The following is a 72,089-nucleotide window of genomic DNA, read 5'->3' on the forward strand; positions in this document are numbered from 1 at the left end:
ATTTATTGTTTATGATTATGTTATTGTATATGTGGGAGGATGATTTCCTCGATACTTGATCTTCGGGGCTATGGATCACACTCCCGGGTATGACAGTCATAAACTTTAATTATTCTATATTATTCAAGCTTGGTATATTATGCTTTGTTTGTTCAAGTTTCTAATCCAAATTTTCTATTATTCACTTCTAAGAAAGTTTGAGTCACTTTTCTTATGTTAACTTTCTCGGTTAAATTTACCTTTTACCATTAAATATTTTTCTAAAACTCCTAACTACCCTTGGCTAATTTTTTTTTATATTTTAAACCCTAAATTATCGTAATCACCCTAATAGTTAAACTACTAAATTACCCTCAATTAAAATAATTATTAAAAATCAAAACACTATAGTTAAAACCTAAATTATCTTTAATTATTAAAAGCCCAATATACCTTTATTAAAAAAAAAAAATTTTATAAAACAATTAAAAAGCACTTACTACTATCAAGTAAAATAAAAAGTGCTATTAAAAAAAACAAGGGTATGTTGATAAATTAAACACGTACTACTATTTTGGGTTTTTTTTAATCGTTTGATCAATTTTTTTAATGCAATTAAAAAAAACAAGGGTATGTTGATAAATTAAACACGTACTAATATTTTGGATTTTTTTTAATTGTTTGATCAAAAATTTTTTTTAAAGGTTAGTTGGGCTTTTCATAATTAAAGATAATTTGGATTTTAGCAATAATGTTTTGGTTTTTAACAATTATTTTAATTGAGGGTGATTTAGTATTTTAACTATTAGGGTGATTACGGTGATTTAGAGTTTAAAATAAAAAGATATTTTTAGCCAAGGGTAGTTTGGGATTTTAGAAAAATATTTAACAGTAAAAGTTAAATTTAACTGAAAAAGTTAATAAATGGGAGGTGTTTGATATATTTGCTAGGTAAGAGGGGGGTAAGTGATATTATCCAACTAAGAAGGGGTGTTGATATTTACTCAAATTATATTTTAGAAGAATTAATGGACTAACGGGGCTGCAAGGCTGAACCAGCTCAAACCGTTTGCGTTTGCCCCTTCAGTCCAGACACGGTCTATAAAGATTACATTTGGCTGGTTCGGACAATACCTGGCCTGGTGGGTTTGATTTTAATGGTTTAGATTGTTAATTGAGACTCCTAAAAAGAAGCATTTATTCTTCAGGACCGTCCGACCAGCCGACCATCTAAAATCACACGTGCGAGAAGTCTCGACGCGAGAGGATCCCTTCAATGCAAAGAATGAGAGGGAAAAGATGGACGAAAATCATGAGATCTCATCAAACCACGAAGAAACCTTATCAGTTACACCCTTATCACCAAAAATGAAATTTGACAAGAGGAGAAATAGCCACACAACCCACTAACAGAGAACTAGCTTCTTCGCTTTACAGCCACCAGAATTCCAGAGGTTACGTTTTTAGTCCCCCAGTCTCTCTTTGGCTCTATATTCTGCTCACTGACCATTAAAACTTCCCAATTTTCTTCAATTATAGCCCATAGATTGCAGAAAGACAAGTCTTTTATAGCAACAGTAAGGTTTCTTGTCTCTCTGACTCATTACATTTCATTTATGCTTCAAGATTGGTCTTTTTGTTCTTCCCGGAGAACCATAACTAGGGTTTCAGGGGAGTTTTTACGGGGTAATCTGTGAGACTGGTAAGGAATACTTGTTGATTAAATTCATGGTTTATCGTAGCTGGTAGGGGAATGCATTGAAGAGATTAGTGGGCATTGTTTTATTGGGTTGATGCTCCTCTTGGGGTCTCGGTAGAGACTATGGCTTCTCTGGCTTCCCTGGCAAGTTTGGGAGGCATGAGAGCGAGTTCGTCAACTCATTTTGAGGTTTCTCCATCATTGGTTCGGAGAATTTCGGTAGTTAAGGGAACTAATTTTATTTATTTTGCGGGTGGGCAGAGATGGAGTGGTGTTACTGTATGTAAATCTATGGTAACTACAGATTTAGTTGAAGAGTTGGGGAATTCGGTTTCCTTGGAATCAACGTATAGGGGGAGTAAAGATGATGATCCTGATCTTATTCTCAAGCCTGCTCCCAAACCTGTATTAAAACCTCAGCCAAAGGCTGAGTTACTTTTAGGCGTTAATTCAGACAATTCAGTGCCTTGGACGCCAACAAAACCCCGTACAGATTTAGATGAGGAGAAATCAGAGGGTGAGGAGAGGAATGATGTAATTGATTCCCTTGGAGACGTGTTGGAGAAGGCAGAGAAACTTGAAACCACTAGTCCGCGAAAGCTTGATAATGTAAAAGAGAAGGTGTCTGTGGGGAAGCAAATGCCCAGTACAAACACAAGCTCGAGAGTGAGTAAGCCAGTAAATTCAACAAAATCTAAGACATTAAAGAGTGTGTGGCGGAAAGGAAACCCAGTTGCTACTGTACAAAAGGTGGTTAAAGAAACTCCTAAGACTACTGAGCTTCCCACAGTTGATCCCAAGAAAAGGGAAGAAGAGAAAGAGGAAGCTAGGCCACATGCTCCTTTAAGACCTCCTCAGCCACCTCCAAGAGTTCAACCAACGCTACAATCAAAGCCTTCAGTGACTCTTGCAACTGAGAAACCTGTAATCTTGAAGGATGTGGGTGCAGCTCCAAAGCCTTCTGCTACAGATGGTGCTGACAGTGGTTCTAAACATAGAGAACGAAAGACAATCTTAATCGATAAATTTGCATCCAAGAAACCAGTGGTTGATCCCGTGATTGCTCAAGCAGTTATTTCCCCTCCAAAACCAATGAAGAAGCCTGCACCTGGGAAGATCAAAGATGATTACCGTAAGAAAACTGGTGCAGCTGGGGGAATGCGGAGACGTTTGGTTGATCAAGAGATTGCTGATGAGGAGACTTCGGAGCTTAATGTTTCTATTTCTGGTGCTCCTTCTGGGAGAAAAGGAAGGAAATGGAGTAAAGCAAGTCGAAAGGCTGCTAGGCTCCAGGCAGCTAAGGAAGCAGCCCCTGTAAGAGTAGAAATTCTAGAGGTGGGGGAAGGAGGTATGTTGATTGAGGATCTTTCATACAACTTAGCTATAAGTGAAGGTGAGATTCTTGGGTATTTTTACTCGAAAGGGATTAAGCCTGATGGAGTCCAGACTCTAGACAAAGACATGGTAAAGATGATTTGTAAAGAGTATGATGTAGAAGTTATGGATGCTGCTGCTGTCAGAGTGGAAGAAATGGCAAAAAAGAAGGAATCTTTTGATGAGGAAGACTTGGACAAGCTAGAAGATAGGCCACCAGTTCTCACTATAATGGGTCATGTGGATCACGGAAAGGTAGAACTTAGTAATACATTTTCCATTCTGGATTGATCTTGACTTTATTCCTATTTATTGCTGTTTCCTGATATTAAGGATGTTTTCGCTAATATTGTGATTGATGTTACTCACTTGGCAGACGACCCTTCTGGATTATATTCGAAAGAGCAAGGTATTTTGAAACTTAAATCATACTTGCATTTGTGTTAATTTTAGTGTGATGGGCACTAGTATTTCGATGCACTTTGAGTGACACACACACACACACACACACACACACACACACACACACACACACACACACACACACACACACACACACATATATATATATATATATATATATATATTATATATCTGTGTGTGTGTGTGTGTGTGTGTTTATGTATTTCGTTGATATAATATTGGATTGTTTTTATCAGAAAATTCAAGTGAACTTCTTATGTAGTACATAATTCCGATATGCATGTTGATGTAGGACAGGTATGGGAATCCATATCTTTCATTTTTAACCAGTCCTATTCTAGCCACAGTATGCTTTTTCTTTTGGGGGTGGGTGTTACGGTCTGCTGCTTTTGAAAGAACAAATGCAAGGCGCACTTGAAAAATGAAAATTTAGTTTGGGACAAATATGCTGGGATTTTTTTTTGGGGGGGGGGGGGGGGCTAAGAATAATATGATACTCAACGGCAATGTATTTAGGCGATCAAACAGGGAAGGTTTGCAGTAGACATAGAGTTTGATAGAAAGAAGTGGATAGAAGAAGAGGAAGAACAAAGCAATAAACGAAAAAGCATCATCTCAGTTTCAAGCCCTCCTGGACTCATACTAAGAATTGCATTTGCATATAATCACTCATTCTTTCATCCCATCCTTGCTTGCTTTGTCTTCCATCATTAAATACGTTCAATTTAAACCCGAAATGAAGGAAAGGAAGTAAGAACTAATTACTACTTTTCCAGTAATAGCTATCCCTAATAACTAATTCTCCAGCAATATTTGCCTTACAATGGCACTACATAATAATTATGGCCTCCAGAAGTAACACAAAATAATAAAAAGCTATTCATAGTGCTGTCATTTAGCCATATAAAGTGACATGTGGCGACAGTAATCTATGGGTGATGTCCAAATTTCTTGTATTTGTGAAATTAATCAAAAGGGGTATAGAACATTAAACATTTGTGAGCTAAAACATTATGCTAGGTATAAGGGTATTATCTTGGAAAAATTTAATGTGTGTTTGGGAAGTGGATGTGATTTGGATGTTGGCATGGTCAAACGTCTGAAAGTGTAGTACTTCTTTGGTTGCCATTAACTAGGATGTGAATAAATCTCATCAGGTGATGGAATCTTTCTGACCTAGCAACATTTTAGTTTCTTCAGCAACCTCTTTTTTTTTTTTTTTTTTTTCTTTTTCTTCTTCTTCCCTGGTTTTCTCTAAAACCCCACTTAATGGAGAAAAGTAATTCTCTTTGACATACTTTAAGTTCAATCACTTGACAATACAAACACCAAATTTCACCAATTTCCATGATCCATTGCCCAGGCTTATAAATAATTGCTTTGGTTAAATCTGACTAGAAGGCTTTCACAGGTAGCTGCATCTGAAGCTGGTGGAATAACACAAGGAATTGGTGCATACAAGGTGCTGGTTCCTGTCGATGGCAAGCCTCAGACATGTGTTTTTCTTGATACACCTGGACATGAGGTAATCCCTTTTATTGCTCTTTCAAAATTTGGCATATCTTTTCTTTGCCATTGCAATATTGCTTCTATCCCTTCCTTTTTTGATAATCCCTGAACTTCTAATTGTCAAATTAGTTTTAGTTGAAGGGTATATTCTCTAGCAGTCTTCTTTTCTGAATTTGAAAAACTGATGTGTTGCAACGTTTTGTGTAGGCATTTGGTGCAATGAGAGCACGTGGAGCAAGGGTAACAGACATTGCCATCATTGTGGTAGCTGCTGATGATGGGATCCGTCCTCAAACAAATGAGGCGATAGCTCATGCAAAAGCAGCTGGAGTGCCAATTGTGATTGCTATAAACAAGGTATCATTTTCTCAGGGGTGTTTATTCAATGTGTATTTCTAGATCTGCTGAGTCTGATATCTTACCTTAGCTGTTCTTTTGTCTCAGATAGACAAGGATGGAGCTAATCCAGATAAAGTAATGCAAGAACTTTCTGCAATTGGTCTAATGCCAGAAGACTGGGGTGGTGAAACCCCAATGGTTCAGGTTCTTGTTCCTCTAAACATAAGCTGTTTCAGACATAGTGCATATTGTTACATCTGTGACTAGATCATGCATTGTTTATCTCATTGATCAGATCAGTGCTTTGAAAGGGGAGAATGTTGATGATTTGTTGGAGACCGTCATGCTTGTTGCAGAGGTATCGTGAATGTTGTCTTTTTCCATTGCAAACATGTTGCCTTTGATATTTTTTGTCCGTGCTCTGTGGCCTGTGTCTTTGATGGGGGTGAATTAGGTCCTTTTATTCTCGATTCTCATTCTAATATGTAATGACCATGTAGGTGTTTATTGTGATGCATAAAAATATTTTACCTTTATATTTGTGTATAGAGCAACCCGACATTGGATGAATTTTAGGCCTGTTCCTTTGCAAAGTAAGCTGAAATATGCATTTATGTGAAGATTTTGCTATGTAGGTCTCCCTTCATTGAAATTCGGTTGTCCTAGTAATCCCCCACTGTTTGGCTTTATTATCCCTCAGACACCAAATCTCAACTTTTGATGCTGGTTACTTTTATGGCCTGAATACAGCAACAGGGATCATGAGAGGGTTAGTCCATCACTTAAAAAAAAATGATCCAGGCCATGGGCCATATGTCCGATTAGCCTTTGGTTGGGTGTTACTCGTTTCCTTAAAACCAGAACAGCGGGGTTTAAGTTACCAGGACAGCAGTTCAAAACCTTGCTTGGCTGTTTCCTTTTTTATTTTCAGTCACTGTTTCTTTTATGTTTGTCTTTTATTGCTTAAGCTAAGTCCATTTAATTGCTTGAGGACTGTGTTTCATTTTTCCATAGGTAAACTTTATGTATCAAAAGGGAAAGAATGTACAAAAATAGGCAACCTCAGAGAACCCTATCTAGATAGTGTAGGAAGGGGGTGAAGTCCCTGACCCAAGCAGGATAGGCCCTGCAAAAAATAACAAAACTAGAAACCAATATAAAACTTTAGTTTTTATAGTACACCTCATTGTTCATACCTGCCTGCACCAAAGCCTCAAGAACTGCATCAAATTCATTTGGAAACAGAGGAATTTCTGGGCATTAGAAGCGATTCTGGCTCTATAGTCTTCTGGTTGGTTTTGTTCCTTCCAGACATGGTGAAATTCTTTTCTTTCCAGGAACAGATAATTCCACTCATATAATGTAGTGGACCTGCAGGTCTTTTCTGCTTGAATGAATAAATTCATTAACCAAAGCTCAGTCTTCTGGTTGGCTTTGTTCCCTCCAGACATGGTGGAATTCTTTTCTTTCTGGGAACAGATAGTTCCACTCATATAATGTAATGGACCTGCGAGTCCTTCCCCATGATTTAACAAATTTGGTTGGTGTTTGCTTGGCGCAATACATTTGAGAGACCTCAGGGGATAGATTCCCTTTGCTGAAATAGCTTCTGTATTCCTTTTCTCACCCTCTTGTGATTTTTACTTTCTGGCCATTCAAGACTCCTGTTTAGCAGAAAAAGGGTACCTAAATGGTAGTCTTTTTTTGGATGAGTGAATAAATTCATTAACCAAAGCCCCATTCTTTCTTACCCTCCTAGGGGCTTTGGTAAATGAATTTATTCATTCATCCAAAAAATAGACTACTGTTTAGGGTACAGCTTTTCTGCTGAAAATCTTTATCTAAATCCTCTAACTGTATGATTATGGTAGTTGATCATGAAAGGTTTTCCAGACTTTGCCATTCTGGTTTTCTCCTTGAAACCTGATGCAATTTTGTGTAGTCAGTTCTGGACAACCAGCTGTCAACCTTTGCTCATATTTGGAGGATCAGATCCGCATCTTGACAGCTTCACTGAACCCTGCTTTATTGTGCATCTACTTTTTTCCACTTATTAAATTTGGAACTTAGTTTCTATTTTCATGACCTATCCTTCAGTTTTGGGTAATATTTTGAAGCATCATACCTCACCATCAGAAGCACCACTTTTAACAAGATTTTGACCTCTTTTGATATCTGGTTTGGAAGACACAAAAATTTTGCCTATTCCTGCTCTACATTTAGATATTGAAGTATTCCTTAATGCAGCCATCGGATTAGGCTGATGATTTGAGGACTGATTACCCCTTTTGAGAACACCTAATGATAATGTCCTTATTCTCACCCTTCCATCTGTTGCAATTAATTGCAGATTTATCTCACTACAAACTGTTGGAGGTGATCTGCAGTAGGAATTAGAAGCTGTTGCCCCCACCGGATTGGCGTGAACCCAAGATCTCCCCATGAGAGTCTGGGCCTTTAACTGCTCAACTAACCGACCATTGGCTACAATAAATAGTTTCATTGGAGTTGTATCTGCTGGGAGTTCTAAGGCTTTCTATGGCCTAGTATTAGTTGCTGCCCTATTCAAATATTTGGTTCAAAGTCTGAGATTCGTACCAACTACCAATAACTAATTGTAATGTGATCCTTTTTGGGGTTAGGGTAGTTTGTCCTTGCATTACATCATCTTTTAGTATGAAAGTGGGTAGCTTCTTTTCCATATTACATAATAACTAAGCAATCTAAAGTTTCAGCTGCTGGTAATAAAAGTGAAAAGATCCAGTACTAAACCAAAAGGGTTTTAACTTGTGCTTAAACCGAATTTCATAGCTTTGTGATGGATGGAATGGTTATCATTTCATCCCCACCCAGTGCCAGTTGTTAACTCGGTAAACAGGTGTAGGTGACCAATTAAAGACATTTTTCTGAGAACCTGAAAAATGTGAGACTAGAATAAAGCCTCATTAGGCTTTTGTTGGCAGTATCAGTTCTACATTCAAGAATTGAGGCTCATTTTCTTATTCCTACACAGTCTAATCCTTTTTGTTGCTTTGTTTTCTTAAGTTGCAAGAACTGAAGGCCAATCCTCATAGAAATGCCATGGGAACTGTCATTGAAGCAGGCCTTCACAAATCGAAAGGTCCAGTAGCCACGTTTATTGTGCAGAATGGCACCCTCAAAAAGGGGGATGTAGTTGTTTGTGGTGAAGCCTTCGGAAAGGTTGGTTGGTGGAATCTTGGAAATCCCTTCTCTTCTTTTAAGATTTTTGCGACTTTTTATTTTTTTATTAAATCAGAGATGATGTATTTTGAGTTTTGCCTATATTTTGTTGTACCCCCATCTGTTGACTAGTCTTTGTTGGCTTGTCAGGTGCGGGCTTTATTTGATGATAGTGGAAATCAAGTTGAGGATGCTGGCCCATCTACAGCTGTGCAGGTTTAATTTTTGTTTACCTCATTCTTCATTTCTATTTGGACCTGTCACTGTGAGTATTCCCCATTTTCTGTGCAAGTACATGGGTATTACTGTTATTCACACCCCCCCCCCTCCGGAAAAAAAGAAAAGAAAAGTGGGTATTAATGTTGTGAAACGGGCCAGCTCAGTTAGTTGGACCTGTTTGACTTTTCACCTTACGCCTGAAATGGTGTAACTACTGTAATACCTATACATATATTTTCTTAGAAACTTTGATGAGCACTCAAGACTTTCATTCAACAAGGGGAACTTGAACCATTATAACCATTATCCATCCACCACCCATTTATTCCTCTTCTAATATGTATGTATATTCTTGTCACTGAAAAATGACCACTCTGCTTTTATTTAGTAGTCAAACAACTTTCTTTCACATGGGCTGCGTTTGTTTGCAAAGGTGGGGTGGGAAAAAAAAAAGTATGTGGACCCCATGTATAGTGGGGTGAGGGAGAAGGAAAGGAAAGGAAAGTGTGGAAAAGTGTTAATTGTGGGTCCCACATTTCACTTTTCCACTCATTTCCAAAAAATCCCACATATTTATTGGGGTTTTGAAAAGGCTTGGGATGAGAAAATTGGGTTGACACCTCAGCAAACAAGTTTCCTTAAGGAAAGGAAAGGAAAGGAAAGTGTGGAAAAGTGTTAATTGTGGGTCCCACATTTCACTTTTCCACACTTTTCCAAAATATCCCACATATTTATTGGGGTTTTGAAAAGGCTTGGGGTGGGAAAATTGGGTTGACACCTCAGCAGACAAGTTTCCTTAATTTAAGGAAACTTGTCTCTAACTTTCCCACCCCAATCAACTGAACAATGTACACTTTTAGGATTTAAAGGAAAAGTAACAAAAGTTTGCTTTTTTCAAGAATTTTCCCACCCCACCTTTATTCCAGCAAACAAATGCAGCCTTGAGGATTTTAATCCATGATTTATGATTGCAGTGTAGCTAGTCTTGTTTTATTTTCTTGTTTTGTTAGTAGCATGATGTATTAAGTCCAATTGTGTGGCCTAACAGTTAATTCATTAAACCACCATGCAGTTATTTAGCAAGTCAATAAGCTGGTCAGGTTTTAGGACATGGGTGTAGGTGCAGTTTTGAATTCTCCCTCAAGTTTTCTCCTGATTTTCTTATTATATATATATATATATATATATATATATATATATATATATAATTTATTTATTCCCTTCTCTCTCTAAACATCTATAGTCTCCATTCTTTCTTTCCTGGAGGAAAATGTTGGCTTTCTGTCATTACATCATAATTGTGTCAGCTACGAGGCAATGTGAAACGGTTTAGGCCAATTGAGGCGGTGAGGCAACGAGGCACCCGCCGAGGCAGTCAAGGTGTTTTAAATGACATTTTTAGTGTACATCCCGTATACTCTAATTCATTATAACTATATGATATCTTATATAGCGAAAGAACTAACATTAGGCTACCTTAAGTCATCCAACATACTACAAACCACACATAGTAATTAACTTGGTCCAAAATAAATTACAAGTATCATACTATCATTAACTATTGAATTCAAGAATCAAGATATGATAAAATGAGACTAAATACATATATGCACTAGCAAACGAAGTAAAACACATACCTTCATTGGACGTCACCAGCACCACTTGCAACTCCATCTCCTCTGCCAGCTCGGCTAGGTCCTGCAACTCCTCTATGTTGTTGAGTTCTAGCCAACTCCATTTGATACAAGTTTTCAGCAATAGCTTCCTAAATCTTAGGAGGGACTTGGTGGCACTAGGGTGTATTTGCATAAATTCCAACCAAGTGTTGCTTGAATCTTGTTTTACCTTCTTGGATGACTCTTCTGCAGTAGTTACACATTGTTCTTTGTCTTCTTATGTTCATCGGGACTCCATGTTGCCAAGCAATATTGTCATCTGCCATTGACTATTATTAGGAAATAGGAAATTAAGAACTAAGACCTAGGATGCAACCTAAACCTATAAATTGAATTAGAAACCATCATATTCAATGCATCAGTGAAACAATTAGCAAGTATCATGAGAATAAAAGAAGTAGAAGAAGAAAATGAAACAAAACATATAGCCAAATATCCATATACAAAGTTCTAAATGTTTAAGCAAACAACCCCACATATATCCAAAATCTGAAGTCCAAATCCCAAATACGACAAAATATCCACATCCAAAATTCCAAAGTATAAAAGTAGAAATCATCTAATTATTATCATCATCAAGTAAATCAACAACAAGGGGGAGATGTTCTCTTAGTTGTTGCTCCAAAGAAGTACTTGTCCTAGTCCTTTGACCATAATCATCTAGAACATTCTCATTATTATTCACTTCTTCCTCTTCTTCCATGTCTCCATAAGACTTTGAGCTATGTTCCTTAACTTCCCTCTCCTTGCCTTTGCAACGTGTGTAGCATAAATTAACTTTAGAGGAAGTTGGTTCACGTGGTTGACCTCTCCTTGGTCTGTTCTGGCCTTATAAAATGTTGTGGATGCCCCCATAGTTCTATCAGCAGTGCTCCAAGTTGGATCACCCTCAGGGTGGACTAAAATCATTATCAAGCTGACTAACCATCTATAAGCTCATCAAAAAGTAGGGTCATAATTTTTATTCTGTGCTCGCCTTTCATTGAACTTTTCTTGAAGATGGCGGTTGTGCTGAATAATAATTAGATCATTCAACTGCTTATGTTCCAGTCTATTCCTCTTATTGGCGTGAATCTGGATTCATAAGCAATTGAAGAGAATCCTAATTCATTCATCCAAAATTAAAACTTAAAAGTTAAAAAGTATTTTTAAATACTTAAATCACTTAATACTTACGAACTCAAATGTGCTCTAATTCCGTCCACAATTAGAGGAGGAACAACATAGGCATGGTGGGAGATCTCGCGAGATATCTCGCTATTTTGAGATAGCCAGATGAGAGGAGAGGCGAGATCTGTGAGATGGGAGATCTCGCCACATCTTGCGAGATCTCGCCTCTCTCTTGCTGCAACCATCAAAACTTGCCAGAAACTTGATTTTTTGCCGGAATTTGTTGGGGATTCAACTTCTAAACATCTTTAAGACATCTACAACATCAAATTATCATCATTCAAGCTTATTTCAACTAGATTTTCAACAAAGGTAAGATTTTCCCCCAAATTTGAATTTTTTTTTAAATAGAATGTTCTACAATGGTTGTGTAAGTCTAATGTAAATATATGTTGATCCACAAGCTTTGATCTACACTTTCATGGAAACCAATTTAATTTGACATTTAAACTGATTTGTGACATACTAAAGTGATGAGTTGACTTGGGAGCATATGTGGCCACCGTTTAGAATCAGTTGATGCAGAATGTTGAGTGATACTCTTGCTGTCTTGTAGTCTTGTAATTTTATTACTCACATACTCTTGTGATTGTGAACTTATGGATTATGATTTATGACTTACTAGAAGTCTAAAACTTCTTATGGTTGTAAAATTTTGAAGACATTTAAGTTCTTTGATAGTTTGATGTGTAATGTATTTGATACTTTATAGTTGATAACATGAATTACTTGATATCTCTACATTACATGTTGTCTAACCTTGCATTTTACAGCACTTTAATTTTACACATAGGGTCGACTTAGAAAACATACTTAGGGTTATTTTCTCACAAATCTAAGGCCACCAATGTGTTCGAAAGGCTTTAAATAGGCTAAATACCAAATTTCAACCCAACCGGGGCCCTAAAACCCACTGAGATGGGCCACCGAGATTACGCCAAAATTTTGGTAGATCTCGATCGAGATCTTGCCATCTCGGTCGAGATCTTGCTCGAGAGCGAGATCTCCCACCATGAACATAGGCCTAGTATCCTCTGTGCAATCCTTGAAAGCTCAAAAGCATTTCCTCCATGTGTATCCTACCGAGTAACTATATAAATATAAAAAAAAATGGATTAACATAAAAACTAGAAGTACAAATAAAATAAGTAAAACTATAAACAAAAATTATACAACTAAAGACTTACGAGGACTTATAGTTGTAGGTTGTCTGATTGCCATACTTGTTGAGAAAGGACATCTCGCTTGCCCATATTCACCAAGCCTGAAGACATATCTTATTTTGTATAATTGCATTAGGCTCTAGTCATGCAAAGACTTGATTGAAGGAAGTTGTAGGGAACCAATCAACTCATAATCATCAACAACACCTAACTTATATAACCCAGTATTAAGAAATAAAGCTACAACATACAAAGGTCTCTCCATTTGACACTTCCATCGCCTCTCAATAATATCTATGATTTTCTTCCACAATCGTTCTATGCTCCATAGTGTTCCTTTATTTTTCTCTTAGACTCTTACATGGCCACAGGCATTGCTAGTCTCTCATCAGCATGTACAATCCTCAATACAACCATAAGAGGCTTTGATGCTCTAATTCAATCCTCCACAATCCTATGCCAAAATGTCGTAGCAAGTATTGTTTCAGCCACTTTATTCCCTGCCTTTGTCTTAGACAAATTGGATCTTGTCTAATCCTCAAAAATAAGGAAATATTTCAAGTCATCCTTGTGTTTCAACAAACTTTGGAGTGTCAAGGAAGTGGAAAATCTAGTCACCGCCCCTTAATCGCTACCATTTGTCTTTTTTCTCATGGACTCTAACAATCTTGTGTTCCTGTAAATGAAGGTTGTTATTCTACTTGCCTGTGTTATCATCATGGTAGAAGATCTTGCTCTTAAGCGAGATCTCGCCACCTTAAAAAACCTAGATCTCGACCATCTCGACGAGACCTCAATCGAGATATGCGATTTTTTGGCGTCAACTTAGTGGCTCATCTTGATGGGTTTTAGGGTCCCAATTGGGTTGAAACTTGGTATTTAATGTATTTAAGGCCTTTTGAACACATTGGTGGCCTTGGATTTATCAGAAAACAACTCTAACTATGATTTCTAAGTCTTATAGTGTGAAACTGAAATGTTGTAGGATTAAGGAATGCAAGGTTATATAACAAGTAATATAGACCTTTAAGGCATATAAATGAAAAGCAAGTGTATCAAATGCATCAAATAACTTAGTTATGATCAAAATTCCATCTATATGAGTATCACAATCTCAATTTTCAAGAATAAAGTATTAATATTATTTAACCTTTAGAAGTTCTATACAAGTCATTAAATCATAAGTTCATAAGACAAGCAGGGAATGATTGATCTTCCTTCGATGTTGTAGATGTGCTAAAAGTAGTTGCAAGTGGAAATCCAGCTGAAATCTGCAAAATAGGGGGCAAAAATTGAGAGTTCCAGCGAGATATGGCGAGATGTCGAGCGAGATATACCAACTCTTTGCTCTCGATCTCCATCTCGTCTCGCTTCTTTGAAAAAGCAAGATATCTCAAGATCTCGCGAGATCTCCCACCATGGTTATCATCATATATGGTTTCATATTCCCTATGTCTTCTAGCATGAGATCAAGACAATGGGCTACACAAGTAGTCCAATATAAGTTAGCCCCCTTCTCTATAATAATGCCCTTGCTGCCTTATAATTTGAAGCATTGTTAGCGACCACTTGAACAATATACTTTCCTCAGTTTCTTCAACTTTACTATCCAGTAATTGAAACAACATTTTCACATTTTGCACATGGCTTGATGCATCCACAGAACCCAAGAAGAATGTTCCTTGTGGACAATTTACCAGGAAATTGATCAAGTGCCTATCCTTTTCACTTCTCCACCCATCAAACATGAGTGTACATCCATATTGCTTTCAATAATTTTCATAACTTGCCCTCATCTCCATCGTTCTTTCTTTTGCACTTTTCAACAAAGGCACCCTAACTTCATGATGTGCATGAAGTTCATGAAGTTAGGGTCCCTATACCCTGAATTATAATATGCAATCAATTCCACCATCACTTCAAAACTTTTAGCTTTAACAAGATTAAATGGAATACCACACCGATACATCCAATCAACAATGTGGTTATCCAACCGCTTTGTTTCTTCCGGCAATCTCATTCTAATGAATATGGTTGTTTGAGTACTACCCTTGGCCCTTTGGTTGTTTGTGGGCCTTCGGTCATCAACAACTTCTTCAGGGGTGCATCTTATGTGAAAATCCATAGAACCCCTTACTGGTGCGTTAGTGAGGGCGTTTTTCAATCTCTTTGCAGTAGTTCCAGAGCTTGGTTGCTTGGAGGACAACTGAGACCCAACACTAGGAACCTCTCATCCTTTGGTAGAGGTAGGAACAGGATGCTGTTCTCCAGTAACTTGCCAAACATCATCATACTCATCATCATCCAAATTTGTGACAATTGCTCTCTTCTTATTTTTTACCAAGGCTGCATTCATCTCTTGGGCAATTGCTGCAGTGGTCTTGGTGCACTTTGCAACATCCCCATATCCACCCACCCGATGCTTCTTCCATCCTCTAATCCCTGCTTTGAGGTTTCTGTTGCATAAAGTGGAGAAAAACTTTATTTATTTTCTTAGTACACTTTTTTTTTTCCTATAGATCATTAGACTTTAGTAAAACCTGGTTTTTTTAATGGATCAAACATGATCATTTGCAAGGATTTGCGCATAAATAAGTGAAAAAGCTTTTGTTTCTTTTCATGTTGTTCTCCATTTTAGTGTTTGTGTTATAATCCAAAAGTGCTTTTTCCATTTCTATCATGAGTGTTGTTTATCTGTAGCATACGTTACATAACTTCGACACTATACAATAGAGGACATCTCTTTCATTCATCCTTTGGATATGATGCCTCATACCAATACTTTAAACCTTGGGTGCTAGACAACGCTTAGGCAGACCCCTTATTGCCTAAATGCTTTAAGTGTCTTAAAGAAAATCCTTTGCTCCAAAACTTGACTATTTGATAGGAGCAACCCTTTCTTCTTCTTCTTCTTCTTCTTCTTCTTCTTCTTCTTCTTCTTTTAAGGTTTTGAATATTGAATAGGTTACATGAAAAATTTATTTGAAGAATAGCTAAAAATACAGGATGAAAACTACAGCAACAACATCAGAAGGACGAAGGCCTATCCTCTGTATAAACTTGAACGAAGGATAAGGCTCTACATATTCACTCCTCTCCTAGCCAATCTGCAGCTGAATTGGATGCTAACCACAATTCCTGATTTTCCACTGCAAGGGTCATTGATGTGCTCTCATTTCCTGGTTTCATGTGGATTGTGATGATTAGTTAATTAAGTACATCCATGCAGATTTGATCCATTGATGATTTCATGACCTAATGACACTTTTGTGCCTCTCAATTCCATTATTTGCTGGATTTTTTTTTTTTTGGGGGGGGGGGGGGGGACTGACGCATTGAACTAGTTTTCTAGGTATTTGGAAGATTTTACTCTTTTTATTTTTTATTTTTTTTTAAGTAGATAAGTGTGATTAATTCTTGACAGTGTTGTTAGTTTTTTATTTAAAAAGACAATGGAATATTCTGTATGTTTATTTAGTAGAATTATGTTTTTAACTTTAATGAGTAGAATCCTTGTTATCATATCAGCTGCCAGACCCAACATTATTTATTTTTGAGGTGCAATTCTGGATATTGTTTTTCCATCCATCGTTGCCCCAGTTGTACCCATTCTACTTCCTTATTGCAAAAGTTGAACAAAACTCATGTTTTGCCACAGGTCCTTGGATTGAGTAATGTTCCAATTGCTGGTGATGAGTTTGAGGTTGTTGAATCACTTGATCTTGCACGTAAAAGGGCAGAGGCTCGTGCGGAATTGTTACAAAATGAACGTATATCAGCAAAAGCTGGCGATGGGAAGGTTACTCTGTCTTCTTATGCTTCTGCATTTTCAGCAGGAAAGCTCTCTGGAGTAGATTTACACCAGCTGAATATTGTTATGAAGGCCGATGTTCAGGTATACATATCCTGACTAACATAATTTAAACTATCATGTATCTGTATCAGAAAATTTCACTGACATTTCATCGTCAGTTTAAAGCAAAGAGTTAATTTGCTGCCTAAAAAACCAGAAAGATATGATTCACAAATTTATGGGCAGGGGTTCAAAGTCACTATTTGGTGGATGGCACTGGGATTTGCTAAGGAACATTGGCATGATGAGATAGCTCTATGTGTATCATCTTATCAAGCCAGTCCCTTTTGGTGTGCTGAAAAAGAAAAATGAAAATGGTGAAATTTGCAATCTCTGACCTGGTCTATAATAGAACTGATCCTTAGGGTCATCTTGGGGGGCTAAATTTTATCATCCTCTGTCTCATGTTTAAGCTCCAGCACCTGCATGGGCATAGTTGTTGGTAAACTATATGTAGTCTAGCCATTGGTCTAGGTTTCTTGTAGTGCAACTATCTCTTTGATTATCTGTTTGGTTCATCTTTTCTACCATTCATGACTTGGAACTCCAACCCCTCTTCTTATTAGGGAACCATTGAAGCCATCAGACAAGCCCTTCAAGTTCTTCCACAGCATAATGTCACTTTGAAGTTTCTGTTACAAGCAACTGGGGATGTAAGTGCCAGTGATGTTGATCTTGCTGTCGCTAGTAAGGCCATTATCTTGGGATTCAATGTCAAAACACCAGGTTCTGTTAAAAGTTATGCAGACAACAAAGGTGTTGAGATTCGTCTGTACAGAGTAATCTATGACCTCATTGATGATGTAAGGAGTGCAATGGAGGGACTCCTTGAGCCTGTTGAGGTGAGGGAATCTCAAATCTATCAGCATTTTAAGTTCCTTTCCCGTTGACCACAGGGTAGAGATTCCATTCTCATATAGCACAGAAGCATGTGGTTGACCCGTTATCCTGTGGATTAATCATTTAAATCTTGCTATGCAACTTTGACATGATTTGAGAGTCATGATTGAGATTTTGTATCTTGATAGGATCAAATATCAATTGGAGCAGCTGAAGTCCGGGCAACTTTCAGTAGTGGCAGTGGTTGTGTGGCTGGATGCATGGTGACGGAAGGAAAAGTGGTGAAAGGCTGTGGTGTAAGGATTATTCGGAGGGGGAAAACAGTCCATGTTGGTAATGTTGATTCTCTGAGGAGGGTGAAGGAACTGGTGAAAGAGGTATGTGCCTAGAGCTAATATTGTAGTTTTTCCCTTGAAATATCACAAGATGGTACAAGTTAAATGATTTGACACTTAAACAACTTGAATAATTCTGAGTTGTAACTTGTAAGTAGCTTTTACCTTCACAGAACCACAGGAATACAGCAGGAGGTCGGTTTGTATTTTTTGGTTAGATATATAGGTAAGGCTACTGGAGAAGTCAACAAGCCATATACATAGGTTGGGAGCTGGTGATGTGCCTGATATTCTAGGTCATAGTGGCAAGCTTACATATAGAAGGTTGTGGTGCCTAGATAATGGGTATGACTTATGGTGGTGTCTGATGTTAAAATTATTGAGGGTGCTTTTAGGAGTGAACAATGTTTTTGGTGTTTATACTTCAAAATCCTCCTTTTTATTATGAGAAAATGAGAAGAAGAAAGGGAAAATTTCACCTCCTCACTGTTTAGTGCTGATGTAAGCAAGTTAAACTTTTTGCAAAAACAAGAATATCCTTGAACTAAAAACCTTGTTCTTGACTCATTTCTTCATCTTCCTCTACTGTCTATGACTGAGACTTCTTACTCTACCAATCGTAAATCCTCATAAAGTTTGGGGGAGATGGTTCATGGATTGTGTTTTTTAACTTAGCATGTGGGATAATATTGGAAACGAGTAAATAAAAACTGAGACTAATGGTGTTATTAGTAGGGGTCTGACTAATAAATTGGATAACGCAGTGATGTGAACAAGATTCTAGGGTTTAATTGTTTGAGTATGGCCCTAGATTCAAGCTTACTCCAGGATCACCTTCCCTTAGAATCAGCAGTCTTTTTGGAATGATATTACCTTCTGTGGAGGGGTTTTGGACAGACTTAGGTTTGCAAGTGTTAAGCTATCGTTAGGGGCCAGGCTTAGGGGTCGGGCTCTATGTTTAAGAATTTGAAATCTTGCTGCAATTGTTAGAATCAGCAGTCTTTTATGACTGATATTACCTTCTATGGAGGGGTTTTGGATAGATATAGGTTTGCAAGTGTTAAGCTAGGGTTAGGGTAGATTCGGCCAGGCTTAGGGGTCAATGGTTCTATGTTTAAGGGTTTGAAATCATGCTGCAATTGTAATTTTGAAATTGAATTTTATAACTTACGGTTTTGAAATTTAGGGTTTTAGGATTTAGGGGATATGGGGTCCCTTTGTGATATGGGTTGTGAAGGGATGATTTCCTAGGGGAAAGATTAGGTTAATGTTTTGTGGTCAAATATGTCTTATGAATCTCAAAGATACGAAACCCATATCCTATGGGAGATTTAGGAAAAATTCCTTGAGATGAAAGCTTGGGTCTATAGGTGTCATAATGGGCTAAAACTTGGAGGAAATGTAGGTAATAATGTAGGAATTTGACCAGCAAGTTTGGTGGGGGGGGGGGGGGGTTTGGATGGCTAAATTAAAAGATATTAAGGTTCTTGTTTTTAGGTCTTGGGAAGTACAAAAATTCAAGAAAATAATTACATCTTGGAATCGGACAGTCAGAATGGGGTCAAATTGGGATCTAAGGTCACTAGGTTTGGGAGGATGAGGTCCATAAAGTTTGGGACAGATCTAATTGGTACAAATTTAATGGTTAGATTGGTGTATTTGAAATTTAGTCTCTAGAAAAGTTCAAAAAATTCAAGTAAATAAAAAAAGAAGGGTGAGATAGATGGGGGAAGAAGAGGGAAGGTTATGGATGGGGTTGAGGATGCAGTACTTGTAGGGGAAGGGAAGTAGAGGAACCTCAGCAAATTGAGTCTCACAAATTGTTGTAGGCTGGCTACCTCCAAGGGAGCCTACGACTCAACTGCTCTTCGTTCAATCCTTAGTGTTATTCTGTAATTCAAATTAAGGAACAAATTTCGATCGAAATAGGAATTTCGACCCTGGAAAAGGCCGAAATTTCCAAGTTTCGGTAAAAACTTGTGATTTTTTTTGCTGAAGTTTAATTTCGGTCGAAACTTGTGATTCTTTTACTGAAGTTTCGAACTTCAGTTTCAGGACTCATATAGACTCAAAATGATTTGGATTCTTGCATATTACCTATTTTAAGCATAATAAACATTATGGAACTACTAGTTTACCAAAAAACCATTGAAAAGGTAACATTCAAGTATATAGTATATATAAGAAGAAACAAGAATATTACAAATTACATGTCTACTCTATTCCATGTCTCCCTCTTCCCTCTACACCCTATACAAATGACAATACAAGTCCCATGATGTTTGCCCCATATAGTTGTCGACGTAGTCTGCAATTGCATCTCTGTATGTGGCCTCATCCACATGCCTAAGATGTCCTGATGGTGGGAAGTTGTGAATCTCCGGATAAGGAATTGGCTCTACTGCATATGGAAAGGTTGGTGGTGTTTGTGATATAGAGTGAAAGATTTGCTAAACAAATGAAGGAACACCCTAGTTGTCAGCAGGGGTAGAGACACCATAATTTCCATACTGACATCAGGTTCCGGTGGCTGACTCCGATAGGTGACACTAGGAGGGACACCATAAGCTCCATAACCACAAGGCTCCATTGGTGGCTAACCCTGAGTCTGATAGCTAGGAGGGACACCATAAGGTCCATAACCATAAGCTCCATAAGTCGACCCAGTAGAACTAATACTATCCACAACAGTATCATATGAGAACTCTGCAGACCTATGCCATCTAAATCCTCTGGAGGTGGAGTTTCTGGAATCATCTATGCTCATCAATCTCACAGATCCCACCAAGCTCTTCGCATAGCTGGACGGTAAGACCTATATGATGGTGTGTCCTCCGTGCTATATCCATGCTGTCTCCCCTTCCCCTTCCTTGAATATGTCGAGGAAACATTTTTGCCTCGAGATGCAGCTCCAGTATGGTCTGAATCCTGTGTCGCATGGGTGAATTGACTCTAACATGTGAATCTTAGGGTTGTTCTCCTCCTCCCTAATTGTCACGTATTGGTGGTGGTGGTGGTCTGTCCCTAAGATCAGCTGAATCAACACCCTCCTCATCCCCTCCATCATCATCAGGGGGAACTGACTACATGTGAATTTCAGGGTCGTCCTCCCCCTCCCTGACTCTCATGTACTGATGGTGGTGGTGGTTTGCCCCGAGGATCAATTGAATCAATACCCCTCATCCCTCCGTCATCATTGTCCTGAGTCGTATCATCCTCAGTGTCGAACTAGACAATCAAATCCTCACTCTGGGTGGATGCACTAGGGTGTGGCATGAAGAGATGGGCGGGAGCTGCATGTGCACTCCCCTCCTGGGCCATAAAGTCCTCCACATCAGCCCCCATCTCCTCTGGCAACTGTCTATTGGGATGACCTCCCTCCTCATGCAGCAAGGGTTCTCCACCGTCCCTGATCCAATCAACTATTGGGTTATCATCATCATCCATCTCAAATATGTCGGCCAACTCGATATTGTTACTCTCTTTGTCCATCCCTTGTTTAATATGATCTTCCCTTAGTCTCATATTATAGTGTAAGTAGACGAGGTCCTCTATATGCATCACACCCAATCGGTTGCACCTCTTTGAGTGGATGAGGTTGAAGGTGCTCCAATTTCGCTCACAATCAATGGCAGAACATTGTCTAGGAGAGCACTTCGCTTACAACCTTACTCAAGTGTGGTGAGTCACGTCTAAATTGCAACTACCGTTCAGCTGCAGCAAACATAGATTCTAAGTCATTTCAATACTTAAATATCTAAGTAAAGATAGAATATAATAATTAACTTACCCCCAAGGGCAGATTCCCGTCCCGATACTACCACGAAATGGTCAAAGCTCCCAGTGGCATCCTTAAATGCCTTTGTCTAATATATAAAGAAGAAAAAACAATAACTATGTTAAACTTAGTATAAAACTATAAATTGTGAATATCAAATCACGATTTCACCTCCACAAGGATGGTTGCTTGTTTTGATGGATCTGGTTCCAACCTCTACACTACAGTTTGGACGACATCCATCAAATCTTGTCTCATCCCAAGATTGTCTTTGTAAGCGTACTTGGGATTTAAATAGTATGTTGTGTAAGAAAAAGCAAAAATAAGACGGACTAGTCAATACTTAATAGTGTGATAACATAATGAAAATGAAATTGATTCTTAGACTTAACAACTTACTAGCCTTAAGCAGTGGATGCTGCAACATAGACTCTCATTTAACTTGGATGATGTCGAGGATTTTCTTGTTGCCGTGTGGGTAGACTTGAGCAAATTGCTGCTTCATGCTATCTACTGCAGCCTATATGTGTGGTAGAGTAGGTCTTCTCTGTTGATCTATCATCCTTGACACATGCACCACAGATTCAAGCATCTTCACCACTATCCTCACATTATTCTAGAAACTGTCATTGAGTTTGGTCAACTATGCTCTCCTTTCTCTTACGGATGAAAAACCCTCTTAGTTAAACCACTGTTTTGATGCAAACATGCTCCTAAGGCCAATCTTCCTACTCAAAGAGCTCTGCAGTGCTATCCAATTGGTAGCAAATCTAGTAATGCTTGGCCTCATTTAGTCACCTTGACACTTGTCCCTCATCATCTTTAATGCATATGTGTAGTTATAGATGAAGGTGCTAACTTGTTGGGCTTGCTTCACAGTCTTCTTCATAAGCTTTACCTTTCTGATGTACTTTAGCATCAAGTCAATGCAGTGGGCAGCACGTGGAGTCCAAAAGAGCCTATATCTGTCCATCTCCATCAAGGCATCAATACAAAGTTATAAAGTGTACATATAATGTAAATATATGTATTTAAAAATGAAAAATTAGTACTAGAAGTAAAAGCATGTTTTGATACCTGAGGTTCCCCTACATCTTCAACCCAACTTTTTTTGTAGTTGGAGCCATTATCAATTACAATTTGGATGATATTCTCCACTCCAACCTCCTTCACCACTTTCTTTAATAATTTATAAATGTATTTTGCATCCTTTTTCTCACCGGATGCATTTACTGACTTGAGGAACATTGTCCTCTCGTCACAATTCAACATGAAATTGATGATGGACTGTCTAGTGGGACCAGTCCAACCATCAGCCATCATAGTCACTCCATAATAAGCCCACATGAGCTTTAATCCATTAATATACTCATTTAAGTCCTCTTTATGCTTAGGCAAATAGATATTATATATCTCATATGGAGTGGGCCCCTGTAGACCACTCTCATCCTTGCCTATCTCCTCAATTTTATCCCTATAGTAGGGCCCTTGGGTTATATGTGTTGGAATACTATGGTATATAGCCCATTTGGAGAAAGTCATCCCACTTTCTCCTTCACTCCCCCATAAGTGCTTCAACTTTTTCTATTTTTACTCATGCCTCCTAAATAGGGCCGAATCATTGCGAAGAATCTCCAGATCCAGATCCGATCTATAAGCATGTGTTGAGGAAGCTTGATCCATTGTTGGGGCCCGCGGGATAGGAATCTCCTGCCTCACACTCTGACTACTCATAGGTACTTGAGAGCTGCCTGTGCCTCCTATACCTACTAGCTCTCTAAAGGACCCACAACCCATAGCCCTCTGTTGCTTCCTCATATCATCAACCCTTGCCTGCTCCCTACTCATCATCATCGCCCTCCTGATTTGTTTGGACTCTGGATCAGGGTCACATCCATACTCTCCTGGTTCCTCTGGATCATAATCCTTTAGCTCTAGAAGGTCATTTAGGCATGCATCCTCAAACTCCTCCCTCTCTGTTCTCCTCTTTCCTCTTTTGCTTCCCCCTTGCCAAGTATGAGGCCATTGCCTTCTTGACCTCTGAGGGCACCTTTTGGCATCCTACCACATCCCTGATTCCCTTAGCTAGATGCACCTTCAGTCTAGCGGCCCCACATTCTCGTATTTGTTTCTTGCTGTAATTACACTCGCTTTTCTTCCTATCAGATGTCAGTGGCCTCCTGTGTTGCCAAGCTATGTCTGACATCTTTGAAAGAGAGTGCCTGATATAAAAAATACACACTGAGCATCTTGAAAAGCTCCACAATATGCTCAAAAAATTACATACATGCTTATAATAATAACCTCTTATTTTTAAATATAAAACAAAAATAAAGTAGTCTTTTTTTAATATCTAAATAATTTAAAAAATAAATAATATACACAGTAATTATCTTGAAAAGCTCCACAACATACTCCAAAAATTGCATACATGCTTCCACTAATACTCTCCTATTTTTAATTTAAAACAGAAATTAATTAGTATTTTTAAATATTTAAATATTTTTAAAATTATTTAAATATATATTAAATATAGGTAAAATAGATAATTAATAGAAAGAAAAAAAAAATTTGATTCAACACCATCACAACATTATGGTGTCTCAATTCTCACATACATTAATTTGAAGCTCATACATCTACTATACAAGTATACATATACATTTATAACAATATATATAATTTGCAAAATAATTTTTAATAACAGAAAAATAAAAATAAAAATACTACGAAGAACCAAAATTTATTTTTGACACCACATATTCATAGATCAACACTCTAGACTAGACATACTTTAATTTGAAAGCAATCTAAGTTGATTTGAGCCATAAACAAAACAAATAAAAAAAATAGAGAAGTTTGTTAACTCACCTTCTTTGATTCTCAAAAACTCAACAATGGAGGAGCAAGATTGAAGAAGGAATGCAAAGGAGTTGCTAAAATGTGGTGAAAAGAGGGTAGAATGCAAGGTAAATGGGAAAAAAAGGGGTTCAAGGTCGAAAATTCGCCTTGCAGTTTCGCTTGAAACTGGCGGAACCTCTGTAATTCTTGAAATTTATAACCTGCAATATAAAATTTCGGCCCCATACGAAATTTCGTGTTGTTTCAACCAAAATTTTGTATCGTGTAGGTTGAAACCTATACCTTTTCCAAAATAATTGAAATTTCATTTCATTTTTCAAAAATGTAGGTACTGCAATTTCTTCTATTATTCAAATCTGATTTGTTACAACCTAGAGTGGCTTATCCGTAGCCTACATGAAGGAAAACATATTAGTACTCAACTTCTAAAAAGAAAACAAACTTGGAATGTAACTTGCAAACCAATGCTAAATGGACTCTTACTTGACTAATGACTCGAACTCTGATGAGGATTCTATCATATCTCACTCTAAATGGATAAAATTTGGAATCTAGAGTAGATATAGAATCCCTACAATAAGCAAATTGAAACTAGGGGACTCATTCACAACTTGGGAACCCTACATTGACAAGAATTCCTCGATCACTTACAAAGTAATAACTGAATTGCAAAAATAAAAGTAGATCTAGGCTCCCACAAACTTACTGGACTAGACTAATAAACCTGAAGTGGGCTCAACTGGAAAATAGAAAAATTGCCAAATTACCACTATACTTGCAAGAAATTACTTGGGTTGTTGGTAGGGTGCTGGTAAACCCCTTGTGCGGTCATTAGGTGGTCCTGGATATGGTTTTCATCACTTGGGGCTCAGGTGGTGTTACTGAAAATTTCCCAAGAAGAAAAGACAGCCAAGATGCCTACCCTTGACCTGAGGTTTGTTGGATATATCTCGATCTATGGATGCCTCTACCGTTAACCATGTCTTATACCGTGAGTGATGAAATCTTTTGTCATCCATGGGCCATGCCTTCTCTATCCTTCCCCTCAAACTTTCTGTCCCATGTATTAAAGTAATGGGGATCTCACACTTGTTGATCTAACATTGTACTAATACTTCTGTTAATCGGCTTGCCAATTATTTATGATTTTGTTTGGTAGTTCTATTTCCTTGCCATCTAAAGGAGGTATGCTGACTTCTCAATTCTCTCCTCTGGCCAGGTTAATGCTGGACTAGAGTGTGGTATTGGTGTTGAGGACTTCACTGATTGGGAGGCTGGAGATTTTGTTGAGGCCTTCGACACAGTGCAGAAGAAGCGAACTCTTGAAGAGGCTTCTGCTTCAGTGGCTGCTGCGTTGGCTGGAAAAGGAATTGAACTATGAACCAAGGGAAAAAAGAATTATTGCCTCTAGTCATTAAATGTGCTTCTTATTGGCGTCACACTGTTTAACCTCATTAAATATGGGTGCTACCCTGCTACCGGAATCAGCATATGGTTAGCTTGTCTACATGGATCTTCATACTGGTGCACCAGATGCTTGATTCTGGGGATCTGACAGTTGCTGATGAGTAAATTCCCGCTATGCTGTACATATTGTTCGATGTTGGGTAAGGGTCTTTTCTTGTAAAGGGATTATGTATTTGAAATTGATCTATGATTCAATGTCAAACTGCATTTTGTAACAGTGCAAACACAGTGGAATAGTAATTGTCCATTCTTTTCTACGAGTCTTCTCTTCTGCTTGTCTTTACAATTTACTTATCAGAACTTGTGATCTGTCTCCTCCAGTAACTGTCAACTGTCTCTGACCATTATTTTGTTTATGTCAAGTTGGCTGTACATTAATGTGTCGATGAAGCACAACTAACTTCAACTAGGTAATGACTTGTGATCAGAAATTTAGGTCGCAATCATGATTCTGGCCTTCTCATCTTCATTAATAAGATATATAGACTGGTGTGGCAAATAATGAAGGCAAAAAACATATTCAACTCTAGTAATTTCTCTTGAAAGATTCAGATTAGACCATGAAGTTGTAGGGCACCTGTAACCAATCTGTTCTGCTGAAGATTATCATCAATGGATTTATAGTTTGATCTATCAGAAGACCACTAAGATGTGGAAGCTGCTTGAGTTTCTTACCTCTTTACCATGAATGGTTGCCATTAGAGATATGAGACAGATATGAGACTAGTCCTCCATGGAAGTCCAAATGCAATTTCTCTGAACCTCACAGGGCTCTGCTGGAGGTAGCCCAAGGTCTCAATCCAAACCCAGCCCACTAATGACCTGAAAATTTCAATCCTAATTAAGGTTCAAACTTGAATTTTTCTTTATTACATAATATCGGGTGTTGCCCCTAACTCTGAGGGGATTCAAACTCTGACCTCTTACCTGGAAGTATTGATATTCTACCAACTAAACCACCCTCAAGCTAGGATCAAACTCATATCCAAACTCTAATGCATAATGCCCCAGGATAGCCAATGGAAGAACCCTTTTCCACCAGCTTCAATTCAGTGAATCATAATATCTATAAATGTAATTTGGAAAATACAATTTAAATGTGGAGAAGAGCAGAAAGAAAAAATAGTTGCAGATTTCTCAACCTTGACCATCATTATGAAATCGTGAAAGATGTCAACATATAGTCAAAAATTCTTATTTGATCTACGTTCATATCCATTTTAGGGTATCCATATTTATAAAAGTTACTGTTGAAACCATGGTACCTTGTGTCGGCGATTTATCGCCGACACGGGCCATTTTTCGCCGACACCGGCGATTTTTCGTTGTGTCGCTGGGGGGCGACACAAAACCCCCTAGCGACATCGACTTTACCATAAGTCCGTGAGATATAGTCGACTTCCGGCGACTTATCGCCGACGATCGAAATTTCGACAGATGAAGATCGTCATAGGTGAAAGCTGAAGCTGAGAATAAGAAATTCTTGGATCGATTGTATGTATAGACATTCACGATCAATAGATCATCAAACACATACTGAAAAACATAAAGAAGTATAGGAAAAGTAGAAGAAAATCCCGATCTATAGAAATTTTTTATACTTTGGAAGGAGAGGGTTTTGTTTATCAGTAGTAAAGGCCATGACACCAGCAGAACCAAGATTAATGGTTACAGAACCCAGATGAATTGATGAGAAATGCTGGGCCAAAAACCCATCTTTCAAAGTGGAAACCGATTCTGAATAAGGGCTTTGCAGTCCTTTAGGACTCTTGGCGATGGATTTGTCAAACACAACAAGTATTTTTCTCGTTTTTGAACCCGGCGACATCAACCGTCCCCACACGCACCTGTTCACACGATTCTTCTGCACTACTTGGCCTTTTCTTTCTTTCCTCTTCTAAATCTTTCTTTCTTTGATTTTCTCTTTCAGCAGAACCACGGTCCAACAATGGCTGATGCAGATCTAATATGGCTTTAATGGTAGTCGGTTCCACTTCCGCCACATCCCAGAAAGTCGGGTGACATGTCGCTCCATGTCGCCCGAGTCGCCGTGTGGCCACGGTCCGACATGGCGACATGGAGCAACATGTCGGACCTTGGTTGAAACCCATCAAATCCGTCTGAAACCCATAGGATTGTTATCCGAACTATATTATTATAATTGCATACTAATATTTAAATCCCTAAGTCTGAGCCCCAAAACAAATAGGGAATGTGCCAAAAGAAGTGAGTTCTAACATAAATGCCATATTGGACAACTAAAGTAAGTTCAATAATGATTTTACTGCCTATGTTCCTTTTACTAGAAAAAGTTCCTTCTACTAGAAAAAAGAACATCGTTTGCTGCGTAGAGTGGAATAACACCACCCCTCTATCCTACAATGGAAGACACATATGTCTATCCCATCATAGCTTGAAAGAGACTGATGGATGAATATAGAGCTAGCCTATGCTGGCTGTTCTCATGGTTGTTTTGGTTGATTGATCTTTCAATATGCTAGTTTCAACATTTCTCTTATATTTCTTCCTACCTACTTGACTTGTAGTTGGTATCTTGGTTTATTGCTTTAGGCATTAACATCATGGCTTTCAATCTAAATGATTTAGTCTTAAACTAATCCGTAATTGACAGTCAAATTCGTGTAAATTAATACTTGGACTGATATTAACAATCCTGCTAAACTTAGAACAGAAGTTATGCATGAACATACCACTCAAAACTTCCCTCTAGACCTGGCTGCTGATGAAGCCCCATTTAACACTTAGATCTTAGTAGAATGAATTGGATTTGGCTCGACTACACTAGTATCCAAAGCCGATTAACAAAACCACAGTCTGAATTCGAATTTGATTGAAGCAAAAATTTAGAGAGCAAAAATTTAGAGAAGGCATCCGAATTCGAATCCGAAACTTTATTAGATATTAGATAATAATCTGATTCGTATAAACTATTCGATTATTGATTGGTGATTATCATTTTATTTTATTTTTTATTTTCGATTACTGATTTCCAAATCCAAATATTAGCCCCCTTTTTTTAGAGAAAAGTGTTTTATACTTTACTTTAACTAGATAATTTCCAATTTTCCGATTGCTTGGTTACTAATACCGGCATCCGAATTCGATTATCATCAATTTTAAGAGATAAAAATGTTGAATATTTTACACAATCTAGATAAATTTTTATCCGGATATTTTCCGATCCGACAAGCAATTATCCGAATCCGAATCTTGTTACTTGGCAGATGGATACGGATATTTTCCGGTAATAAAAATTCTGGATACGAATACCCTTAAACAACTACGAATGCGAATTTGAAGTCGAATTTCAACCATCCATTTACAAGTCTAGATCTTAGTATATGAGTTGTGAAGGACCTACACATCACTTGCATAACTATGCCTTCCACAATAACCTAATGAAATCACTTGCGTTTGCTCATGTTCATACATAATGGATCTACATGGCTCGCGGGGAGAGTGCAATAACCTTTCTCAAACACATGCTTTTAGCCACTTCCTGTTTGTCTGTGACATGGGATCTCTAGGGCAAAAATGAAGAGCCAGGCTTCCTCCAACCACTAGAACTAACTGATCTCAGGGGTATGTTCCTAAGACTTCAATTAAAGATAATATGAATTTCTGAAAAGCTTCACACAAGGGAATGCATCTTGTTTTCATGGGTTGCCATTGCAGGTGAATATCAGTCCTGTTAAACTTGAGTCTGAGTATTACAGCTAACCTTATGTGTTCACATATATCATTATGGTTTCAATGATGAAGCAAATGTGTCCATAATTTATTAGTTTTAACAGGTGAAATCCATTGTATGCACACCACTCCCGTCCCACATAGATACATAATAGCTTTGCATCGAACAGTTCGCATCACCTGCATAGAATTGGAAAGCACTTTCTGTTAGGGCTCAGGTGTCACCACAAAAAACTCAGCTATTAGAAATTTCATTCTTCTTTCACAGAGCCAAGAAAGAGATTCAACAAGGTAATAATACTGGGGGAAACCTCAAGGTCACTCACCGATGAGTTGACCTAATATTATCTGCAAAAGTGGTTGGCTAGAAAGTGACAGAATAAAATGTTACACGCAGTTACACAAGAGACATGAGCCGGCTTCCCAATGTGTCGTTTGGTAAGTACCTATGGTAAACATGCTGAAAGAGCTAGGCTCACTACCTGATGCATCCCAGGGCACCTTTTTCAGAAGAAAGCTGACTCAGTTTGGCAATGCTTGCTATACGTTGTCAAATTCTAAATCTACCTAGTATCCAATGACAAACATCATGGACACAGCCTCTCTAGAAACAGGGAAAGGCAACATATTTGAACATTCCCAAACCCTGCTAACTGCGAGAGCCTGGGGGACCACTTGGTTTGGCCTTTAATCCATGACAAAACCTTGTGCATGAGTCCAGCCAAGGAGACCTGCAAGTCTGAAAGCTAATTCAATTTGGAGTTGCAACTCAACTCAATCGTTAAGATCGTCTGGCAATACAGTAATGGTTCACGATTCTTGCTTGATTTGTACTCCCAAGGCGTTGAGGGTTCATTCAACCCAAGTAACGCAAGGATATGAGTCATACCAACCATAGATATTCTCAATCAAATAAGTGTACTATGATGCAGTCATAGCCAACTTATTAGGTTGATCATTCATGCTACTGCGGAGACATCCACCAAAAGAGGAATTGATAGCATCAAAGCCTGCCAGACATTTGAACATTTTCCATTTCCCAAACTCACATTCCTGTTGCTAAGGCCTCTCCTAAAACAGCTATTGTATGTTTTATTATCCTGTACTTCCAACTAGGGCCTGCATACTCACCTTCAGTTATTTGCCTTCACTTTCTTTCGTCTTCCAAACAATGTCTTTCAACCCAGTCGATATGTCCTTGTAAAACTGCACAAATTTGAGATAGTTATTACATTTACAGATCAAACTTAGTAAGTCAGTGGAAATTGCCCTACAAAAGACTGATGTCATACAACTGAATGGCTTAGCAGATAAAAGAGCTAAGATAAAGTGCCATGATAGCAAAACATATAGTTATAAGTAGGGTGTCCAAAGGCCAGTGCATGAAGTCATAAAAATTTGCCCAAGCCTGATAGTCAATTCAAAACTTTAACATATGTAAGTCCCATGACTGGTCCCTGTGCAGCCCTTCAGCACAGCAAGCTTTCAGATTGTTAGGACTCTAGAAAGATGCACATGGCGGAGGGAAAGAGAGAGAGAGAGAGAGAGAGAGAGAGAGGGAGTGGGGTTAACATATTAAAGGGGGGAAAGATGTGAGTAGGGGTCATCAGTTACTGTATGTGAGGTTTAGGCAGCCTTTGGCTGAGGGCACCATTTCGTGTACGGGTGACTGGCACCATCAAAACCATGTTTATCGTTTAGTTTTTTGCTCTAATTCTTCTTCCAAGGACTTCAGTATCAGTCTAGATAGGAGGGTTCCTACCAATTTTAAAGCTTTCTTCCCCCATCACCACCTCTTTGGCAGTACAGTAAACGGAAATAAATAATGGAAATAAGGTGCATATTATATTTAACACAATACTCTTTTAACTATTGTTATTCCTCCAACAAGTGCAATCATAATGACGTACATTGTGAAACTCCAGGGTATCTCCCGCAGACTTGCGAAGCTCGACCATAAATAAGGAAGGGGCAACCTCAAAAACCTGAGAATGGAACACGGGAAATGAAGATTTTACATGCATAAACCAGATTCAATGGGTTATGAAGCAGCAACATTTACTACTACAATTAAGGAGGAGGATGACCAAATGGGGAGAGGTACCTCTGTTGCAATGGACAACTGGCCTTTCCGTCCAGTTTTTGAGCCCTCAAGCTTCATCTGAAATAAGACAGACAGTTACAACATGAGAATCATTATGGTAATGTGAACTAATAGAACTGGTAAACAAGTTTCAACATCCACATTGTTTCTGCTCATTGACATAACAGCTCAAACATCTCCTCTCATTGTCATAGCAGACTCAACCATGAAGATAGTAAAGGTCTACACGCCAAATCCACTACCTAGATTATTTTGTGCTGCAGACCGGTTCTTTTTGTCATTTAGTGAGTTCTCTTTCCTAATTTATTCTATGAGTTTGAGAGAAATTTATCAAGTGAGGAAGCATGAACAGGAACTTAGAAGGGATACATTTATGTAAGGGGATTTATTGCATACCTTGTAGTCCTTCTTCTTCACTCCAAATCCCAAGGGAGTGGCAGCTTCTTCAATTTTTGAAATAATCTCACTTGGAGGGCATTTAGATGTAAATCTTGTTTCTCTTTTAACAAGTCCCTGATCAACATGAAAACGTTAGCTCGCATCAATGTTCAAAATTTTGTTTGGTTTTGCTTTTTCACCCTTGGGCAAATCTAGCTGAACAGCGAAATTTTGCTGAAATCTGGTACAAAGGTTTTGGTGTTGTTCTTTTGGGCTGGTTTTCAGTGTCTAGCCTAATTTGAGGTTAACAAACACAATAGAAGTGTTATTTTTGCCTAAAACCTAACCTAAAAAGGTGTTCTTGATCAGTGCATGCCCGGCTGTGTGCGGGTGAACATGCATTTTCACAAATTTAAATATGGATATTATGCAAATACAAAAACAAGTACAAGAACAAGTAGAATTCAATATACAAACAGAAGTGCAAAACTATGAAGTATAACAATAAATGAATGTATAAGATACATCATACAACATATCAGATGTCCACAATGACAAATGTACACAATGAATGAGACCTAACTAATCTAATAAAAGTTATTCTGGGTCGAGTATGTTGGGTCTAAATACTAGACATAAGCAAGCCATGACATGGTACAGATAAAGTTATCCATGTAGTCAGTCACTACCCCCCTTCTATAGGTAGCATCATCAACATAAAGTAGATATCCTACCTTAGGGAATGTGTCACACGGCAATGAACTGTAACCCGGTCGCGGAATTGGCTTAATTGGTTGTGCTGGTCCTTATGGATATCCAAAGATGGAATCCACAAATGATGCACCTGATCCATCCCTATACCCATATGCAAACATGGTACTAGAATCATCAGATGAACCACCATATGCTCCACCATATCCATATCCATAGACAACCCCTTGGAATTTTCAAAATTTCACTTCGAAATATTGCAGTTTCGAAATTCGACTTGGATTTCATTTCGAACACTACCAAAACTAACAAAATTTAGCGAAATTTCATACCATGGCTAGCACTGAGACCGATCCAAGTAAATATCGAAAACCATGCACAAAAGATAGATCAATGTAATCTCAGATACACTAAATTGAATAATGAAGCATCAAATCTGACTAATATATGAGTAGCCATAACAACTTTGTTGGAGTCACCTAGGCCCTAAAACACTCCCTCCCCAAATACTACCATTATACATCAGCTTCTTAATGCTACTGGATTTTCTATTTCTTTAGTTGTATGCTATGTTACACGGTTTGGGTGGATTAGTATGTCACAAACAATAGTTTAATGGATATTGAGGACAGAAAAAGTGTAGGAAGATCCAATTATTAAAGGATCTCTTCAAGGGTTCTCCATATTGTTGTTCTGTGGGTCTGAAACAAGAGGAAAAACTGTTGGCAAGTGTAACCCAATTTGGACATGTATATTTGCTTATTACGAACGGGCTTGAACTGCACCATCAATTGTGGCACATGTAATATCATTTGGAAGGGAGAAACGTAAAAGGCAATATTCTAAAACTCATCAAATTTCCATGATACAATACAGAAGACTCCATATCACCACATGAAAATTCAATCTTTCCTGAAGTACTCATATTTACAACTTTTACTCCTAGATTTAAGAACCTTGCACTACAAAATTCTCAATTGAGTTCCAACTCTAATGTCACACCCGTGGAAGCAAGAAAGTAGTGAACTTGTCTTGCAATAAATAAGTTACTCTTGAAGTTTCTATTTGCCTATTCTTAATTTAAAGTTCTATAGAAGCTGAATTCATGATAATCTTGTAAACAATTAGTGCATAGAGCAGAAGGTTGATAGGAATCATCACCACATCCATCAGAACATTTGAATTGTCATATAGACTTGGAAAATGGGTATCAAAATATAGGGATCATATGTCGAAGTCAATCAAATAGTCTGATTTAAATGGACTACATCCAATTAGGGGTCAAGAATTTCCCATGCTTAAATTGAAGGAGGCTCTTAGAAGTTGCTATAGCATACCATTGGCTTTTCAAAAAGAGTACCGAGATTCAGACCCTGAGATGTTGAAATGAGCTCAAAAGCATTCATCATGGTTGGCCTTTCGATCCTTTCCACAACAAGATTACTGGAATTCTGAACCCCAAAATGGAACAGTGTAAGACTTTAGAAATACCCACAGACAAAAATTCACGCCATATATATCATCAAAGCAATATATAATAAAAATTACCCCTGATTCATCAAAAGCAGCATCCACATCATCAAGAGAAACATTGGCTGTTTCAAAAACAGGTGGCTTATATCCTTTCTTAAACCATTCATTCTCTATCACCTCAGAAATCGTAATTCGCTGTTGCAGGCCACACAAAATTTGAAATAATTATAACTTGCAAGTATAAAGGAGGAGACTTGCCCTAACTATTATTATACCAACGAGTTGAAGAGACGGTACTATCAAAATAATAACAAAAGAGGCCATACTGTTGCAGGATTGGGATCTAGGATCCTTTTGATTAGTTTTCTTGCACTTGTTGAGAACCATGGAGGACAAGAAAATTCAGCCTTAAAGATCTGCAACCATGAATGCTCTGCATAAATATTTTTTTCACACTCATTTATAAACACAACTTCATATTTTAGTCACATATAAAGGAAATAACAAAATTTATTTCTATGTTTTTATGCCAATTCAAGATAAATGACTATTGCATGTCATTAATTAAAACAAATGCATATTATCATCATAGGTTTATGATTACAGGAGAACCATTGCAATCTGTTGGCCATTAGGACCCACTTTGGGAGACATTATACACTATCAACATTTATGCACAATCCAGTTTGAGGTGGCTTCAATCCATTTTACCTATAATACATATTCATTTTTACCTCCACAATATTTTCCATCTAACCCAAAATTTCATGTCTGAAAATTTTTCTTATTTCTCAGATTTCTATTGTCATTTTGAGAATTCACATCAGTTTCCTCTTCTTTTTCTTCAACTTTATTTTTAATGTTATCCTCCTATACTCCAAAAAGAGTAATAATCATGACTTTAAATAGAAAGCAATAAGTCTTCTGATGCTTAGGAGGATGTTTTGTACCTAATAGATGTAGCATAACATTCATGGGAAAGAAATTAACCTTTTTATATAGTTCCACAAGGTTGGAATCTTCAAATGGCAAGTAACCTGCCATAAGGACAAAAAGAATGATCCCACATGACCAAAGGTCTGCTTTTGCTCCATCATAACCTTTATTGTTGACCACCTAGAGAAGAAAAGAACCCAAACTGAGCAAAGAAACGGAAGAATTCAAAGAATTCAGTAAGTATTCTGTTTTCAGGGTTCCTAAAAGTAGTCAGCAAAAATATACCTCTGGAGCAACATAATTCGGTGTTCCACAAGTCGTGTGAAGTAACCCATCTTCCTGAAAAGACATAAGATGTTCAACGTTGAAGTCTTCTGCGAATGGTTATGAGTTTTTCAGTGTTTTATTCTGTTACTGTTTTTGGAAACTGAAGATAGATCAGATAGAGAAGGCTGGGAGGAAACAGTAAGATTCACTATTGTTCTCTGTCTCTCAAAATTGACTAACTTGGCATTTAACCTTCAAACCATGAGCAAGGATACAATCATACTTACCCGAACTTGCTGTGGTAATGCACTTAATCCAAAATCTGAGACTTTGAGATTTCCACCTGAATCCAGCAACAGATTCTCCGGCTAAACAAGAAAACCCATGTCTCAAGTTTTTAGTCTCATCCAACTAAATATGCTATAACTGGCCTAAAGATATAGCAATTGATACCCCCTTTTGAAAATATTTCAAACTAAAGTCTAGAGCCCAAAGTGTTCGAACCTTCAGGTCCCTGTGGAAAACACCTCTGCTATGGCAGTAATCTACGGCATTTATGAGCTGCTGAAAATACCTTCTTGCTTCATCTTCCTTCATCCTACCTTTAGTAGCCTGGAACACAGGACAGGTGTAGGGGGAGGGGAAAAACAGAAGTTACTTACACGGTGAATTCCAGATCTCAGAAGTTTTTTGGATGGTTAAGAACAAAGGCAGAATTAATGCAGAAAACATCTTACAATTTTGTCAAACAGTTCACCACCATTCACAAATTCCAATACAATGTATATCTTAGCTTTGCTAGCCATCACCTAAAACAAAAGTAGCTACTTTTAGTGACTGAGCAATACACAGGAAACCTTATTTATAAAAAATTTATAAGCCAACAGATTTTAACATTTACATCCACGGGGATTAATATTGAGTCAGGGGTTGTAGCATCAGAACCCACCTCATACATGCGTATAACATTTGGATGCCGGATCAACTTCATGGTTGAGATTTCACGTTTGATCTGCGAAGGACAAACATAAGTTCTTATCATGTCTAATCCTCAGATGTTAGGGTTCACCTTTCATGAAGAGTTGCAAAAGCATTAAATACAGAAAATGATAGGAATTCTAATAATAATATAATGGAATCCAATTTATATTGATTTTTGAAAATGAAGTATGCTTGATCAACCAACTCAGATCAGTTTCAGTTATCAATGAAGTAACCTAAAAAAGAATATAAGAAACAAGTAAATATGAGAACAAAATTGCACTGGAAATTATAAAGTTTCCCCTGTTTTACCAGTTAGGCTATGGTTCTATAATCCAAGAGAAACAGAAGTCATATGACCTAAGATTAGTAGAAAAGAAGAACGAAGAAGAGGGAGAAACATCCCTAACAGGAAAATGTTGATAATCAAATAACAATCTGAGGTTCTTGCGATTGAAAGTACAAAGACAACCCACTAGAGAAATTTTTGCAGTGAAAAAGTCGGAAAGAATATAAAAAAAAAGACGCAGAGAAGAGGAGGAGGATACCTGACCGATCATCTTATGCTTGAGAACCCTTTCTTTATCGAGGATTTTAATAGCAAAATTCTCTCCGGTCTCCACATTCCTAGCAAACTTCACCTTCGCAAACGTCCCCTCCCCTAGTGTTCGACCCAGCTCATACTTACCAACACGCCTTCGGCCACTGCTGCTAGTGATGCCCGCAGAACTAGAGGCCATCTTCAAACCTTTGGTAATCTCTCTCTCTCTCTCTCTCTCTTTCTCTTCTAATATTCTTCTCACAAGTCACAACCACTATCTTCTTATTTCCTTTTTTTTTTTTTTTTTTTTTTAATCAGAATCCCCACCCGCACGAATTCTTTACCTAAATCTATTCTATGTTACAAGGTTGCCAAATTCGAACCGCAAAATCTCTTCTTGGTACAAGGTTGCCAAACTTGAGATTTCTCTACACTTACATTCACCGAACCTCTATGAACACTAGTCAACATCCTCAGTCTCATATTGAGAACATCCATATCTTAACATAAACTTTTTATCTATGAGATCTAACCAGAAGCCGAAATCAGAATTTGATTGTTCATCTCCTTGTTTATGTAGAAAAGAATTGCAGACACCGTTACCAGATCGAATTAATGGGCTCAAGATACAGAAAACCTGAATTCACGTCAGGAAAACTGACGAAAAGCCACAAATTTGCATTTGTGCAAAGTTGGATCTATATAAAAAAAAATTCTCTACCTCTCCCTACATTCACTCCAGAGAGATCTATCTATCTCTGCTTCGTTTTTAACGTGTTTCTCTCCCTCTCTCTTCCCTTTCCTTTTGACTTCCCGTGATTGCGGCAGAGCGAACCTACCGTTTGCTTCCTTCCCTCCTTTATGATAATTTATTCATTTTAGACGGCTTTAATATTATTTATTTATTATTTTCTTTTTTTTGGTGGTAGAGGAACAAAACCTAGGTGTTGTTGGTTTGTTTTACCTCGTTTTTTAATATGTAAATAATGATTTTTCTTCCAAGTTTATTACTAGAAATTTGTTAATATAAGATTGATAGATTTTGGACAAATAAAAATATATAGGAATTAGGGAACAGGGAGTAGGGATTTTTTTTTTCTTCTTTTATTTAGAATAAGGTGCTTATTTATTGATAAATAGGATTACATATTGTTACATTTTGATATAAGATTTTTCAATAGCATCGCCTTGTACAAAGTTAGTTAAGGGTGGGGGCAGCCCTCCTGGATCAAAATGAACTTCATACTTGGGGGTCAAAAGACCAGTCAAGAAATCTGGTGCATAATTGCTCTCCCAATAGTGGTGTGAAAAAACACAATTTGTGAAACTTCTTTTCATGAAATTAATCTACTCCATGGTGTCTCCATTTCCCATAATCATTTGAATGACCTCTTTAGATTCAGATTGAACCTGAAGCCATCGGAGTCCACGCTCCCCCGCCTTGTACAACCCCTTCAAGATTGTTGTCAGATCCATTATGAGAACTTGATCTCCACTCATTGCCCCAGCAACTGCGAATATCACGTCACCTTTGTAATTTCAACCAAGAAGCCATAACCATTGATGCCTCGCCTGAGAGAACCATCACAGTTGATACAAATCCAACCTACATTAGGTGGGAACTGATATGGAGGAAATTACACTGAACCCGATCTTACAGGGTTCGAGCCTTAAGTCCCGGTTGGACCATGATCGGGACTTGTCTTGACCTAATCTCTACGCTCGTAAAGGAAAGAGTCATGTGACGGTTATGAGCCACGAACGGGATCCCCAAATCTTACAGGATACACAATCAAGTTATAGAAGGTAACTGTCATTGAGGCGGAGAGGAGAATCGTGCTAAGATTGGTAACTAACCACGATCCCGAATATCAAGGGTAAAACTCTACAATCGTACGGTCACCAAGAAGGATTCTAAACGCATCCAACAGTCGGGAATCAAAGGTAAAACCTCTATAAACAAGTATCTTACACCCTTACGAGGTATTTGAATCGTTTCCTCTACATTTACGTTCATTCTTTACTCTGCATTTAGCCAGAGTTGTGATTAAGTTCATTTGCTGACTTAGCCTTCAAAGGTGGCTTCCCGACCCTCACGGTCAGGCCATTCCTAACATTGTTTTGCAAATCATCTCCATAGATATCGAGGCTAAGCAAATTTTGGACGCATCATTTGGCACCATCTGTGGGAAATGCTTCCGAAAGCCATGGTTACCAAATCGAGGCAGCAAGCTGCAGCCCAAAGGCTCCATGATGTTCATCCTCTGGGAGGAGGAGTTCTCAAAGAAGAATTCCCTGAGGGGAGTAATGCCCAAAGGGATTGTGAAGGATTAAATGGAGCCGAACGTCCCCACAACCCTAATAATCTCCAAGAACAGATGAATCAAATGCAACTACAGTTTCTGGAAATGTAGCAGACGCTTCGGACAATAGCAAGGCAAGTAGTCACTCCTCAGGCTTGCAATCTCCATGATCTGGAGGAAGCTCGAGGACAAACGTGAAGAGTGGGAAGAAACCAGACTCCCACACGAAGGCAGGGAGATAGACAACAAGCTGGGGACCAAGATCGCAGGCAAAGCCCTCGGGAATGTTAGAGAGACAGATCCCGTGAGCTTAGAGCCGAAGTATTACCTAGGAGGAACGATCGTCACGATTGACCACAAGTAAGCCTAATTGGAACTATCACCAGACAGGAGCGAGGAGTATGCACTCATACGCCCACTTTTCAACGTTTGGGCAGAGATAGCATTTGGATGGATGATGGCCGCACGGTGCACATCGGACGAGAGTTGGTGAACATAAATCAAAGGTTAGGGCAATTCTCTAGGGGAAGAAGGACAGATGATATCTACTCAATCATCCGAAAAACCCCGTTTGTAGATATCATTGCTAGGTTCAAGTTTCCCCACAATTTTAGACTTCCAACTTTTTCTACGTTTGACGGTTCAGGAGACCCGATTGCCCACATCAGTTATTACCAGCAAACCATGGCAATGGTTGGAAACTCTGATAAAATTCTCTGTAGAGTATTCGGGTCATCACTTACCAAAGCAGCTCAGAAGCGGTTCTCTAATCTTCCTTCGGAAAGGATTGTGGATTTCAAAGAACTTGCCCGAAAGTTCATTGGTCGATTCCAAAGTGGAATCCAAACTAAGAAGACAGAAGAGGCCTTGTTCACTGTCAAACAAGGGAAGAATGAATCTATTTGGGATTACTTGAAAAGATTCAATAAAGTCACCATGGAGATCGAGAATCTGGACGAACAGGTTGTGAAATCTAGCCCAAACCTAGCTAGGACACCCTATCTGTTTTTGGTGAAGAAAGGTTAGTTTAATGTTACACCTTGAAGTTGAACCTTGATTTCAGTGTTCTATCTCCTTCTTCTCTCTTTTCTTCTTCTTATTGTTCTATCTTGATGTTTTGATTGTGGAGAAGGTGTTACAATACTATAACTACCTATTCTCTAATCTCCTTATGTCTTAGAGTGAACCCCAATCACTCTATGCATTCCTTGAAACCACATGGTGAATCTCTTCAATTCTTCATTGATTTTGATAGAGTTTTGGACAGCATGATCATTCTATTGTAGCTTCTTTTCTAATTGATGTTTAACATGTTTGATCTTAGCTTTTACTGTTGTTCTAATGAATTTCATCTCTTTGAATCAATTTCCCTTTCTTTATAGCCATTTTAGCCTTCTATGTTGACCATTGATATAAGCATTCCAGTAAGTTTCTATTTTTAATTCCTCTCATTCTAGGATTAGTATTCTTTTGATTTTCTATTTAGTTATTCTTGCCTCTGATATGTTCTTGATATTCCATTAGAGTGAAGCCTTTTTCTCTCTAATTCTTCCCTTGAATCCATGGTGAGTTTGCTATGAGAACCATGTTGTTTCCAATTTAGAAACTCATGTTCCCAATTTATAAAGTAATGATTTTTGGACCATGGATGATGTCCAATTCATGCTATATAGTCTTAGTATGTTTGTGTGAAGTTCCCTTTCGAATTTCGAATCAATCGGACTTCAAACGAAGAAGTTATGAACAAAACAGTGCATTTATGTACCTTGCTGTCTCCATTGGTCGATTGGGGCCAGTAGACCAATCAATCGACCAATGAGATCTATTTTGCGGATTTAGGTCTTTGCTTGCTCTATTTAAGTCTAATCTCGAGTCTACTTCGTATTTTCTGCCTCTTAAGCCTCTGGAATGAGCCAAAGCTTCATTTCAACTATTTCTTTTGCATCCAAGGTTTGATTCTTGCAAGGACTCTTGCGTTTCTTCTCTTCTTGCATCGAAAGGTATGTTACGCTCTCTTCTTCTTCTCCATCTCTGATTTCTTTCCTTTTTGGGCTGAGACAAGAGAGAAGATGTTGCATTCTCTGTTGCAAGCATCCCTCTACTCGTCTCTCATGATTTCCTAAGGATTAATGGCTAATGCAATGATATTAATCATGATCATTGCAAGCTTTTGAAGGAATCATGATCTAAATCATGATCTTGTCTTCGTTCATCTTTTGATTCAAATTCTGATCTTCTTAGATCTGTTTTATTGATCATATTAGTAGTCAATCGCTGTTTTTTTCTTTACAAGAGTTGTAACCTATCAATCTCTAGTTCTTTCTTCTTGATCATACCATGCTTTCTTCGAAAACCATGACTGATACATTTATGGTAAGTTTTGTTTCCTTATTTGTGTCTTTAGATTTTTTATTAATGATAGTGCTAGGTTTGTTCCTTAGCACTAGAATACTATCATGATAATTCCTTTCTTCTTTGGTGGCGATTCGAATCACAAAATTTGGATTTCAGATAAAAAATCCATGTTTTTGTCTATCACTGACCCTGTTGGTCGACTGATTGGTCGAATGGGTCAGTAGACCAATCAATCGACCAATGAGAACAGCAACCTCATATTTGGTATGTTTTGGATGATTTGATCTCTGATTTGATCTCAGCCGAGGGAGGAGGTCATACGACTCGATCGCTTTGATACACCACAGGCAGAGTTCCTGTATGAGGCATACTTCGAGTACTGCCACATAGAGTATGGGCGACTTCTTCACCTGCGAGAGCTGAGAGTGTTCAGGATCCGACAGAGATTCGACACTTAGGCATGGACTCATCTCTTCACGGCGGATTTGCCCGTCTATCTTGAGCTTGTGAGGTTGTTCTTCAGCAACCTTACTTCTATCGAGGAGGCTAGAGGACCAGGTCGTCCTTTCAGACTCATTCTAGAGAGCAGGGTCAGAGAGACACAGATCCGCTTCTCCACTAGGGCACTGGCACATATTCTCCATGTGCCACACTATCCACGATAGTGCTTATGGATACCCGTCGGGGCTGAGGTGGACCGATTCTTGATGCCCTACGAGCTTCATGAGATATGTGCCACTCTTTGGGATGACTAAAGATGTTACCTTATGCGGGATAGTGGATAGATGACAGATTCGGCTAGGATCATCGGTTGCATTGTCGGCCGAAATATCATGCCGAAGGCCGGACATCACAACCGGGTTTCCATGATGGAGGCCGTAGTCATTTACCGCATCTATACGGGCTTTCAGATAGACTTGTCCTACATCATCCAGCAGGTCATGATAGATCTGGTAGCACGTCCGAGCATGAGGAACCTTTGCTTTGGGAGACTACTGACATTGATCTTCCGACACTTTGGGGTTAGTTTTGGGAACACTGAGGTGCTTACTGGTACACTGGGGTATGCTATTAGGACTAGGACTATCAAGCAGATGAGGCTCACTCAGACTGTGAGATCTCCAGGTCTAGATGGTGAGGAGGATACAGATGAGGATGAGGATGAGGAGGAGGCTCCAGCAGATGAGGGTGATGCTAGTCCAGATTCTGATGATCAGGCGGAGCACACAGAGATGCATGAGGTTGATCCTGAGTATCCTGAGATTCCCAGATCACAACACTTCGAGACAGGAGGCCCTTCACATTCAGTCCCAGAGACTTTTGATTTAGGTGCTTAGATGAGATCGATGACTTCCATGTTAGAGAGGATGGTGGTTAGACAGGAGCAGATGTACAGTGCTATGGAGTCACGGCAGGATAGGATAGAGTCTCAGATTACACAGATGGCCGAGGACTTTAGAGCATTTAGAGATCAGAGGAGATCACCTGGATAGATTGTACTTAGGATTTCCATTTATGCTTTTCAGATGTAACCTTTGTAAAACTTTTTTAAATTAATGAAGTTCACTTTGTTTTACTTTATTATTGTGTATTATGCACTTTTCTTTTACTGTATTAAGTGACATTTGTTTAAGTATAATTATGGTATGTTATTCCAAAAGTCCAATTATGCTTTATTGATTAAGTTTCTAATCCAAGTGTTCTATTATTCACTTCTAAGAGTAGATGAGTCATCTTAGATCTATGACTCAGGAATGTTCCGTTATTGTTTTCTGTGGTTAGGATTTCCTTGAACTTTGGGCTCTAATACCACTCTATCACGTCCACCCAGCCGGTACCCTACCTGGCATATCCAAGTGTGTGATCCACAGCCCCGAAGATCAAGTATCGAGGTAATCAACCTCCCACATAGACAATAACATAATCGTGAACATAATAATCAATGTGCAAAGTATAAATGAGAGATCCAAATAAGGAAGGAATAAATCATATATTATCAGAGTACGAAAGACAATCAAAATGTCTAAATCATAAAGTAAAGTGAGGTGGAAATCTCACTCTACTAACAGCAGAAAAGTAGTTCCAAAAAGAAAAGGGAAAATGAATCAAAACTAATCCCAGTAACAAGTACAATGACTAACTAAATTGTTCTCAATCTTATAGACAACATCTTTATAAGTATAAATCTCAAAAATGGCACAAGGGCGCTTCCACTCTATGGTCGGACTAAGCATCGTACGCAGCATAACCACCCGGGGAATCTTCAGTGTAATTGTCGTAACCGCAATCACCTTCCTGAAGATATGTCTCTTCTCCTTGCGCTTCTTCATACGAGCAGTCATGATACTCAGAACCTATAGAGAAATCTAACAGTACATAGCACAAAAGGAATGAGTTTCAAAAGAAACCCAGTAATGCAGTTAATCCATAATAACATAAATAACAGGATTTCAAAGCAAAGTAAGATGCAATATGATATGAAACATATGATGCATTATGATTCTAACTCTATGTATGCTGGTCTCTATTGGCAGACATGCTTTAAGTCATAGCACCGTACTTCTTTAGGAAGGTCTCATCACACAACGCCTTTTGGTAGTGGGTCCGGCATCCCTCGGGACATTCAATGGCTGGGGTTTAGGTCACCACTCTCTCACATCTCCATTGGTCTAAGTATTGGCGCATGTCAGGGTCAAAGACTAGCCAAATGCAAGTCTCCTACTTAGTCACATCAACTCAGCTCCAAATACGTCCATTCCTCCCCCTTGGCGATCCTTTCTGGTTTCCTTCACACTAGAATCCTCATAGTCCCTGACTACGGACTCATCAACCCTTTTGGTTATCCACATATGGTAAACGGGAAGTGTGAAACCCAGCCCTAACCTTGACCCGGAAACCTTGTTATTTGTAGGTCCGATGACCCGAAGTAAAGTAAGAAGTCAGCTTTGGGCCATCCCAGTAGAGGACTTGGTGTCTGGCTTTGAATCCATGAAGGTTGATGATGAGGTTCTATTTATGGAAACAGAATCCTGATGAAGATCTAATTAGTTGATGGACTTGGAGTGCTCTCTATCTTGGTTTGAAGGCATTTCTACCTACTAGGTAAGTCACTTGACTTGTGTGCAAAACCCCTTTAGGATTGGATTTGATCTGGACCTTCAATTCCCTGTTTTGGCCTTGCTGTCAGCATTGGTCGACTGATTGGTCGCTGGGCGATCGACCAATCCACTCGACCAATGGGTGTTGTCTTTGGCAATTAGGTTGATTCTTGCTCTATTTAAGTCTAACCTCGAGTCCACTTCGTATTTGCTGCCTCCAAACCCTCGGAGCGGACCAAAGACCTCTCGCAAGTCATCTCTCTTGCATCCTTGGAGTTTTCTTGGCGGATCTTCGTCGGAACTCTTCTTTTTGCATCAAAAGGTATGTCTACTCTCTCTTCTTCTCCTCCATCTTTGTTTTTCTTTCCTTTTTGAGTTGAGACAGTGGAAGAGATGCTGCATTCTCTGTTGCAAACATCTCTGAACATGTTCTCATGATCATCCTAAGGATTTAAGGCTAGAACAATGATCTTAACCATGATCATTGCAAGCTTTTGAAGGATTCATGATCAAACCATGATTTAATCTCTGTTAATCTTCTAATCTGAATTCTGATCTCTTTGGATCTTCTTTCATTGATCATGTTAGTGGTTAATGGTTGTGTTTTCTTTCCATGATCCATAATCCATAGAATTCTAGTTGTTCTCTTCTACCTTACTATGTGTTCTTCATGATGCATGATAGTACATATATGGTAGGTTTTATTTCCTTATTTAGATTTATGCTTCTAAGCCTTATTCCATGAAGACCTATGCATGTTTTCATGTTTTCATTACCAAAAGCAATGATTCATCCTCCTATAGTTCTTGTCCTTGTTTTCTATTTCAAAATTTATCAAGATCCATGTTTGATTTATTTATGGTAACTTTTTGTTTCCTAATTTGGATCTTGATACCTTGATTTGATTAGTGTTTTGAGGTCCCCTTTATGTTAGAATACTACTGATATAGTCTACCCCTTGATTAGTACCCTTTTGAACCACCAAATTCGGATTTCATATCTTAAAACTCTGATTTTATAAGCTATCGTCTGCATTGGTCGACTGGTTGGCGATGGACCACTCGACCAATCCACTCGACCAATGAGTACAGCAACTCCGGAATTGGTCCGTTTGGATATTTTGATATATGTTCGCTAGGGATCTTTCCTAATATGTTGTATATACTTGTTTAGGACCTTCTTCTCAAGTTTGCCAAGATCTTACTTGATTTCTTAGGATTCTTTGCGAGTTATAAAAGGTAAGGATGGTTATTTCCTTAATTACATAGATAGCATGAATCTAGTTTCTATATTTGAATATCATTAATATGTTTCCTAAATTAGATTCTTACAATGATATACTACTGTTGCATAACTTTGATTACGGTAGCATTACTTATTCATATTGAATTGATTCATGTATGATTTACTTACCAATGTTATACAAGTGATTGTAAATATTGATTTCTTTCCATATATGGAGTTACCATATATGTGATGATATGAATTGATGCATGTGTATGCTTACGTATGGTTTGGAAAGGAGAGGTGTCCTTTTGACACTCGTCCTTGGACTACTACGGGAATATTATGGGATATTTCCGGAGATGCCCTCTGGACACCTTCCTAAACTGTTGGATGACATATATAGGATTGTCTAGTAGTGTTTGGCTAGGATGTCTGTTATGTCGGACCCTAATCGGAGGGGTATTGAGACCGAACGACCCGTGGTAGCAATGGGGATTCATGGGCGCTCAAGACCGGTAACCAACCCGTGAGAGGACGGGAATCACATTGTGGGGGCCATTTATTGGTAGGGTTGCATATGGTTAGACTTGGGCTCACGGGCGCTTAAGACCGGTAACCAACCCGTGAGAGGACGTGAGAGCTTCCCGTTTACCATATGTGGATAACCAATAGGGTTGATGAGTCCGTAGTCCGAGTTGGTCGGTGCCATAGGATACGCCGACTCTAGTGTGAAGGATACCGGAAAGGATCGTCAAGGACGAGGAATGGAAGTATCCGGATCGACTTGATGTAACCAAGTAGAAGACTTGCATTCGGCTAGGTTTACCCCGACATGCGCCGATACTTATACCAAATGGTTGTGAGAGAGTGTGTTGACTTAACCCCCGCCAAGGTTTGTCCGAGGGATGAAGGACCCATTACCAATCGGTCGCCCGAGATATCTTAAATGGTTGGAGGGAATCCAAGATATCTTAAATGGTTGAGGATGTGAGTGGACTTTCCTAAAGAAGTACGGTGCTATGACTTAAAGCATGTCCGCCAATAGAGACCAAGCATACATAGAGTTAGATTCATTCATTCATTGTTTGTCTCATATCATATTGCATTTATGATTGTTCGGAATCCCGCCATTTATGTTATTATGGATTTTAATCGCCTTCGAGTTTCTTTGAAACTCATTCCTTTATTGTACAATGTTGTTAGACTATCCTGCAGTCTGAGTACTATGACGGTCCCTATGAGGAAGCGCAAGGCGAAGAGACATATCTCCGGGAAGGTGATTGCGGTTACCACAATTACTCGAAGATCCCACGGGTGGTTATGCTCCATACGATGCTTAGTCCGACCATTGAGTGGAAGCGTCCTTGTGCTATTTATGAGATCTACACCTACAAGGATGTCGTCTACAAAGTGGAGAATAATTTAGTTACCCAATGTACTTGCTACTGGGATTAGCTTTTATCTAGTTTATTCTTTAGAGCTACTTTCTGCTGGATGTAAAGTGGGATTTTTGCTTCACTTTACTTATCTGTTTGATACTCTGATTATGTCTATTATTCCGATTCGTTTATGATTCATTCTTTCATTATTGGATCTATGATTTATCTTCCGCACTCTTGTTATGGTTGTTCATGATTATGTTATTGTTTATGTGGGAGGTTGATCACTCGATACCTGATCTTCGGGCTGTGGATCACACTCTCGGGTATGCCAGATAGGGTACCGGCTGGGAGGGCGTGACAGGAAGCTCTCACGTCCCCTCACGGGTTGGTTACCGGTCTTGAGTGCCCGTGAGCCCAAGTCTATCCATATGCAACCCTACCAATAAATGGCCCCCACAATGTGATTCCTGTCCTCTCACGGGTTGGTTACCAGTCTTGAGCGCCCATGAATCCCCATTGCTACCACGGGTCGTTCGGTCTCAATACCCCTCCGATTAGGGTCTAACATAATGGGACATCCTAGCCAAACATTATTAGACAACCCTAGATATGTCAACCAATAGTTTAGGAAGGTGTCCAAAGGGCATCTCCGGAAACATCCCATAATATTCCCGTAGGTGTCCAAGGACAAAAGTGTCAAAAGGACACCCCCGCCCTTTCCAAACCATACTTAATCATTCACAACCATAAATCCATTATATCACATATATGGTAAGAAATCAATAACAACATCCAACTTGTATATAATTGGTAAGTAAATCATACATGAATTAACTATCATAAACAAGTAATGCTACTGTATTCAAAGTAGTTGCATCAGTATTCAGCCAATATAAGAATCTATTTATAGAAGTAAATCAAAGAGATTCAAATATGGAAATTAATCATGCAATCTATGTGATTAAGGAAATAACTATCCTTACCTTAATTACTTCGCAAAGGATCTTAGGGATCAAGTAAGATCTTGTCTAAACTTGGAAAGAAAGTCCTAAACAAGTATATATAACATATTAGGAAAGATACCTAGAAGGAAAGAGATCAAATCATCCAAAACAGACCAAATATGAGGTTGTTGTCCTCATTGGTCGATTGATTGGTCTACTGCCTCAGTTGACCAAGCAGTTGACCAACAGAGACAGTGACTGATAAAAATAAGAGATTTCTGATTACAAATCCGAATTTGGTGATTCAAAAGGGCACCAAACAAGAGTGAATATGCAAGGATAGTATATTGGTATATAGAGGACTTCAAAACTCTAATAATATCAAGTCTTCAAGTTACAATTTAGGAAACAAAAACTTACCATAATTAGATCAATCATGGTTCTTGAAGAAATCGTAGCAAAATCATGGATGAGAAACTATAGGATGATGGATTACTAATCTGATAAAGAATTCATGAAAAGCATGCATAGATCTTCTAGAAAAATAGATCTAAGACTGAAGAACATCAATCTAAAAAAGGAAAGAAGATGAATACATGGTTTCCTTCAAAAGCGAGTGATGATCTTGATGAAGATCATCCACCAAGCTTTAGATCCTTAGGAAAAGATAGAAGATGAGTAGAGTGATGGTTGCAACAGAGATGCAACATCATCTCTACTGTCCTCAAATAGAAAAGGAAAGAAAAACAATGGAGAATCAAAGATGAAGCATAGAAGAGGATGATCACATACCTTTTTGTGTAAATGCAAGAGATTTGATGAAGATCCGTCAAGAAAATCACCAAGGATGCAGAGGAGATGACTTGAGGAGAGCTCTGGTTCGTTCCAAAGAGTTTGGAGGCACAAAAGACGAATTAGATTTGAAGTTGGGCTTAAATAGAGAAGCCAAGACATAATTCAACAAAACAGGACCCATTGGTCAATTGGTTGGTCGACTGGCCCAGTCGACCAAGCAGGACAACAATTCCAAAATAGGGAATTGAAGGCTCAGATCAAATCCAAACTTGAAAGGGTTTTGCACACACACCAAGTGGCTTACCTAGTATGTAGAAATGCCTTCGAACCAAGTCAGAGAGTACTTCAAGTCCATCAACTAATTCCTTCATCATCAGGGTGCAGTTTCCATAAATGGAACACTTGTTATCAACACTCATGGATTCTAAGCCAATCATCAAGTCTTCCACTGAGATGGCCCATAATTGACTTCTTGCCTTACTTAGGGTTGTCGGACCTACAAACAACAGGGTTTCCGGGTCAAGGTTAGGGCTGGGTTTCACATATAGAGTTAGAAGCATACTTACATTCATTGTTTCATATCATTTGCATTTGTGTCTTGTTCTTGTTCTTGAGATTGTGACTATGGTAATTGTTAATTGTGTTTGAACTGCTTGTTGGGTTCTTTTGAGCTCACCCTTCGGGGGATATGTTTTTTAGATGACCTTGCAGGTTTGGAAGAGATCCTATGCACCAGTGCAGAGGACCCTTCCATATATGATACAATTGTGGAAACAATGGGAGAAGCTGGTGACCAGTGGTACAACCTATACACCGGTTTGGACCACTTTGATGGTTTCTATTGATAGTAGTAGACGTCGTCTTATTCGTTGTTGGGAACGTGAGTTAGATACTGATCCAAAAATGCAAGTGCATAAGCCCAAGATGAAAAAGACGAAGGTAGATGAAGAAGAAGAAGAAGAGGAAGAACCGATGGAAGACTTGGATTGATTCTCAGACTTCTTTGTTTATTTACTTTCCTTAGTTTATTCGGTTGTAATACCTTAGATTCGATCTACCTTCCGCTTTGATTTTATGTTATATTTCCACTATACTTTATACTCTGATATTGTTTTATTCCACACTCTGATATTCTTTTGTGATCCTTTTGAGATCCATACTTGATTGTTTCTTAGTTTACTTTAATACAACAATTTGTTCTTGCTCTTGATTATATTATTGTGCTATGTGGGTATATGATCGCCCTAAACTTGATCTTCGGGCTGTGGATCACACCTCCGGGTATTCCAAATAGGGTACCGGCTGGTGGATGTGATAAAGTTAATGGAAGCACTCAACCTTAGAAGAAGAACTTTGGTTATAGGGCTCAGAATGCTAAATGGAGTAACTCTATAATGCTTACCTGATTATGAGAATGTGTGTGGTTTATATAGGTCTGTAGAGGTTACCTCAACTGTGTGGTGATTGCGGAGTCTGAATTGGACTCCAAGAATTTATTGACCTTCCTGACTTAATCAGGACTCTTATCCCAAATCTAATAGAGGTTGGTTACAACCCAAATAGTGTACATTACCTGGATCATTCTTGTTAGGGCAGAGGTAGAGTTCAACTTAGAACTCTAAGATTGATCCCAACTTATGGCAATCAGGATTCTTATCCATATTTAGAGAAATAATTAGATTGAACTCCACCAACTGGCGTTACTTAGTGCACAAGTCATATAACTTGGTTTGTTAGTGGTCTGACCAGGAATTGGTCGAACCGTATCAAGCTTGGTCGGTCTGGTTTAAACTAGATTATTGGATAATGATCATATAACTATCCACAAAATTAGGTATGATTCGAGCACCACACAATCTTCTATTAACATTTTGGCAAAACCTTTTGGTTCCTATGAGGATACTTTGATAATTATGGTATTCTTTTTATCTATTTTTAGTAAAATAGTCTCATCTCATCATATGAATAGGCAATCTTGTCAAACAATGAGTCCTTTTGTGATTATCTTTTTTGAGTTGTATTTGATTTCTTATACCGGGATTAGGTTTCAAGTTTCCATATAAGCCGCCTATGTGACGTTTCTATAGACATATTTAGAAGTTTCCATGTAAGTTGCCTACGTGAAGTTTCTATAAACATATTTAGAGTTCCATACAATAGATAAAGGGTAAATATCACTTACCACTCCTCTTAACTGAACAAATAGCACTTACACCCCCTCTTACTTGGATAATATCACTTATCTCCCCTCTTACCAAGCAAACATATCAAACACCTCCCCTTTGTTAACTTTCTCTGTTAAATTTAACTTTTACCGTTAAATATTTTTCTAAAACCCCAAAATACTCTTGGCTGAAAACATTTTTTTTAATTTAAATCCTAAATTACCTTAATCACCCTAGCAGCTAAAATACAAAATTATTCTCCATTAAAATAATTGTTAAAACCAAAATACCATACTTAAAACCCAAATTATCTTTAATTATTAAAAGCCCAACATACCCATTTCTTTTCTTTTCTTTTTTAATTTTATCAAACAATTAAAAAAACACGAACTACTTTATATCAAAATGCAATTTCAATACTGAATTATCAAAAGGGTATCTTGGGCTTTTAATAATAAAAGATAATTTGAATTTTAACTATGGTGTTTTGGTTTTTAAACAATTATTTTAATTGAGGGTAATTTAGCATTTTAACTGTTAGGGTAATTACGGTAATTTAAGGTTTAAACTAAAAAAATATTTTTAGCTAAGGGTAGTTTAGGGTTTTAGAAAAATATTTAACAGTAAAAGTTAAATTTAACCAAGAAAGTTAACAAAAAGAGATGTTTGATATATTTGCTAGGTAAAAGAGGAGGTAAGTGATATTTACCCTTACATAAATGAATTTTTTACGTAAGCCACCTTGATTTTCATTAAAAACATATGGCCCCCCCTCAAAATCAAAATTTTACAAAGACCCTGTCCACACTTAATAGCGTTACTAACGGTACACCTAATACCATTAAAGTTCAAGTTGATTTTCTAATATAACCATATTACCCTCTATGGGATATAATGACCAGAATGCCTATGTCTAAAATTTCTATTTTCAAAACTGAACCACCATCAATACCTCATGGCCCAGAAGAACAAGCTTTGTGAAGAAAGTAGCTTTGAATTACTTCCAACCCATGTCATCTTTGCGGAAGGGGTTGAAAGAGATGTTTGGAGTTTGTTAAGGGCCTGTTTGGTTACATGAGTTCGGAGATTTCAAATATCTAGAAATTTCAAATCTATAGAGACATAATTCATAAAATCAACTGTTTGGTTAACTGAACATGTGGAATGAAATCTGTGGATTCATCTGTAATTTTTGTGAATATATAAATGTTTAGCGTTTTTATAGTAGGGATGAAATCTCTGGATTTCACCTCATACCCATAAATCTACTTATTCAAGTTTTTAGTGTAAAAAGATGAAACTCTAGATTTCATGAATCCATAAATTTTCACAACCAAACGGGTATAAATCTCACAACCAAAAGGGTATAAATCTCGCATTCATGAATTCAGTGGATTCATATAACCAAACATGAACGGTGGATTTTGTATCTATGTTGAGGCAAATAAAAGGAAAGAAGAATATTGTACTCTCTACAAGCGTTAGAATTTGGTTCAATTTTAGGTATACATTAAGGTATATGTTGGGTTTAGTGACGAAAATCACTTTATCTTTGTTTGAGTTCAAATTTGAATTTGGTGGGTCCCACTTAGTGTTTAACATGGGTTAGGTGTTTGGTATCATTAAGAGGGCCTTGGGAGAGGTAAATGGGGTGAGAAAAAAAGAGTTTCTAGGGAGTTCTAAAGTGGGTTTTGAGAAAAAACGGGATTGCACTTTTGTAGTCTTCTTTTTCTTGTGGTTTTGCAAGAAAAGGTTCTATTCTCTCTTGTGTTATTCTCCATTGCAACTCTATTGAAGCTTGAGCTTGGATTGAAGGGTTTTCTTCAAGAGCTTGAAGTGGAAGTGTTTTTTAAGGAAGTTTGAGTGGTGGTGTGACCGGTTGAGATAACATTGTATTATTCTCAAATCTTGTACTATTTTGAAGACTAAAATAGTGAAATCCCTCCCCGTGGATGTAACTAATCTCAAATACTTCGGATTAGTGAACCACGTAAAATTCTTGTGTGTTGTTTGCATTTCTCTTTCATTCTTGTGGTGGTTTGTTGTTATTTACTTTGTGATTGTCTTTCAATTTATTTGCTCAAGATCATTGGTTCATTTTGTTCATTTGGGTGATTTTTTTTATTACCCAGTGATGCGTCCAAAATCTGCTCAGCCCTTAGATCTCCTCGTGATGACCTGCAAAAACGAAAGCGTTAGATGTGGCCCGACCGCGGGGGTCGGGAGTCCACCTCCGAAGGCTAAGTCAGTTGATGAACTTAATCACAAACAGCTTTGCTAGAAGCACAGAGCTAAGGAATAAAGAACTGGGAAAGGTGATCTAGATCGTAAGCCTCTGATAGTTTACGTCTATCAGTATGTATCTGAATCTGAGTCTGAGTCTCAGATTGTGTCCTCCTCACCTCGTATGGCAGTGAGGTTTATATAGAGTGTACCTTCAAATCTCCTTCGTTGGATGCACTTGAGCCTTCTTCGGGTAGTCGTTGGATCTTAACAGTTAGATCCGTTGAGCGATAGACTTCTACTAGTTTGGACTAGTAGAGGACTCCTGAGATAACCTTTAGGTTATGCGATGATTATCCCTTCGATAATGATTAGCTGCAGCCGTCAATTTGAGTCTGCCATCATTAGGGTAATTAACCTAATTCATCAGTTGAATTAGGGCGTGCTTGTAGCTGAATAAGTATTCTTCCTCAGCAAGCCATCTTCTGGATCCGGTTCGCTCGAGAGCGAGTCGGTTCCCTCTGTCTCGACCGGGGTCGAGGGTCGAACCAGGTATGAACCCGGTCCGATCATAATTTCTCCATATCACGAGCCCCCCAGACCAAGCGTTCGGTAGATCCCGAGGACTTGGTTTTTAACTGGGTTCTTCGTCAGGCAATAGTCTCTGCGTGTTCCATTAAATGTCATATCACATTTCATGCGGTGGTCACTTTTCCTCGAGCGTTGTGAGGGTAAGGCCACGTGTCTCCTTGCAGTCGATCTATCGTGGCTCACGTAATCCAAGCGACGGTTTCAGAATGCCTGTTTCCGATTCGTGAGTTCAAACTTTCAAAACGTCTTCAAATCTTGATCGTTGATTTTGAATCAATCTCGATCGTTCAGATTCCCGAACACTCGTGCGGGTGCTTTTAAAAGACGTTCGTTGTCTTCGTAGGTTTCATTCTTCCTGTCCGGAATTTGAACCTTTGTCGTCTGCTTCGCGCCTTCTTGCTTTCAAGCTTTTGCCTCACTGAATCAGTAAGTTTACTGGTCTTTTTCTTTTTGTTGCTTATTGAAACAAGTAATGGCGGATAATAGGGCTTCTCTGGTACCCAGTGTTAGTAATAGTAGTGGTAATGAAGCTTTTGCTTCTCCTCCTTCCGAACAATCGGATAGTGATAACAAAACCCTAACTGTCCTCTGGCGCGAGTTTGCTGAAGTTTCTCAAAAAGGTTTAGAGAGAAAAACCGAAACTCCTTCTGTCCTCCCTGAGTCTAGATCTTCCAAGACTTCTAGGTTATCTACCGAGTCTTCTAGGCAGCCTCAAACTTCCAGGTCCAATGGCGAACCTGGCTCTGTTCCCTCCATTTACAAGGAGGAAACCCTTCTTTCAGCCATCCAAGATTTTGATTTTCCTTCCTCTTATCAAGTTAGGGCTCCCCATTCTGATGAGAGGGTTGATTCAACCCTTTCGGGTGAATTTTCTCTGTACATAGATGCACTGGAAAGCGGGGTTCGCTTTCCCTTTTTTAATCCTTTGTTCTTCGCAGTTCTGAATCATTGGGACATTTGTCCAGGAATGCTCCTTCCCAATAGCTGGCGTCTCATCGTCAGCTTCTTGTGTTTGTGTTTTAAACTTGGCATTACGCCATCTCTTTCTCTCTTTGTACATTTTCATGTTCTTTCTATCTCCCATCCTCCCGGATGGGTTTTTCTGTCCAAACGCAATAAGGCTGAACTTGATTGGAGGGGCAGCATCCTTGCCAAAGGAACTTGCCCTTCTAACCATAAAAGATGGCACGAACGATACTTTTTCTGTCGAGCGCCTCCATCGGATCTTAACTTCCCGACCACCTGGAGGTGGTGTACTTCTTCTTCCGAGAATAACCGAGGCCTTCCCTTATCCAAAGAAGACGAGGCGGCCGTCAGGAAGATCAAATCCATTCCATGGTATTAAGAGATACATGGACTTGAGGTGGAGTATAAATCCATTCTTCAGTACTGGGGCTTGGCTAATTGTGAGCTTCTAACCATCATCTTTTAATTTTACTGAAGTGATACGTCTTCAATTCTGACTTTTGCTCTTCTTTGCAGTGCCTACAAGAATGAACCCCGAGAACCTGCGAGTGAAGGCCGCTAGGGCCGTTGCGACAGCCGAGCAACGATCGCCTAGAGCCTTGACCGTTGATCAAGAGGCTTCTGTTCCCTCTCCCGACCCCTCTTATAGGGGTATCAGGAATATCAGGCCGGTGGCTGATGCTTCGGGTAAAGGGAAGAAGCCAATGGTGGAGAGGTCTAATGTCTCCTCCTCCGCCCAAACCAAAAGGAGGCATGATACAATTGATGCTTCCTCCCACAAAAAATCCAAAAATTCAGCGGATTGTGAGGAGGTCTTCACCCCTCAATGGACCTTGAAGTTGACCGACAGGGTGACTCGGGACCCTGAGAAAGCTGCAGAGTGGAGCTCCCTCAGTCTTGTTCCTTCTGATCGCTAGGAATTTGAAACCCTAGATGACGTTGCCCTTGTTAGTCAATCCACAAGGTACCGGTCTTCTTGCTTACTTATTTTTTCATAATTTCTTATGACTTCTTCTGATAATTTCCGCCTTCTCAGGAATGCTGTATTGAGCTTCTATCAACACATGGAAGCATTGAGCCGGGTTGGCCGCAATAGCTCATTGCTGCAGACCTGTGAAGAGAATTTGGCGAAAGCCAATTCTGAGATAGACCGGTTGACTGCAGCTGCCGAGGAGCTGCAAAGAAAGCATGAGGAAGAAGTGATCTCCCTCAAAGAGGCCCTTGATTCTTCAAAGGCTCGTGCCGCTGCTGCCGAGCGCAAGGCCATGAAGCAAAAAGAAGCTGCCACGTTGTTCGGTGACAGGCTTGAAATTAAATGTATGGAGAACGAAGAATATCTGAAGTAGGCGGTCCCTAGCAAGCCCGAGCACATCAAGCCAGAGCTTTGGAAGGAGTGTGTTCGGAAGTACCTGAACAGCGTACCTTTCTCGGAGCTGCTAGGTGCCTACAACATCCAAGCTTATCGCTTGGGGCAGAATGACGTTTGGGAGCGAATTCTCGCATCAATCCCTTCCTTCGATATTGCTCCCTTTCATGAGGTGTGCCATAAAGAGGTCTTCGGGAAATTAGGCATGGATCTCCCAGACTGGGCTCAGGAAGAAAATGATCCTTTTCTAGCTGACCCACAATATGAGGCAATATCTGGCTGACGAGCCGGCACTTCCAGAGGAGAAGTCACAAGCCGAGTCACAAGCTGTTGCTAAAGAGGACTTTGACAATGTTATTCTTGAGGAAGGCTCTTCTCAGGATCCTGAGAAAAGTCCTCCCGACCAGGGCTCCTCGGGCAACAATGAAGAAGAGGCTTAGGGAGTTATCTCTTTTTTTTTTGTTGTAAAGATTGACCTCCTTGCTAATGAATAGACACTTCTTTTTCATGTTGGCCTTTTCATTTCCCTGTCTCCTGCTGAAATCTTGTCTTGAATATTAAAATATAAATGATAAAACTTATCACTTAATTTCACATTCTTCGACGAATAATAATCTTGTAGAGATATTATGAAGATGCGTTTTGGAAAGATGCATTAATCTTCCCCACTACTTCATTTACTGCAAAGTCCACACGTTTCCCTTCTCGTATCTGCGAAGTCCAAACGTTTCCTTGCTCTGGTATACCATTCACTGTTTCCAATGAATCGGAAATACATCCATTATTACAATGGCGGTGCGACGATTGGAGGTATCCTTGCATCGAGTGCTCGCCTCCACATGTTTCCATGTGGCATCCCTCCTACCGTTGATCTTGCTTTCTGCGGATTTCGAAGCGTCATTTCGATCTGGGCCATTGGTTGTCCTTAGCTCTCAACCGTCGTCTTAATACCTGAGGCTATTTAAAGCCTTCGTGGGTACTCTCCATCTATTATGCTATCTGCAAGTTAGATTTGCTAAAGCGACATTCCGTCCTCTTGCTTGCCTCCGTATTCCTCGTACTCCAACAATAACTCAATCAACTTCTGAACAAGTGAGTTTTTTTATTACTCATCTCTTTCCCCCTTTCCCCTTGAGTAACTGCACAGTAGTAATACTTGGGGTTTAGTTAATCGTGTTTGGGCTTTTGACAGAGAACTAGGGTTTTCCCTTGTTGCCGTTGTTATTGGATATTTGTACTGATACGGTTTTTCTGTTTATATAGTGGCTCCCAACATCAACCCGAACTTTATCAAAGCGAAATCTTATAAGAAAATCGTTCCGTCGGTGGTGGTTGGGGCCAGTGAGGTGGTTTCAGCTAGTGAATCCTCCAAGCGTAAGGCGACTGCTGTTGGTGAATCTTCAAGTCAGATTCCCACAGTTTCTATTGATGCCATCCCTGCGCCTCTTTTGCCCGAAGTGATCGCTCGTCTTTCCCAGGAAGATCTTGATCAATCCGTTGTTGATGGCGCTGCTGACGCCCCTGCTGCAGAGACTGTTGGTGCACCCCCGAAGGAGACTCTTCGGGCATCTGAGGCAACTATGTTGGCGTCTGATGAAGGTGTGGTCCCAGCAGGTGCTGCTCCTATTTCCAATTCTAGTGCTTGTTTGGCATCCTCCTCTCCTTTGGAGTTGGAGGATTTTGCCACCAGGAAGCGCCGTCGAGTGACAAGTGATGCAGCTCATCCTTCTCTTGATGTAGCTCATCCTTCTCATCCTTCGCCCGAATTAGTGTCAAACTAGTTTGACAGAGCGTTGGAATGGTGCACTGCTACTCGAATGACTTCTGAGAGCGCAGTTCTTTCCAAACTTCCAGATGAAGTCTTTATGAAGTCACTGGTGATGTAAGTCTTTTTTCATTATCTTTTGATTCTGAATATTACTCTTCTGCTCCTTTTTAACTCGGAAGTTGTTTGCAGGAGTCTTACTGGTTACTTCCACAATCAAGTGGAAGCAGCCTCTAGGCCCAATAGGTTGAGCAATGAAGTTTCCAGGCTTCGGGAAATCTCTGAAGCTAAAGATGCTGAGATTGCTCGCCTTAGGAAACTAGCTTGGGAGGTTGCAGGAGAAAAGAATTCGGTGATCGATCGTCTTCAGTCAGACTTGGATGATGCCAGGGAGAAGATTCGGCACCTGGAGCGAGGAGTTGGAAAGTCAGGAGCCAAAGGATCTGAAACGTTACCCCAAAGGCAAGATGTCCTTCCTTTGCCCGAATCCCTTCCAACTGATGTTCGCAGAGCCTGCGTCTTCAAGTATTTACACAGTAAGCCCTTTGTTGATATGCTGAATGCTTATAACTTGCGGGCGTCATCGGGATGGTGAGAACGAAGTATGGGAATCAATATTAAGGAAGGATCCTCATTTTGATACGACTCCCTACAGTGTTGTTTGTCATCCTGAAGTATTTACCAAACTGGGCCTTCCTCCTCCTGACTGGACCAAAAATAAGATTGATCCTCCGCCTTCTGATCCAGATATTATGCATTATCTGGAAGACTCTCCTGTTTATTCTCCCTTGGAAGGATTCAATTATGACGAGCTCGCCTTGAATGCAAGTTTGGTCGAAGACCATACTTCTCTGGACAAAGTTGGACAAAGAGTATGAAATTGCGGAGGATTTTATACATACTGAAATGTTTTTTGTAATCCTCATTTCTCCTCTTCTTTTCCTTGAATCCATACCAATGATTGACTCATGTGTTTGTTCTAGCAAAGTTGTGCCGATCTTGTATGACTTCTTAATGATCACCGATGATGACTTTCTTTTTGGACCGAAGATTGTATCCAGCTCTTGTAATCTTATGTTTGATGTTGAGACCGGCCTCTTCTGGTCTTTTGAAGAAATAAGAAATTAACTTCATCTTGAACTTTGCTAGCCACTTGAATCGCTATTGTACTAGGTCTTAGTTGTTTAGAACAATGCCTTTACTTAAAGATTTCTGGAGAAATACAAGAAGCCTGAGAAGGAACTCACTCGAGTTTTAAACCAATGCCTTTAGTTGAGGATTTCCGGAGAAATACAATAAGTCTGAGAAGGAACTCACTCGGGTTTTAAACCGATGCCTTTACTTAAGGATTTCCGGAGAAATACAATAAGTCTGAGAATGAACTCACTCGGGTTTTAAACCGATGCCTTTACTTAAGGATTTCCGGAGAAATACAATAAGTCTGAGAAGGAACTCACTCGGGTTTTAAATCGATGCCTTTACTTAAGGATAATTCGAAAATTCAATAAGTCTTGAAGGAACTTACTCGGGTTTCAAACCGACGCCTTGCAGAAGGAACTCACTCGGATTTTCATCCGATGCCTCGACTTAAGAAATTCCGAAAAAATTCCGTAAGTGTTGAAGGACCCACACGGATTTTCATCCGATGCCTTATAGTTGGATCTTGTTCTTGAATGTGGTGTATGATGCCCCCCAATCAAAAGATAATTTGTTGAAAGCCAAAAATTGCATTGATTGAGTTGAAAATGTTTACATCACGAACAAAACTGAAATCATCATCAAGGATAAAACTTTTTGAGATGCCTGGCATTCCACGAACGATCCAACTCTTTCTGGGTGTTGATGTTCTTCAGCCTGTAGGCTCCTGAACCAACTGGTTTTACAACCATATAAGGTCCTTCCTAGGAAGGGTCCAATTTTCTTTGGTGACGTGGGTCGGAAGCTAAGGTGTTTCTCAACACCAAATCTCCGGCTAAGTACCGACGATTCTTCACTCAAGTATTATAATGAGACGCTATCCTTCTTTGATAATGTTGAGTTCGTGCTATTGCCTTTGCCCGAACTTCATCCAACAGATCAAGACTATCAAGCAGTCCTTGCTCGTTTGCTTTTTCCTCGAACTCTCGATCCGGTAATGTCCCCGCCATTATCTCCACCGATGCCAATGCTTCGGATCCATATGCTAACCTGAATGGAGTTTCTCCTGTGGGTGTTCGAACCGTAGTTCTATAGGCCCACAGTACGTTATGAAGTTCTTCGACCCAAGAAGCCTTATCAGCTTTGAGTCTTCTCTTTATTCCTTCTAGTAGCGTTCGGTTAGTAACCTCTACTTGTCCATTGCTCTGGGGGTATGCCATTGAGGACATACGATGCTCGATCATATATATTCCGCAAAATTGCTCAAATTGCGGACAGTCGAACTGAGTACCATGGTCAGTGACGATAATCTTTGGAATCCCAAAGCGATATATGATTGACTCAAGCACGAATTTCTCCACTTTTCTCTCAGTAATTGTTGCCAGTGCACTGGCTTCAACCCATTTCGTGAAATAATCAATTGCTACTATCAGATATTCCCATCCGCCTGACGCCTTGGTGAATTTACCCATGATATCAATTCCCCACATCGCAAAGGGAATGGGATCTAGAATTGAAGTCATGGTTTCCACCGGGCGCTTCGCTACTGTAGCATGAATTTGACAGTTGCCACATCGACGAACATACTCCATAGCAGCCTCTTGGATCTTAGGCCAATATAACCCAAGTCTTAGAATTTTGTGGGCCAGGGCTCGTCCACCCATGTGAGCCCCACAAATTCCTTCATGAACCTCAGCCAAAGCTGACTTTGCTCCTTCGAGGCCTATACATCTCATAAGGGGTCCAGAATAAGATCTTTTGTATAGTCTCCCATTCTGAATGACAAATCTTGCCGATCGTATCTTGATCAACCTTGCCTCTTTCGGATCCTCAGGTAATTTGTCATCTCTTAGATACTCGATTATCGGATCCATCCAGCAACGCTCTACTTCAATATAAGAAATTTCTTTCTCATGATAACTTGGAATTGTTATCTCTTCAATATAGACCGAAGGGTCTAGATTCTTTTCTTTGGCATTGGCTAGTCGGGATAGCTCATCTGCCACTGAATTTTCATTCCTCGAAATCTGAGATATCTTCAAATTCCGAAATTGGTTTTGAAATGCCTGCACTATCTCTTGATATTTCTGCAAACGTGGTTCCTTAATTTCGTACTCCCCCTGGACTTGGTTGACTATAAGTTGAGAGTCACTATAAATAGTAACATCTGCGATAGATAATGCTTTTGAAAACCGAAGTCTAGCTATCAGAGCCTCATATTTTGCTTCGTTATTACTTGCTTCAAATGCAAATCTCAAAGCATATCGAATAATAAAGCCTGCTGGACTTTTCAATAGAATTCCAGCTCCTGCTCCATCTTTATTACTCGAATCATCCACATATACCTCCCAAGTGGTTGGTATAATGGAATCCTCAATGGTGGACTCCACTGGTGCAGTAGTTTCTACTACAAAATCGGCTAGCGCCTGAGCCTTGATTGCCGTTCTGGGCTTAAAACTCACTTGGAACTCGCTGAATTCAACTGACCAGGATACCATCCTTCCAGATAAATCAGGTTTATTAAGAACTTTACTGAGAGGAAAAGTTGTAAATACCTTAATTGGATGAGCCTAAAAGTATGGCCTTAGCTTCCTGGCAGCCATCATGAGAGCCAGAGCCTGCTTCTCAATCTGCGAATATCGTGTCTCCGCATCTAGCAATACATGGCTCACATAGTAAATCGGCCACTGTTTTTTATCTTTCTCACGAACAAGTACTGCACTGACCGCCGAAAGGGACGTCGCTAGATATAGCTGTTATATTTCCCCCTTCTCTGGTCGGGACAAAATCGGCGGTTGTCCAAGTGCTTCTTTTAACTCCTCGAAAGCTTTCTGGCATTCTTCGGTCCACTTTGTCTCCTTGTTGCCCCTCAAATCTTTGAGTGCCTTGAAGAATGGCAAACACTTTTCTCCAAACTTGGAGATGAATCAATTCAAAGCGGCAACTCTCCCTGTTAAACACTGCACATCACGAACAGTTTTGGGAGCCTCCATATCAATTAGAGCTTGTATTTTGGCAGGATTAGCCTCAATACCTCTCTGTGACACCATGAAGCCCAAAAATTTGCCCGAGGAAACTCCAAAGGCGCACTTTTCTGGATTCAGCTTCATTTGATATTTTCGCAGTACTGAGAATACCTCAGTCAAATCTGCAATATGATTTGCTTTTGTAAAGCTCTTCACTAGCATGTCGTCAACATAAGCTTCAACGTTCCTTCCTATCAGATCTTTAAAAATCTTGTTGACGGCCCTCTGATATGTAGCTCCTGCGTTCTTCAGGCCAAATGGCATGACTTTATAGTAGTAGCTTTCACGATCAGTCATGAAAGCCGTAAACTTCTCATCTTCCTTATTCATAAGGATCTGATTATACCCTGAGTAGGCATCCATGAAACTTAGAGTTTCATATCCTGCAGTCGCATCTATCAAGAGGTCAATCCAAGGCAACGGGATAGCAATCTTTAGGGCAAGCTTTGTTGAGATCTGTGTAATCTGTACACATTCTCCACTTCCCATTCGCCTTTTTTACCATTACCACGTTAGCTAACCAGGTTGGGCATTCAATTGGTTCTATGAAACCAGAATTCTTCAGTTTTTCAACCTCGCCCCGAACGGCTTCATACTTTTCAATGAAGAAATTTCTCCTTTTCTGTATCATTGGTTTCACCTTCGGATCTATCCAGAGTTTATGCTCTGCGACAGCCCGATCGACTCCTGGCATGTCTTCAACAGACCATGCAAATACGTCTTTATTCTGTTGAAGAAATAACTTCAACTCATCTTTGAAATTCTCCAGCTGTTTAGACCCGATATAAGTAATCTTCTTCTTATCTTCGGTACACAGTTGGATTTGCTCCAGCTTCTCCATTGGTTCGGGCCTTTGCATCTCTGTTTCTTCCCGATCGTCTCGAACTTCTATAGGTAGGGCAGTCACCTTCCTCGGGCCCTCCTTGTCTTTTAAATAGGCAACGTAACATTGCCGAGAGATCCTCTGGTCAGAGGAAACTTGACCAATTCCCATATCAGTTGGGAATTTTATCTTCAGGTGTTTTGTCGAAACAATAGCACCTATCTTGGATAAAGATGGTCGTCTGAGGATAACATTGTAAGCTGGCAGCTCCCGAACCACCAAAAAATTGTTTCGGACAGTTGTTTCCTTAGGAAAACTTCCAATAGATAAGTCCAACTGGACAGATCCTTCCGCCACTGCAGACGACCCTACAAAACCATATAGATGCGTGGATGAAGGCTCCATCAAGTCCTCATCCACCTTCAGTTTTTGATACACTTCATAAGAAATCAGGTCAGCTGCAGACCCTGTATCAACCAAAACTCTATGCACTTCCCGACGTGCAATCTCTACCTTGATGACTATGGCGTCATCATGAGGTAAACAAACGCCTCTTTCATCTTCCTCGCCAAAGGTGATAGAATCTTCACCATTCAGCTTCTTTCGCTTCTGCATCTCTCCGGTTCCGACAAATTTGGATTTTGTCTTCAAACTGCGGAGTGATTCGGGCTCTGGTCCTCCGAAAATGGTAAGGATAGGTGATCAAGTAGCTTCAGTCACCTCCTTGCCCTTTTTAGACTTCGGAGCCTCCCTTGATCGTTTTGAACTAACCGAACGATCCCTTTTAGGAGCAGCCGCGCGTGGCTCACGTGGCTCCTCCCTCCTTCTGCTAACAAAATTTGATAAGTTTCCCTAAGATATTAATCTCTCAATATCTGCTTTCAGATGACGACAGTCATTTGTATAATGACCATAGTCCTTGTGGAATCGGCAATATTTTTCTCGATCCTGCTGCTCCCCAGGTTTCAAAAGAATTTTAGGTGGCCACTTCAAAATATTTTTCCTTTTGACGATATTTAGAATATCAGCTCGAGGAACATTCAATGGAGTATATTCACTTTTACCGGGAGACCTCTGGCGCCAAGCCTGAGATTTTCCAACCCGATCACGAACACTTTTCTTTGGCTTCTGCTTCGCCTCAGGAGCCTTCTGTTCCTTATTGGAGACTTCGTTATCTCCTTGGCGCGCATCTAGTATCTCCATGACTTCGGCCTGCTTCTGGCATCTCTATACCAACTCAGCATAAGTTGCAGGCATATCCTGTAGTAATAACTCCAAGAGTTTCCGGTTAGCGAGTCCAGTGAATAGAGCAGTTTTGGCTACTTACTCATCCAAATTTTCTATCTCCATCGTTACTTTGTTGAATCTTTTCAGAAACTCTTTGATCGATTCGCTTCTTCCTTGTCTGACAGTAAACAAGGTTTCTTCCGTTTTCTTGACCTGTATTCTACTTTGGAATCGCCCTATGAATTTGCGCGCCAATTCATTAAAGTTTATGATCCTTCCAGAGGGGAGGTTCGAAAACCACTTTTGTGCTGCTCCGGTTAAAGATGAACCAAAAACCCTGCATAAAATTTCATCAGAATTACCTGATACTGCCATGGTCTGCTGATAATAGCCAATGTGGGCCTTTGGATCTCCGGAGCCATCGAATGTAGAAAAGGTAGGCAAACGAAAGTTATGGGGAAACTGATATCCCGCAATTGGCTCGACAAAGGGGGGGGTCTTCCGAATGACTGAGTAAATATCCTCAGTCATCCTGCCTTTAGCCAACTGCCCTAACTTCTGATTGATGTTGGCCAATTCCTGACCAATCTGGGTCGGGTGATCTTCAGCGATATGACCACGACCTCGATTAACACGATCATCACGTGCTATTCGATCATCAAGAACAACCCGTCCTTCCCGAACATTCCGCTCGTCGCGAACTGCTCGATCATCGGGACCGGTTCTTCTGACAGTTGGTGAGTGAGTTCTCACCCCTGTGTCCAACCTTGTATTTGAATCGGTTGTACTTTCCTGCGGTCTATCGAACCGATTTTCTCGCCTAGGTCGATCGTCAATTCCCCTAGGTCCTCGGTCACCTTCACGAAAGTCCTGACAGATATTCCTGTCTTCAGCCAATCTTTGATCACGCGGTAACACGCACCTCCCTAGATCGCGACGGTCAGGTTCTTGTGGTAACACCACTCGTCTGGTGAGCACGCGGAGTGCTTGGCTCACCTCCAAGAGTTGAATCTTTACTTGATTCAATTGATCTTGGAATGTATCAGGAGGATTACGTCCTCCTTGACCACCGTCTACTTCAATAGGATTTTGGCTTCCCTGGGGAACATCTGGATTATTCACTCCAGGGATCTGACACCGGAATCGCGTTGTGCAGCGGCTGCTGCCGATCTAGTCACCATGGCTTTACAAGTCATTTCCCACAGACGGCGCCAAATGATGCGTCCAAAATTTGCTCAGCCCTTAGATCTCCTCGTGATGACCTGCAAAAACGAAAGCGTCAGATGTGGCCCGACCGCGGGAGTCGGGAGTCCACCTCCGAAGGCTAAGTCAGTTGATGAACTTAATCACAAACGGCTCTGCTAGAAGCACAGAGCTAAGGAATAAAGAACTGGGAAAGGTGATCTAGATCGTAAGCCTCTGATAGTTTACGTCTATCAGTATGTATCTGAATCTGAGTCTGAGTCTCAGATTGTGTCCTCCTCACCTCGTATGGCAGTGAGGTTTATATAGAGTGTACCTTCGAATCTCCTTCGTTGGATGCACTTGAGCCTTCTTCGGGTAGTCGTTGGATCTTAACAGTTAGATCCGTTGAGCGATAGACTTCTACTAGTTTGGACTAGTAGAGGACTCCTGAGATAACCTTTAGATTATGCGATGATTATCCCTTCGATAATGATTAGCCGCAGCCGTCAATTTGAGTCTGCCATCATTAGGGTAATTAACCTAATTCATCAGTTGAATTAGGGCGTGCTTGTAGCTGAATAAGTATTCTTCCTCAGCAAGCCATCTTCTGGATCCGATTCGCTCGAGAGCGAGTCGGTTCCCTCTGTCTCGACCGGGGTCGAGGGTCGAACCAAGTATGAACCCGGTCCGATCATTATTTCTCTATATCACCCGGTTCCTTGGTTGGGTCTTGTCTTTTATAGTATATTAGTCATTTCACACATAGTTTAAAGAAAATAATTTTATTAAATGAGAATAAAAACATAAAATTACATTTTAAATCAACATGTTAGTAAAAATATTAAAAATAAAGATTACCAAAAAAAAAAAACCATATTAAAAGTGAAGGTCTTTGTAAGTTTTTAAATCCCGTTCTCAATTGAATAGAGAAACTCTCTACCAAAAACAAAAAAAATTGAATAGAGAGACTCACATAAAAAAATTCTATACAAATCAATATTGTGAAATAGAATCCGGTGGACTGAATCAATTTCTATTGTTGACCAAAAAAAAATCAATTTATATTTTAGATTTTATTATCTCTCCACGTTTGGTCCAATCCCCCACTAATACCTTTACGCAAAGACCCAAAAAAAAGATGATATCGAAGTGATAATAATAAAATAAATAAAAATTACTGGACGATTTCCTTTTCTATTTTTTATTTGACAAAAAAGTTAATTAAAATAGCTTAATTTTGTTTTTCAAGTAAAGAAATAAAAAAAATTTAATTTTTTTTCTTTGAGCAAAAGGAAGGGCTTGATATCACTAAATTTAATAGAAAAAATTCTATTAAATTTTGCCTTTTCTTTTTGACTAAATTTTCTAGAGCTTCAATTGATTCATGAATGATCTTGATTCATTTCTAATAAAATACAATTGACACTTCAATCGCGTATTCAATAATTTTTTTCTTTGTTAATTTCTTGATCACGCGGTTGCTTCCTATAGAAAGTCTCTTGTAGACAACAAACCTATTGTATACTCTGTCAAGACCAAGAAGATTCTTACTTATATTCAAGGGAACTGACTATAAGGTATTGGGTAGGTGACAAACACCCCTTAATTATTGACTCTGAGTAACAAAAAAGGAATCCTATCTCACATAATCATGATAATTTCCAAGATGAATTAGTTCATAGAATTAGTTTAACGAAATAGTCTAACTTTAATGAACTACAGTTGTGGATTCTGATTCAGTGGAGTGAAAATCAAATCAACATAAACATGAATGGAACAATATAACCAAACACACTATGGGAAAACCCAATACCCTAATCTCCAGATAGCTAGACTAGTTCAAACCATGTTCATGTAATTTATCCAAAATTTATTCCAATTATGAGTATAGTAGTTTAAAACTATGTGAACTCAAGTTGGAACACCATGCGGTTTCTGAACTTAAAAATGTTTCCTCAGTTCTAATGGCCGAAGCTCTTGCATTGCGATTCAGTTTGCTATACACATTGGCTGAAGGTGTGGACTATGTGCAATCAAAAACAGATGCATTGGAACTTATCAATATCTTAGGGCCTGTTTCGTTACATGAATCCAGAGATTTGAAATCTCTGGAATCATAAATGGGAGATTTATACCTGTTTGCTTGTGTGAATCCATGGATTCATGAAATCTAGGGATTCATCTTTTTACACTAAAAACGTGAATCTGTAGATTTATGGGTATGAGGTAAAATCCAGAGATTTCACCCATACTATAAAAACCTTAAACATTTGAACCATGACTCCATAGATGTTTTTTCAAGATGTACAGATTTCATTCCAAAGATCCATGCTAACCAAACAGTTAATTTTATGAACCAAACAAAGGATGGATTTTTTTTGTTCCCCTGTGGTGCATCCTCTTTATTGACTCTAGATCATCCTACTCATTCAGGTTGCCTCCAATTAGCATTCTTGACCTGGTTTTCGATCAAACTCCCACAGCGCCATAAGCTATTTCTTCAAAAACCTGTTCGGTCATACAAGCGAACCGCCTACAAAACAAGTGCTTGACCGGGTTGGTCGAATAATGTTTTCGACAATCAAATTTGTGAAATCCCGCTCAAACCCTAACCCATAAATCTTTATTGTAGGTCTGAAGACCCGAAGTGAAGGTAGAAGACAGTTTTGGCCATCTCAGTTGAACCCATTGAGTCTGACCTAGAGGCAATGGAGATTGATGATGGAGTTTCTTCTATGGAAACCCCTGTCTGACTTTAAGAAGAAGTTTGCAGCTTGCTGGTGTTAAGCTTGGATGACAAACTTGAGTTCAAGTTTGACATTTTTGGAAAGGTCCTACAATGCTAGGTAAGACCCTTTGATAAGTTGGAAAAGGACCCAGTGGAGCTTGTGGCTTTCGGAGACCAAAATCTGATTTTTGGCCTTACTATCAAGCTTGGTCGTTTAGCCTTGGTAACTTTAAGCAACCAACCTCTCAAGGACAGTTTGGTCACTCCTTGAAAATTTAGGTTTTTGAAGCCCTATATATTCTAGTTTCATTCTAATTGGTCTCTTAATGTTGTAAAGCCGTCAGAGAACGTGTGAAGCACCTCTGAGCACTCTCATCAAAACTAAGGAAGATCCTCAAGCATTCGCTAAAGTTCCTTCCGTCAAACCTTATTCTTCAAGGTTAGTGATCGCTCTCACTCTCTCCTTTGTTTCTACCCACCTTGCGATTATGAGGAAGCCTCATGCTACCGCTGTGACCTATCTCAATCCTCATAGTCTTAGAGAAAATCCCCATTCACTCTATTCCTTCCGTGAACTACATAGGATGATTTCAAAAGGAAGTCTAGTGTAACCTTCACGATTGTATATTCATTCGAAGAATCTGATTTCTACTTCATGCTAGATCTATTCTTAGGATAGTTCTCAACCATGATCTACTGTTCCCTCTTTCCTAGAGTGAATTCCTAGTCACTCTAGTCTTTATGAGAAATTCGAGGACTGATATTGGTAAAAGCCTATTTTATAATACGATCGAATTTTTATTCCGTTGACCATATAAGATGCTTAGATCATGCAAGATAATTTTCTATTACTGTTATTGAATTTCCCTTTTAATTTCGGAGTCTTCTGAATCTGGGACAATGAGTTTTGGACCAAAATTAGGGCTTGCTATTCGTACACAGCAAGGTTGGTCACTTACCCTTGGTCGCTTTACCTCAAACGGCTAGCATAGTCAGTGACAACAACTTTCACTGTTTTGGTCATGTTTCATCTCCAATCCTTTGGGGTTTGTTCCTAATACTTAACTTATATTCGTTTAGGGTTTCTTTGGTAACTTTGGACCTACCCATTGATCTTTTCTTCGGAGTATTCGAATCAAGTTAAGGTAAGGACGTTCGTTTGCTAATAACCTAGTTTACTTTCTTACTTATGTTGGAATTGATATGCATGATCTTACTACTGTTCTTAGAATTTGTTTATAATTGAAACACTACTGCAATTACAGTTTGATATTACTTATGTGAATTGCTTATCCGTTATGAATATGAATGATTGGATTGCGATGTGATTGCCTTAGTTGTGACCAGGGAATGGGGAATGCCCTTTTGGCATTTCTGTCTTTGGACACCAGTGGAGGTGCTATGGGACGCTTTCCAATGGTACCCCTTGGCGTTTTCCCTAATTACTAGTTGACATACTTAAGACATGTCTAGCAAAGTTTGGCTAGGAAAACCCAGTCATATCTGGAATTGAGACCGAATGACCCATGGCAGCAATGGGGATTTGTCGGCGCTTAAGACCGGTAACCAACCCGTGAGAGGACACAAATCACATTGTGGGGGCCATTCCTTGGTAGGGTCACATTTAATAAACTTAGGCTTATGGGCACTCAAGAACGGTAACCAACTCATGAGAGGACATGAGAGCATCCTGTTTATTAATTGTGGATGACCAATAGGGTTAAGAGTCCGTAGTTCGAGTTGGTCGGAGCCATAGGATACGATGACTCTAGGGGGACAGGTACTGGAACGAACTGCCTAGGCATGGAAGGGAAGTTATGATACAAGAACGAACTGTCTAGTGCATGGAAGGGAAGTATCCGACCCTATATGACTCAGTAGATGACTTGCATTGGGCTAAGTTTACCTTGACATGCGCTAATACTCATACCAATGGTGGTGAACGATAGTGTTGACCATAACCCCAACCACGATATGTCCGAGAGGGATGCCCTGACCCTAATTACCGCGAAGAACCCAAGATACCAAGATGATTGAGGGAAGAGTGACTAGACTACCCAGAGGAGTATGGTGATTTATCTTAATGTGTGTCTGCCAATAGAGACCAGCATGTATAGAGTTAGAAGCATATTTACATTCATTGTTTCATATCATTTGCATTTATGCCTTGTTCTTGTTCTTGAGATTGTGACTATGGTAATTGTTAATTGTGTTTGAACTGCTTGTTGGGTTCTTTTGAGCTCACCCTTCGGGGGATATGTTTTTTAGATGACCTTGCAGGTTAGGAAGAGATCCCGTGCACCAGTGTAGAGGACCCTTCCATATACGATACAGCTGCGGACGCAGTGGGAGAAGTTGGTGACCAGTGGTGTCACACCCCACCCGCCGATCTCGGTTATCCGCCTGACAACCCGTGGGAGTGAACCATCACAGGATCCACGGTCTTACCCATCAATAATAATAAACACAAGTATATACAATCAAGAGCAAGAATAAGTGCAATAATTAATAAAAAGGTTACAGGAGTCCAAATACTCCAATAAATATCCAAGAAAGAATCAAAGGAAAGAATCAAGAATCTAATGAAATATCGAGTTCAGTGGAAGCAAAATAAATAAAATAAATAATCTTCTTTCCAGTTTTCTTTTGTAAATCTAAAAACTGGTTTTCTAAATTAGCAAGTAAAGGAGTCCTCCAATCTTTCTCCATACGATCATCAAAATCCTGGCAATCTGCCTCCGTCGGCCATCAATGGGTGCTACAAGCTCACACCAAGCATCTTCAGGAGGCTTCACGCTCTGCAAGTTCATGTACCACTGTCTGTGCCACATCAGCTTCATACAAGAAGGTTCTTTCATACGGATCATCTCCAACTTCCGACGTTGTGCCATCATCTGTACAACTCATATAATATATACAATGAAAGGAATGAGTTCTGATGAACTCAGTAAGGAACAAACAATTCTCATATATATGTCAATACAATCCACGAATGCATACATGAAATGATATGAATGATATGCAGAAATATGAATGCTACAAAGATCTAACTATGCAAGTCTCTAACAGCTGGCATGCTTTAAGATATACACCAGCCCTCCTCTGGGTAGGTCTAGTCATTCTGATCCGGCAAGGATTGGTTACCTCTGTAGGGATCCTGGGCAAAGGGGGTAAGTTCAATCCCGTCTCTCAAACCATGGCTGGGGATAAGTCAACACTCTCTCACCAAGACCATTGGCAATGAGTACTGGCGCATGTCGGGGTTTCTAATCCAAGGCAAGTCATAATGGTAACATACTATATGAAGTCCAGATACTTCCCCTATGGCACCAACCAACTCGGTTCAATATACTTCGCAACCTAAGAGTGAGAACCCTCACGGACTGGCTACCGTTGTTGGACTCCACTCCTTAACCCTATGGTCATCCACATATTATTGGGGCGGATGCTCTCATGACTCCTCACTACACCTGGTTCGCTCCTTGGACGTCCATGAGCCCAACCCTAACATATGCAACCCTACCATTGCATGACCAGCAATAGACCACTGAGTCTCCACAAGGGACTGGTTAACGCTGTAGGATGAAACAGAGTCACGTCACCATTGTCACAGGTCACCCGGCTTCAATTCCCCTGCCGAAAGGGTAATAGAATGTGAGGTACGTACCCATGCAATTCTAGACTCTCCTAGGTATGTCATCCAATAATCATGATAGTGCTAGAGGCATCAGTGAGCATGTGTCCCATACCACAACCCCTCTGATATCTCCAGTCAAGATATCCCAATGGAATAC

General features: G+C 39.4%; 2 protein-coding genes across 2 annotated transcripts; one reads left to right on the forward strand and one right to left on the reverse strand.

Moving 5' to 3' along the window:
• Nucleotides 1-1,263: 1,263 nt before the first annotated feature.
• Nucleotides 1,264-26,144, forward strand: FUG1 (Translation initiation factor 2, small GTP-binding protein). Its single transcript, XM_089169359.1, has 12 exons — nucleotides 1,264-3,307; nucleotides 3,429-3,461; nucleotides 4,887-5,000; nucleotides 5,192-5,341; nucleotides 5,429-5,527; nucleotides 5,619-5,681; nucleotides 8,369-8,524; nucleotides 8,675-8,740; nucleotides 16,411-16,647; nucleotides 17,172-17,447; nucleotides 17,634-17,822; nucleotides 25,640-26,144. The coding sequence occupies exons 1-12, from the start codon at nucleotides 1,802-1,804 to the stop codon at nucleotides 25,799-25,801; spliced, it is 3,051 nt and encodes a 1,016-aa protein (XP_089025485.1). The 5' UTR covers nucleotides 1,264-1,801; the 3' UTR covers nucleotides 25,802-26,144.
• A 3,433-nt stretch (nucleotides 26,145-29,577) lies between these two features.
• Nucleotides 29,578-37,831, reverse strand: LOC149005481 (CBL-interacting serine/threonine-protein kinase 23-like). Its single transcript, XM_089167722.1, has 15 exons — nucleotides 36,997-37,831; nucleotides 36,417-36,479; nucleotides 36,205-36,276; nucleotides 35,972-36,079; nucleotides 35,755-35,835; nucleotides 35,486-35,539; nucleotides 35,255-35,380; nucleotides 34,591-34,680; nucleotides 34,340-34,459; nucleotides 34,129-34,242; nucleotides 32,099-32,215; nucleotides 31,703-31,759; nucleotides 31,509-31,583; nucleotides 30,730-30,804; nucleotides 29,578-29,778 (listed from the first exon to the last, which is right to left on the reverse strand). Exons 1-14 carry the CDS (start codon nucleotides 37,186-37,188, stop codon nucleotides 30,736-30,738), a joined length of 1,338 nt encoding a protein of 445 aa, XP_089023848.1. The 5' UTR covers nucleotides 37,189-37,831; the 3' UTR covers nucleotides 29,578-29,778; nucleotides 30,730-30,735.
• Between the last annotated feature and the right edge of the window lie 34,258 nt (nucleotides 37,832-72,089).

This window comes from Hakea prostrata, chromosome 9 (genome assembly GCF_041222555.1).
Source record: "Hakea prostrata isolate BN-2017 chromosome 9, UWA_Hpros_2, whole genome shotgun sequence".
NCBI classification, from domain to species: domain Eukaryota; kingdom Viridiplantae; phylum Streptophyta; class Magnoliopsida; order Proteales; family Proteaceae; genus Hakea; species Hakea prostrata.

Bases quoted from the DNA above. Each gene is read 5' to 3' on its own strand.
- FUG1 (XM_089169359.1), top strand. From the start codon at position 1,802: ATGGCTTCTCTGGCTTCCCTGGCAAGTTTGGGAGGCATGAGAGCGAGT. The intron at 5,528-5,618 runs GTTCTTGTTCCT...CTCATTGATCAG, and splicing joins GTGAAACCCCAATGGTTCAG to ATCAGTGCTTTGAAAGGGGA. The intron at 17,823-25,639 runs GTATGTGCCTAG...TCCTCTGGCCAG, and splicing joins TGAAGGAACTGGTGAAAGAG to GTTAATGCTGGACTAGAGTG.
- LOC149005481 (XM_089167722.1), bottom strand. From the start codon at position 37,188: ATGGCCTCTAGTTCTGCGGGCATCACTAGCAGCAGTGGCCGAAGGCGT. The intron at 36,080-36,204 runs GTAAGATGTTTT...CCTGTGTTCCAG, and splicing joins GTGAACTGTTTGACAAAATT to GCTACTAAAGGTAGGATGAA. The intron at 34,243-34,339 runs GTAATTTTTATT...TTTGGGGTTCAG, and splicing joins CTGCTTTTGATGAATCAGGG to AATTCCAGTAATCTTGTTGT.